At 33.8% G+C, this 72089-nt stretch overlaps 3 protein-coding genes across 10 annotated transcripts; 2 read left to right on the top strand and 1 right to left on the bottom strand.

Moving 5' to 3' along the window:
- The first annotated feature begins 23884 nt into the window (after nucleotides 1-23884).
- Nucleotides 23885-25208, top strand: LOC139842030 (uncharacterized). Its single transcript, XM_071832209.1, has 3 exons — nucleotides 23885-24941; nucleotides 25096-25098; nucleotides 25183-25208. The coding sequence occupies exons 1-3, from the start codon at nucleotides 23885-23887 to the stop codon at nucleotides 25206-25208; spliced, it is 1086 nt and encodes a 361-aa protein (XP_071688310.1).
- A 25987-nt stretch (nucleotides 25209-51195) lies between these two features.
- Nucleotides 51196-55732, bottom strand: LOC139844179 (protein HIGH CHLOROPHYLL FLUORESCENCE PHENOTYPE 173, chloroplastic-like). Of its 8 annotated transcripts, XR_011757855.1 has the most exons (8): nucleotides 55241-55732; nucleotides 54766-54871; nucleotides 54519-54581; nucleotides 54255-54428; nucleotides 54068-54171; nucleotides 53515-53619; nucleotides 51603-51740; nucleotides 51196-51511 (listed from the first exon to the last, which is right to left on the bottom strand). XR_011757855.1 is itself a non-coding variant. In XM_071834395.1 (6 exons), exons 3-5 carry the CDS (start codon nucleotides 54536-54538, stop codon nucleotides 54076-54078), a joined length of 297 nt encoding a protein of 98 aa, XP_071690496.1. In that variant the 5' UTR covers nucleotides 54539-54609; nucleotides 54766-54871; nucleotides 55241-55732; the 3' UTR covers nucleotides 52071-53619; nucleotides 54068-54075. The 8 variants fall into 8 exon arrangements, 3 of the variants coding, with proteins under 3 accessions (XP_071690496.1, XP_071690497.1, XP_071690495.1); XR_011757856.1 differs by lacking the exons at nucleotides 51196-51511; nucleotides 51603-51740 and adding an exon at nucleotides 52071-53377; XR_011757857.1 differs by lacking the exons at nucleotides 51196-51511; nucleotides 51603-51740 and having other exon boundaries at nucleotides 52071-53619; nucleotides 54519-54609.
- A 356-nt stretch (nucleotides 55733-56088) lies between these two features.
- LOC139842029 (uncharacterized) lies at nucleotides 56089-56808 on the top strand. Its single transcript, XM_071832208.1, has 2 exons — nucleotides 56089-56210; nucleotides 56322-56808. The coding sequence occupies exons 1-2, from the start codon at nucleotides 56089-56091 to the stop codon at nucleotides 56806-56808; spliced, it is 609 nt and encodes a 202-aa protein (XP_071688309.1).
- Nucleotides 56809-72089: the final 15281 nt, after the last annotated feature.

The raw sequence follows: 72089 nt of genomic DNA, 5'->3' as shown, positions 1-72089 counted from the left end.
TTTACAATCATTTAATTAATTATTCGGGTTGGGTAATTGATTATTCATTCTGATCAAGTGGGTAAATTAATATTCATATATCATTAAAACAGGGGTGGATTACATACAAGGATAATTGGTGTAATTGTTAACAAAGTATTAAAACCTTGGATGACACGCAGTCGATAACCTGGTGTAATTATTAACAAAGTTTTAAAACCTTGTTACAGTTCGAATCCCTAATTAGTTGGAATATTTGACTTCGGGAATAAAGTTAATTTGACGAGCATTTTATAATTATGACCGATGGACTATTATGGACAAAAACCAGATAGGTATCAAATAAACCAGGACAAAGGACAATTAACCCGGGTAACAATTAATTAAAATCAAAACGTCAAACATTATGATTACGGAAGTTTAAATAAGCATAATACTTCTATTTCATATTTCATCGTACCTTTATTTACTGTCATTTTAATTACTACAATTTACTTTATCGCAATTTAAATTATGTCATTTATATTATCGTCATTTATCTTTACGCTTAAAATATAAAATCGACAAACCAGTCATTAAACGGTAAAAACCCTCTTTTATAATAATATTACTATATATAATTATATATATTTTATATAAATATAAGTTGTTAAAATATAGCGTTAAACTCAGCTAGCTCCCTGTGGAACAAACCGGACTTACTAAAAACTACACTACTCTACGATTAGGTACACTGCCTATAGTGTTGTAGCAAGGTTTAGATATATCCCATAAATAAATAAAAAATAACTTGTGTAAAATTATATCGTATTTAATAGTATTTCGCAATAAAAATATAACTATTTCGTATACACCTCTACGCACATCAAGTTTTTGGCGCCTCTGCCGGGGACTCGGCGAAACGCTATATTTTTACGCTATATTTTAGTAAATCTATATTTTTGTAAAAATATATTATTTCTTATTTCATAAAAATATTTTGTATTTATAATAAGTGTTAAAAATAATAAAAAAAAATATAAAAATATAAATATTTTTAAGATTTCGTTTAAAATATATAAAATTAAAAAGTATTTTTATTTTATTTTTAGTTTTTTTTTAATATAAGTTTGTTTTTATTATTTTGTAAAAATTAAAATCTGAAATATATATATATATATATATATATATATATATATATATATATATATATATATATATATATATATATATAATTAAAACGAACTGGGCCGAACACTGTAGCAGCCCAACTTATGGCCTGGATCCACAGTCCATGCGACCGCATGGCCTCATAACAGAAGACTCATGCAATCACATGAGCCTGTCTGACAGGTCTGATCCCAGAGCTGGTACGGTTTAGGGTTTAATTTATTTATTATTATTATTATTAAACCCTAATTAGGGTTAATTATTATATTAATTAGTTTTAGTTTTATTCATTTTGTATTTTTAAGTTATAATTAGTTTTATTAATATATAAATTAATACTTTTATAAAATAATAATATAAAAATAATATTTTTATAAAAATATGTAATTTTATTATTTTTTTATATCTTTTTATAAATTGTATATTTTAATCGTTTATTTCGTAATTTGTATATTTATCGTTCGTAACTATTTTTAAACTTAGTATTTTGCCGTAGTTAATTTTTATTTCTAGAGTTTAAGACTTTGCCGTAAAATCCCTTAAGTGCTTTTTCTTTAGATTAAGATTTAGGCGCTTTAGAATTTTGCGAGGCCGTTTATATATTTTAGTGCCTTTTAAGTTATTGCCATTTTGGATATAGATTTCCTTTTAAGCTTTAATACCTTTAGGCGCAACTTTTTAGATTTAGTTTTTAGACTTTTAAGTTTCGACGTTTTTCTTTTTTATTTTTATTTTTCGACATTTTTCGACGCGCTCTTTTTCTTTCTCAATTCTCGACGCTCTAGTTTTTAGGACATCCAAAATTTTCTGGTTCGTAGTAATAGTTGAATTTGTTAGTGGTGAGTTGTGGGCTTCCGATTTAAAGGGTCCTGGCTACCTGCTGCATCTATTGGCTATTCGGAACGTGGGCAAAATCAGAAAAGTCTATTAATTTGATAACTTATATAATTTTTATCTTTTATAACTAATAGGATATTCAGTGAATGCACCGAGCAAAACGTTCACCACCTTTCATACGTTCACCACCTGTAACTCGATCAAGACATCTAGCCAATATTGTCACCGTTGATTTTTCTTTAGAATCATCATCCATTTGACCAAGTACTCCTATTAAAATTTCTGATAATCCATTTTTTGAACCCGACCTCACAATTGAGAACCCGGAGGATATTCAGGGACAATTCAGAGATCCTGAACCACTAATCATTCCTCCTGAACCACAAATTACTCATCCAGAGATTGTCGAGGAAGACACCATTAAATCAGAATCTCTTAGTGATTCAGATTCAACAAATTCAATTATGGAAGTAACGGAACCTCTGAGTATGGAAGACCGAATGAGAGCCACACGCACGGGCCAAGGTCACGCCATTATTAAGCCAGACATTAATGCGCCAGATTATGAAATCAAAGGACAAATCCTACACATGGTAACTAATCAATGCCAAAATAGTGGTACACCAAAAGAAGATCCAAACGAACATCTTCGAACCTTTAATAGGATCTGTACTCTATTTAAAATCAGAGAAGTTGAGGATGAACAGATCTATCTCATGTTATTTCCCTGGACTTTAAAGGGAGAAGCCAAAGATTGGTTAGAATCATTACCTGAAGGGGCGATTGATACATGGGATGTCTTAGTTGAAAATTTTCTTAAACAATTCTTTCCGGCATCTAAAGCCGTGAGACTTCAAGGAGAAATAGTTACGTTCACACAAAAGCCAAATGAAACTCTATATGAGGCGTGGACAAGATTTGGAAAGTTGTTAAGAGGATGTCCTCAACATGGTTTAGATACTTATCAAATAGTACAAATATTCTACCAAGGATGCGACATTGCTACACGAAAAGACATCGACATAACAGCTGGTGGTTCCATTATGAAGAAAATCACAACCGAAGCTAACAAAATCATTGATAACACGGCATCCCACTCACATGAGTGGCATCAAGAAAAAGATATTTTTCGATCATCTAAAGCGGCTAGAGTCGATTCTAGCTATGACTTTGATTCCGTTTCCGCAAAAATAGATGCTTTCGAGAGACGAATGGAAAAGATGAATAAAGATATTCACGCAATACAAATCAGTTGTGAGCAATGCGGTGGATCACACTTAACGAAAGATTGTCACATTGAGCAAACGATGGAACAACGTGAGAATGTTTCCTACATGAACCAAAGGCCGGGAAATAATTATCAAAATAATTATCAACCGCCAAGGCCAAACTTTAATCGAAATCAAAACATTCTTTACAATCCAAATGGACCCAATAATAACTCGTAAAACCAACAAGGTCTGAATAACCAACCAACTCAAAACAACACTTTCAATCAACAAAAACCTAGCTTGTATAAACTACCACAACAAACCGAAGAGAAAAAGCCAAATCTGGAAGAAATGATAGCAAAGCTAATGGAATCTCAAACACAATTTATTACATCTCAAACCCAAACAAATGAGAGGTTTGATCAGTCATTAAGAACTCAACAAGCTTCCATTTTGAATCTAGAAAAACACGTAGGTACTCTTGCTAGCATGATGAGTGAGAGGGAACAAGGAAAGCTATCGAGTAATACTGAAGTAAATCCTCGAAATGAGAATGTTAATATGGTTTCAACGAATTCTGAAAAACTAGCATCAGAAGATGGGAAGGTTTTAGATGTGAGTAACAATGAAGAAGTTACAACACCACCACCACCCGAGTATGTAAAGCCAGTGGTGGCACCATACAGACCACCCATCCCGTTTCCAAGAAAAAGAGTTGAGTATGAGCAAGTAATAGGTAATAAAGTTTGTGATACCTCTGGAAAGAAGAAGAAGAATAAGAAAGTGCAAGAAATAAAAACCGTAAAGATAAACCCGGTGAAGACAGTTCCACCAAAACCTCCACCCAGGTTGGGTGATCCGGGTGAATTTATTGTTCCTTGTCTACTTAGTGATTGTGTCATGTATGATACACTAGCAGATTTAGGTGCGAGTGTGAGTGTTATGCCCCTTTCATTATATAAGAGATTAGGAGTAGGTGAGTTAAGTCCAACGAAAATGAGTGTTAGACTCTTTGATCAAACCATTAAGCACCCAGTTGGAATTGCTGACAACCTACCCGTTCAAGTAGGTAATTTAACCTTTCTAGTCGAATTTATTGTCACTGACATAGAAGAGGACCCAAACATTCCTCTAATTTTAGGTCGACCATTCTTAGCGTCCACCGGGGCGTTATTTGATGTAAGAGAAGGTAGAATGACACTTAGTGATGGTGAAAAATCGATCACCTTTGTGAGTCAAAAGTCTAAATCTCCACCAACCAAAACCGTTGAACCAACAAAAACGATTGGTAAGAACCATGTTGTTTTACCAACTCCAACGGTAGTGCTTAACAATAATAAAACGCCTAAGTGTGGGGAAGATGAAGTAACACCTAATGATGACCTAATAACAAAGAACCCCGTTGTTGATACGAAATTAAATGACTCTGTTATTAATAGTTCAATGAAGAAACTTATTAAACGGATTCGCGATGCTAGAACCAAGGGGAACTTTAAGTTATGTAACCGGTTAGTATCCAATCTATCGCCTAAAGAAAAGGCAAAACTAGTTGAATTTGTGGAAATTACACAGGAATCCGACCAATGGCTAAAAGCAAAAGTCACAGAAATACAAGTTGATTATGGTCCAAGAGAAATTGACAATGAAGTTAATCACAATTTCGACACCACAGTTACCTAAGTGTGGGGAGATTCAAATGTTCTAAAAAGAAAATACTGTCTAGAGTTAGTTGTTCTGTTCTCGTGTAGTTCCGAGAATGGAATCCGGTTGGTCTTTTCCACTAGCAGACACTAAAGAACTAGTTTTCTTCCCCCATTCTGAATTTTTGTTTTGCAGGTTTTGTATGAAATTAATATGCTTTTTAAATTTAAGTTTTGTGTGAATTTAAAAACAAAAAATTACTTTATTTCATTAAGTTTAAAATATGATTTCTAAAATTCATCGTAAGTTGAAGACTAGGTCATGAAACCGAAATTGCTTTACTCGAGGGCGGGGCGAAAATTTTTGTTATCATTATTTTTAATTTTATTGATCTAAAGTATACCAAAAAAATTAAAAAATCCAAAAATCTTTGCTTTTAAAACAATCGCTTTAAAAACGACAAATTTTAAATTTTGTCGAGGGACGGACTAGGTAAACATACAGAAACTACCTAAAGTAAAAGGAAACAAAATTTTAAAAAATTATTCATTTAAATTGTTTTAATAAATAAAGGTTTTATATAAAAAATATATATATATATATTATATATATATATGTTTGTAGTTTATCTTATGTACAAAATAGGTAAAACATCGCACTTTTAAAGATTAAGTTCAGCAAAAGCTACTAATTTTGACGATAAGAAGCATAACATATGTGAAATTACAATAAAAGGAATGAACGATGAGGCGCGCCATCTATCATTCGACGACCTTAGTAATTACAAACTGGGTATTTTTAATCACTTTTCTACACTAATCACCCTCATGAATTTATAATTATAGTGTGATTTCATGCAAATGAGGGCATTGCATGATCTCAAGTCTGGGGAAGGGTTATAAATTCTCTCAGGTTTACACTTAGTTTAATTGCCAAATTTTGTGAAAATTTGAAAAATTTTCAACTAAATGAATTCAAAATCATGTTTATACATATTTATGAACGATAAAACTAGGTGATAATACTGAAATTATTGTTACCTCAGAGAGAACATAAATGGAGAAACAACTCAAAACACTAGAATTAATTTAAAATAGAATAGAAGAGAATAAAAAGGCAAAGAAAAAATAAATAAAAGCTAAGTGTGGGAAGAATTTACCAAGTTCTTTAAAACACATATCACATATGTTTGTACAAAATTATTACAGGTAATTTTGCTTTGGACTAAACTAATCAGTTTTACCAGATTTACTGTAATATATTTGAAAGAAAGATGGATCTACACGATGAATCAATTCCATCATTAAAAGGAAGTAAAGTCTTCCGAAAAAGACACGAGCTTCTTGATTTAGGTCAGGAAGTTATCGTCCAGACCAGCTGTAGGTTGACGAAAAATCTAGAAAAGTCATCTCTAAAATCAACAGAAAATCCACGGACCTCAGCATCAAACAGGGTCGCCAAGTGGTCAGACTTATCCTAACCATGAGAGGATCTGTCTCGTAAAATGGGGAGGGCGCCGTGCAAATTAGCTTGATAAGACTATTGAATCAGACCCCCAGAAAGGATAACCTCCTTAAAGATTAAAAATTAGCTTTTAAGACTGATATTACTCAATCCTTGAGATTGACCTTAAAGATTGAGAATTACAAACTCATGGAATTCGATGATATCTAAACTCGAGCTTGAACGAGAAAATATTTTGATCAAAATTAAAACCGATTTGTTTTCTGAAAACCTATTTTCAATGCGTTCATTACCATTGAACGTAAAATCCTAAGAATTCACCTAGAATTCATTAGGTCACCTGAACCAAATCGGGTATCAACCGTAAGAACGGTGGTTGCATAGCATGGTCGAAGACAGGACCTTGTGCCAGACCGAAAAATTATAGGGTGATCTTTACTATTTCTCCTACAAAGGATAGTAATTGCATCCGACACGATGTGGACCATAATTAAAAGCATGTCATTAGACATTGCCTTAACAGTTGCTTGTTCAACGCTTTCCTTTACAACTGGACGGTAGTTTACCGAAAGATAATATACAGAGCAAGTAAACTGGATGTGTTGCTTTCCCAATACAAGGTTAGCAAGTGGGTGACACAAAATCACAAGTTTTTAAGCTAAAATTTTCAAAACTGAAACCCATAAAACCCACAAAAATAATTTACAAACACCGGTGAAGGGTTATTCCGGAAAACTTATCTAGGGTAAAAGCTAAAATGAATTTTCAAAAGATCAAATGTTTTCATAAAGATCCAATTTCCTTAAAGGATCTAAATATTTATAGTCATGTGGGACTATAAACCACATTGTTACTATCATTGTTTATACCACTGTATCAAAATCACTGATGTATAAAGTGTGAGAATAAAAAAAGTGATTCGAGTGAAGTGTGATTTTATTTCAAGTTATGTATTGCTTGAGGACAAACAACGTTCAAGTGTGGGGATATTTGATAGTGCTCCAAATGAACATATATTTAGGCACAATATCCTTCCAATATGTAAAGCTTTTAGTTGTAATTGTTTTATTTTTATGTAATATTTGTTTAAATAAATAAGTGCGAAGATAAAAGAAGAAAATGACGATTTGAAGACGCAAATAATCAAAAAAGCTAAAAAGTACAAAGTACAATCCAAGTGGTTCAATTTATTGATGAGAAACGTCTTAAAATTACAAGAGTACGAACCGCAAAACGCAAAGTACAAGATATTAAATAGTACGCAAGGACGTTCGAAAATCTGGAACCGGGACCAGAGTCAACTCTTAACGCGCGACGCAACGGAGCTAAAATTATAAGTCAACTATGCACATGAATATAATATAATATATAAATAATTCTTAAAATTATATATATTATATTATATAATAAAACGTCGGCAAATAAGAAAACAAAAATATGTGAGCTGTCCCAGGCGGCCATGCGATCGCATGGCCAGAAGGCACAAAATCCATGCGATCGCATGGGCATCAGAATCTGGCCAGGTCCTATAAATTCAGCATTTTTCGACGAGTAAAACACATCTTTTTCTTTTCCTTCTCTGTAAGAAACATATATATATATATATATATATATATATATATATATATATATATATATATATATATATATATATATATATATATATATATATATATATATATATTTATAATTTAAAGTTTAATTTAAGTTTAATAATAATTGGGTTATTGTAAGAAATGTTTTAAGGTTTTGTAAGTCGGAACTCTGTCCGTGTAACGCTACGCGATTAATCACCACTGTAAGCTATGTTCTTCCTTTTTTAAATTAATGTCTCGTAACTAAGTTATATTATGCTTATTTGAGCCAAAGTAATCGTGATGTTAGACTAAATATTAAGACAGGGTTATTAGATTTTGTACCATAATTAAGGTTTGGACAAAAGACCGACACTTGTGGACATTGGACTATGACTATTAATAGATAAGAGTTATTGTCTAATTGAGCGACAACTCATTAGAACCTGTCGAACCTATCTTCAAATTAGTTAATCTAATAATTATTAAAATGATTATGTATGTCCTATTTAGTGACGTTTATACGACATCTTTTACGATCACTTAATTAATTATTCGGGTTGGGTAATTGATTATTCATTCTGATCAAGTGGGTAAATTAATATTCATATATCATTAAAACAGGGGTGGATTACATACAAGGATAATTGGTGTAATTGTTAACAAAGTATTAAAACCTTGGATTACACGTAGTCGATAACCTGGTGTAATTATTAACAAAGTTTTAAAAACTTGTTACAGTTCGAATCCCTAATTAGTTGGAATATTTGACTTCGAGAATAAGGTTAATTTGAGGAGCATTTTATAATTATGACCGATGGACTATTATGGACAAAAACCAGATAGGTATCAAATAAACCAGGACAAAGGACAATTAACCCGGGTAACAATTAATTAAAATCAAAACGTCAAACATCATGATTACCGAAGTTTAAATAAGCATAATACTTTTATTTCATATTTCATCGTACCTTTATTTACTGTCATTTTAATTACTTCAATTTACTTTATCGCAATTTAAATTATGTCATTTATATTACTGTCATTTATCTTTATGCTTAAAATATAAAATTGACAAACCGGTCATTAAACGGTAAAAACCCCCTTTTATAATAATATTACTATATATAATTATATATATTTTATATAAATATAAGTTGTTAAAAATATAGCGTTAAACTCAGCTAGCTCCCTGTGGAACGAACCGGACTTACTAAAAACTACACTACTCTACGATTAGGTACACTGCCTATAGTGTTGTAGCAAGGTTTAGATATATCCCATAAATAAATAAAAAATAACTTGTGTAAAATTGTATCGTATTTAATAGTATTTTGCAATAAAAATACAGCTATTTCGTATACACCTCTACGCACATCAATAATATCGGGGTTTATATTATTAATTTAATATTAGGGTTAGGGTTTAAGTAATAAATACGATTATTTATTACAAGTGTTAATTATGGTTCATTAATCGTAAATGGATAACAACCCTAAATCGAATACATCGGATCAGACAATGAAACCCTAAGGGTAATTTAGTATATTTAGAAAGGAAAAATGAGGGTGTTATAGTACCTCCCCGTTAATTTAAACTTTGTCTCGAAGTTTCAGCTGGACTTCTCGGATGCATTAGCGGTAGTGAAGAGATGGGGATGTTTTCGTCTCATTTGGTCTTCACGTTCCCAGGTATACTCGGGGCCTCTACGTGAATTCCAACGGATATTGACAATAGGAACTGTTGTCCTGTTTCAAGCGTTTGATCTCACGATCCTTAACTTCTACAGGTTCTTCTATGAAGTGCATTTTATTATCAATGCGGAGGTAATTCAAAGGGATAACATGAGTGTCATCTGACTAGGTTTTTCTTAAAAGAGACTGTGATGTTACAAGCATTTCAGTAAATCAGATACCTGAAATGTGCCATGAACATTACTAAGCTTATTTAAAACCATTGTACACTTATGTCGCCATACTAGGGCAGACAATCAGAGAGAAGTACTTGGAGATCACAACCATGTAGTTTGATGCATGGCTTGTGTTTGTTAGATATGTTACCGACTTCAAATTTCGGAAGATAATCATAGGCATGATACCTTTGGTTTTCAAGAAATATCTAGTGTGAATAGATGAAACGACATTCCAGCTGAGGAGTCACTAATCAGGCTTATATGCAAAGCATGCCATAATTACTAAAATGCCCTCAGAATGGTATGAAAGATTAACGAAAGATCATAATACATGCGAACTTACCCTTGGAAAGAGTTTTTGAAAGCACGTTGTAGAATATAACTTTATGATCATGATTTCAGTTACATGTCAAATCAGGGATCGAAACTTGACTAGGATAACGTCCAGTTGCAACCCACGAAGGAAGAAATGTTTAGTGTAAACACATAAACACCATAATCATTTAAGGTAACTCCTTTAGAGTGGATAGCGAGGATCATTAATTATATTTCTGATAGGAAAACTGCACGAAGGGTGTGATATTTTAACGAGAAAGACGTTCTCGCACAGATGGCAAGTCGATCTAGGATTCACTTATGAGTTTAAGTGTGGATGAGAAGAAATGGGAATCATTGGGTATAAGAATAGTTTTCACTTGGTGAGAAAATCTCCAAAAATGATTTCTTGTACCACAAAATATAGAATTATAGAATTGATGTTCACGAGGGTGTTGTGGTTTAACCGTGAGATATTAGAAGTAAAATCTTCTCAACGGTCAACCTCAAAAGGGGAAAAGTTGACGAGAACATAGAGTTTTGAATGATGAACTTAATGATAAGTTTCAAAGGGCAAGAGGAATTGTGATTACTACGTGGTGTAGAATAATACGAAAATTTTTATATAAACAATCAATGAAAATTTTTATAGAAGTTCGAGTCATTTAAGGTGACAATTTAAAAATGAAACGAAGTTCTTAGTAAAACCAGAGTGATGTACAACATGTACTATTTTAAGTAAAATATCTTTTGAATAAAGAATTGATTTGAGGAAAGTGAGAGTATACTTTTATATGTACTAGTCAAAATAAATAAAGGTAAATTTTATTTACTTTATTATATAAACATATACGATTTATAAAATTTTCACGAATGGTAGTAAATAAATTTATAAAATTTTTGAGAGGATCGTACAGTAAAATAGTGTGTGTAAAATTTTGGTAACAGAATTTTTTCATATTTCGGAGGTTACAAGTTGGAAAAAGATCGATGAAGATCAGGTGAAGGAATTTTGAAAATTTCGGGTTATTTTAAGCAATAACGTTGTGAGGTAATGAAATCTATTGTTTTTAAATACGGTTGTTGACTATTATTAGGGCGTATGTTCTTGGAAATTCAAAATGTTCATGTGTGAAGCTGTTGCTGACAAGTGAGATATGAATGGTAGAGTATGAGAATGTGATAGTGAATGTGATGTAAATAATATCTTCGTTTGAATATTCAAATGAAAATCTTACGAGTGGTTGTCGCTTATCTTCAACAGGTTTCCTAATGGGTTTATGAAAATCTATACTAGGACGTAATTACAGATAACAGGAGGCATGCTTCGAAGAAATTTCAGGGGTGTCACTTCAAGTCACTTAAGAACATGCATCCTTCCTTCCAGCGGGGATGTGATAATTAAGCGTCAAAGATAAAGAGATAAGTTGTTTAAGAAAGAAAGAATGCAAAGCTTTACAACGTTTATGACATGGGAGAGTTTGTTAATCTACACATGGGTACGAGATAGATAGTTTGGTTGAAACGAGCTACTCGTATATCTACAAATCAGATGTTGATTAACCTTCATGTAATAACATGAATGGCTTGGAAATTTCTCTTTGATTCACTTTCTATTCCATATGTCATGATATTGGAATTTCTATATGAATTACCGTAATATGATCACGTCGGCCAAGCGTCATTATATTTCACAAATTCATATTTCAATTTCAATATCACTCCACAAGGTCAGGATATGTGATCAAACTTAGATGATTGATGTTGGAACGTTGAGTCATGAGTGACATCCCTTCGCGTGAGTCAAGAATACTTTGAATCATAATGGCGAAGTCATGTCATAAGATATGTATGGATATGATAACAATCACATACTAACCGATCATTTAGAGTCAGGATCAGGCAAGATGATAGGGTTTTGGCTTGATATCCTTAGGGAAGGATACAAAATATCAATAGAGGTAAAAGCAGAAAGTAAGATGAATTGGCAGTATAAAGATTAAAGGAAAGCGCTTAAAACTAAGGCATGAAAGGTTATAGTCCTAAAGATTGCTAAGGCACCTAACTAACACATAAGGCACACATAAAATGCAATCCTAGTTCTCTATAACAACATGGCTCTGATACCACTCTGTCATACTCCCAAATAGGGCCGGGGAAATATGACTTCACAATATCACAACACAAGTATGTATAAACGAGAACAACTCTATATGAGACGTTTTAATTGATAACCAGTGTATTAAAGCATCGGAAGTATTATGTCATCACAATAAATATTTTAATGCAATATTATGAATGTATAAATGCGGACTCCAAAAGCAGCAAAGTTCAAATAGCAAATAATCTTTAGCAATCTTCACCTGAGACAAAACATGCTTAAAGTGTCAACCAAAAATGGTTGAGTGAACAACATAGGTTTAATATATATAGTTTTAGACCACAAGATTTAGTTATCAAAAGTAAATGCTGAAGTTATGATATCGAGACATAAACAAAGTTACCCCTGGACACCTTGAACTGTCAGTGTCGTTTAATCATTATTATGTAACCAAAGACCAACGGTCAAATGGTTAGAGACGTCACTCTCAATAGCGCTATTCACAATAACTAAGCTTACCAAAATTCCAGTAATTAACGATATCATGGTAGGGATTTAGCATGAATCAAAGCATGTCAGCACAGTTAAAAAGTTTTCAGGTACTTGTGCCTAAGCGTAAAACAGTTTGAAAGCAAGCATGTGTCTCACCCCAAAGTTATAAAACAGTTAGAAATAGTAATAAAAAAAAAAGGCTATGAAGTTCACCTTAATAGTAGACAGATATTCCACGCAAGTTATATGATTGGAGTGTTGAACACGGAGATCTCAACCTAGAGATATTATGTTCGATTAGTTAATGTCTAATAGACGTAATGTTTGTTTATTAATATAGCAAACTATATTAACAGTGACCATTTTCGAGAAAAGTTTTATTTATATAAGTGATAATATACTTAGTGTACTTAAGTGTTACTATATAGATAAGTGTATGAGTTATAATAATAATAGTAGTAGTATTCTTTAATTAATCAAGTATTAAGTAGTCTCATTAATACAAGTGTTATATATATATATATATATATATATATATATATATATATATATATATATATATATATATATATATATATATATATATATATATATATATCCATACCTACATGTTACATATACATATAATCTTTATTATTATTTATGTATATATTTATAGCCATACTATGTATGTATATCTTTTATGTATGTGTTACATATATATTAGTGTAAAGGTGATACATATATATACATATAACTACTTATCATCTTTGTAATTTCTTATAATATTTACCTAATACATATACACACTCATACATACATACACACGTACATATACATACATATATACATATACATATACACCTATGTATATATTCACATATACACACACACATATATATCTACAATGTATACATATACATACATACGTATGCATGCATGTGTATCATTATTATTATTACTTACTAACCTTCTTTCATATATTACTAATCAACCCTTTAATCATAATCATAACCTATTTATACTCTTTAACTTATTAAACTAGTTTATCATTAACATAAAATCATAATCTTAAACTAATTCCATAACCTACGTATAACTTAATCCTTTAACTTCAATATCATCACCTTTACTTATCTAGATCAACTCATAACCTATTTATTTACCACTTCAAGTTCATAATCATTAATCCATAACTTTTAATCATTATTATCTCATTAATATTCATAATACTTTTAACTATTATTATCTAGTTTCATGATCACTCTATAATCATACTACTTCATCTATAATCACTAACATCATGATCAAGATCATAATTCTAAATCTTTTAACCATATACATAATCATTATCTATCTAACTACTTCATAGTTTTTTTTTTCTCATACTTCAAGCTCATAATCATAATTAAATATAATAACTAAAACATTATTTATAAGTATGATTAGCTTTAGTATTTAGGTATACCTTATGAGATTTAGACCAAGAAGGGGTGATAAATATGGACTGAAACAGAGACAGAAATCCAGCAGCAAACACGACCCAAACGAATGGGTTTTTGGGTCTGTTTTGTCACGCAAATTAGCAGAAAAACGCAGCAATAATGGGACCAATGTGTAGGCTGTTTGGGTCTTTTGAGTCATGAATTGCAGTAGAAAAATAGCGGGAAAAAGGCTGTTGAGTGGCGGTTTACAGTGGACGAATGCAGCAGTAAAAATAACAAGGAAAATGGTTGTTTTGGTGGTAGAAAAATACAGCAGAAACAGGAGCACTTTAAGGGCTGTTTAGGTGTCGAACTACATCAAGAAAAAGCAGGTGTTGGTGGCGTCTGTGGTGGTGTGGATGAGCTGCAAAAATAGGCAAAGATGGGGCTGTTTTGCGATGGAGATTGAAGTCGAATAAAGGGATGATGATGGTGATGAATTCTGTCAACTGCAGGTGTTGTGTGGGCTGCACAAGGCAAATGAAGATACGGCTGTTTGGATGGTGGGACTGGTAGTCGACGGGGGGGAAATTTGAAGAGGTGAAAACTGTCGTATATTTTAGAGCAAAAAAGTGATTGTATATGATTTTTTTTTTGGAATGCAATTGTGTATGATATAACAAGAGCCAAGGAATTAGAGTTTGAATCCAAATCAAACTTCCTCAAGAAAGGTCTTAACCAAGTGTTTGAGTTGGTGTATAATTAGTTTAAGATTAGGATTAGGAATTTGATTAGGATAGGAATTATGGATTTGTTTACTTCATGATCAAGTTCTCTCTCTTTTTTTTATTACAACCGATTTTTATTATTATTATATATATATAATTTTTTTTTAAATCGGCATTTGTATTTCTTTATATATATATATATATTTTTTTACTAATTGATAAGTATCATTAATTTATCAATTTGGTCCTACAAGTTTAATTAATTTTACATGTTTCCCAATTATCTTTATAGTTTAATAAAATGACACATTTTGTTATTTACTTAGTTTAGTACTTATATTTTAATTATAAAGCTATAACTGTATATAGTTTTGTTACAACGCTATATGTGTTTATATATTCATAATAATTTGATTATGTTAGGTTTTATAATATTGGGGTTTATATTATTAATTTAATATTAGGGTTAGGGTTTAAGTAATAAATACGATTATTTAATACAAGTGTTAATTATGGTTCATTAATCGTAAATGGATAACAACCCTAAATCGAATACATAGGATCAGACAATGAAACCCTAAGGGCAATTTAGTATATTTAGAACGGAAAAATGAGGGTGTTATAATCTTCAACAAAATCTAGCTCAATCTAGTTCATAAATCCATACATAAACCAAGTTATAAAACAACTACTCAAGAACACACCAACAACACTTCCAAGTTTGCTAGCTTACTTCCAATCTTGCAAATCCACTTTTAGTGATCATCCAACCTCAAGAAATCTTTCTTATTTACAGTAATATATCTTTCTAATACAAGGTAATACTCATATTCAAACTTTGATTCAATTTCTATAACTTTAACAATCTTATTTCGAGTGGAAATCTTACTTGAACTTGTTTTCGTGTCATGATTTTGCTTCAAGAACTTTCAAGCCATCCAAGGATCCTTTGAAGCTAGATCTATTTTTCTCATTTCCAGTAGGTTTATCCACAAGACTTGAGATAGTAATGATGTTTATAACATCATTCAATTCATATATATAAAACTACCTTATTCGAAGGTTTAAACTTGTAATCACTAGAACATAGTTTAGTTAATTCTAAACTTGTTCGCAAACAAAAGTTAATCCTTCTAACTTGACTTTTAAAATCAACTAAACACATGTTCTATATCTATATTATATGCTAACTTAATGATTTAAAACCTGAAAACACGAAAAACACCGAAAAACCGGATATACGCCGTCGTAGTAACACCGCGGGCTGTTTTGGGTTAGTTAATTAAAAACTATGATAAACTTTGATTTAAAAGTTGTTCTTCTGGAAAAATTATTTTTCTTATGAACATGAAACTATATCCTAAAATCATGGTTAAACTCAAAGTGGAAGTATGTTTTCCAAAATGGTCATCTAGACGTCGTTCTTTCGACTGAAATGACTACCTTTACAAAAATGACTTGTAACCTATATTTATGACTATAAACTTATACTTTTTCTATATATATTCATAAACTTAAGTTCAATATGAAACCATAGCAACTTGAACCACTCAAAACGGATTTAAAACGAAGAAGTTATGGGTAAAACAAGATTGGATATTTTTACTTGTTGTAGCTACGTGAAAATTGGTAACAAATCTATATTAATCATATCCTAGCTAACTTATATTGTATAATACATATATTCTAATATATTATGTAATCTTGGGATAGCATAGACACGTATGCAAATGTTTTGACATATCATATCGACCCACCTATATATATTATTTGGAACAACCATAGATACTCTATATGCAGTAATGTTGGAGTTAGCTATACAGGGTTGAGGTTGATTCCAAAAAAATATATACTTTGAGTTGTGATCTAGCCTGAGACGTGTATACACTGGGTCGTGGATTGGGTCAAGATAATATATATCAATTTATTTCTGTACATCTAACTATGAACAACTAGTTGTAGGTTACTAACGAGGACAGCTGACTTAATAAATTTAAAACATTAAAACGTATTAAAAATATTGTAAATATATTTTGAACATACTTTGATATATATTTATATATTTGTTATAGGTTCGTGAATCGACCAGTGGCCAAGTCTTACTTCCCGACGAAGTAAAAATCTGTGAAAGTGAGTTATAGTCCCACTTTTAAAATCTAATATTTTGGAATGAGAATACATGCAGTTTTATAAATGTTTTACGAAATAGACACAAGTAAATGAAACTACATTATATGGGTGAATAATCGAATCCGAATATGCCCCTTTTGCTTGGTAACCTAAGAATTAGTAAACCGATCTACTAATTGACGCGAATCCTAAAGATAGATCTATTGGGCCTAACGAACCCCATCCAAAGTACCGGATGCTTTAGTACTTCGAATTCATTTTTATCATGTCCGAAGGATTTCCCGGAATGATAGGGGATATTCTTATATGCATCTTGTTAATGTCGGTTACCAGGTGTTCACCATATGAATGATTTTTATCTCTATGAATGGGATGTATATTGAAATATGAAATCTTGTGGTCTATTATTATGATTTGATAATATATAGGTTAAACCTATAACTCACCAACATTTTGTTGACGTTTTAAGCATGTTTATTCTCAGGTGATTATTAAGAGCTTTCGCTATTGCATACTAAAATAAGGACAAGATTTGGAGTCCATGCTTGTATGATATTGTGTAAAAACTGCATTCAAGAAACTTATTTTTGATGTAATATATTCTTATTTTAAACCATTATGTAATGGTCATGTGTAAACGATATATTTTAGATTATCATTATTTGATAATCTATGTAATGCTTTTTAAACCTTTATCGATAAAATAAAGATTATGATTATTTTAAAAATGAATGCAGTCTTTGAAAAACTTCTCATATAGAGGTCAAAATCTCGCGACGAAATCAATTAATATGGAACGTTTATAATCAATATGAACGGGACATTTCAACAATCTTTTGTCAAATGTGGTCCTCCACACTGCTCACAACTAATTCGTATTGAGTGAATATCTTTAGTCATCTTTTCCATTCGTCTCTCGAAAGCATCTATCTTTGCGGACATGGAATCAAAGTCAAGGCTAGAATCGGCTCTAGCCACTTTAGATGATCTAACGATGTCTTTTTCTTGATGCCACTCATGTGAGTGGGAAGCAGTGTTATCAATAATTTTGTAAGCTTCAGTTGCGATTTTCTTCATAATGGAACCACCAGCTGCTATGTAGATGTCTTTTCGTGTAGTGATGTCGCATCCTTGGTAGAATATTTGTACTATTAGATAAGTGTCTAAACCATGTTGCGGACATCCTCTCAATAACTTTCCAAATCTTGTCCACGCCTCATATAAAGTTTCATTTGGCTTTTGTGTAAACGTAACAATTTCTCCTTGAAGTCTCACAGCTTTAGATGCCGGAAAGAATTGTTTAAGAAATTTTTCAACTAAAACATCCCATGTATCAATCGCCCCTTCAGGTAACGATTCTAACCAATCTTTGGCTTCTCCCTTTAAAGTCCAGGGAAATAACATGAGATAGATCTGTTCATCCGCTACTTCTCTGATTTTGAATAGAGTGCAGATCCTATTAAAGGTTCGAAGATGTTCGTTTGGATCTTCCTCCGGTGCACCACTAAATTGGCATTGATTAGTTACCATGTGTAGGATTTGTCCTTTGATTTCATAATCTGGTGCATTAATGTCTGGTTGAGTAATTGCGTGACCTTGGCCAGTGCGTTTAGCCCTCATTTGGTATTCCATACTTAGAGGTTCCAGATTTTCCATGATTGAATTTGTTGAATCTGAATCACTAGAGGATTCTGATTTAATGGTTTCTTCCTCGATAATCTCTGGATGAGTGATTTGTGGTTCAGGAGAAATGATTAGTTGTTCAGGATCTCTGAATTGTCCCTGAATATCCTCCGGATTCTCAATTGTGAGGTCGGGTTCAAAAAATGGATTATCGAAAATTTGAATTGGAGTACTTGGTCGACTAGTTGACGATTCTAAAGAAAAATCAACGGCGACAATGTTAGCTAGATGTCTTGATCGAGTTACAGGTGGTGAACGTATGAAAGGTGGTGAACGTTTTGCTCGGTGCATTCACTGAATATCCTATTAGTTACAAAAGATAAAAATTATATAAGTTATCAAATTAATAGACTTTTCTGATTTTGCTCACGTTTCGAATAGTCAATAGATGCAGCAGGTAGCCAGGACCCTTTAAATCGGAAGCCCACAACTCGCCACTAACAAATCCAACTATTACTACGAACCAGAAAATTTTGGATGTCTATCAATTTAACCGCTTAAAATAATTTTTCGTCGAAGTTTTGAAGAAAATAAAGAAAATCCTATGTCCTAAAAACTAGAGCGTCGAGAAATAAGAAAGAAAAAGAGTGCGTCGGAAAACGTCGAAAAATAATAAAATGCAGCGTTGAAACTTAAAAGTCTAAAAACTAAAAATTAAAACTTACGTCTAAAGGTATTAAAGTTTAAAAGGAATTCTATATCCAAAATGGCAATAACTTAAAAAGTACTAAAATCTTAAAACAGCGTCGCAAAATTCTAAAGCACCTAAATCTTAGTCTAAAGAAAAAGCACTTAAGAGATTTTACGGCAAAGCCTAAAAATCTAGAAATAAAAATAACTACGGCAAAATACTAGTCTTAAAACTAATTACGAACGATAACTATACAATTACGAATAAAAAGATACAAAATATAAAAATAAAACTTAAAGTTATAAAAATACAATTTTTATAAAAATATTATTTTTATATTACTTATTTTATAAAAGTATCAATTTTATATTTAATAAAACTAAAAACACTTAATTTTACAAATTTAATTAAAACTAAAACTAATTATATTAAATTACTAAACTCTAATTATTATTAATTAATTATAATTAAAATTATATAAACCCTAACTGTGTAATTAATGTGTACCAGGTCAGGCGTGTCAGAATGCCCCGCGAGTGCGGATTTCTGCAGCCCAATAACTCCGCGAGTGCAGAGGATGCAGATTCAGCTGATGTGCAGGTTCAAATTACGCAGGTTCAGTTTTTTTTTGTTTTTTTTTTAATTTTAATTTTCTTTTTTTTATAAAATATAACTTAAATAAAACTTATATTATAACGATTACTTATTAGATTTTTATAATTCTAAAAAAAATAAACTTTTTAATTAAAACACCTAAATAGATATATATTTTTTTATGTTTTTATATTTTTGTTTTTAATATTTAAAACTTATATTTTTACAAAAATAGATTAAAACTTAATAAAAATCTTTTTTTTATAGCGTTTCGCTTCGGCGTTGAATTTTCCCCGGCAGCGGCGCCAAAAATAATTGATGTTATGCGAGGTAGTATACGAAATAGTTATATTTTTATTGCGAAATACTATTAAATACGATACAATTTTACACAAGTTATTTATTTATTTATAGAGTGGATATACCTAAACCTTACTACAACACTTATAGGCAGTGTACCTAATCGTACAGTAGTGTAGTTTTTAGTAAGTCCGGTTCGTTCCGCAGGGAGCTAGCCAAGTTTAACGCTATATTTTTTTTAAAAAGTATATTTATATAAATATATATATATATATATATATATATATATATATATATATATATATATATATATATATATATATATATATATATATATTATAAAATGGGATTTTTACCGTTTAATGACCGGTTTGTCGATTTTATGTCTTAAGTCGCAATTAAAACCTAATGTAAAATATTAAATATATAAATGACTTAATTTAAAGTGTAAAGTAAATAACAATAATAAAAGTGCGATAATTTAAAGTGCGATAAATAAAATGACGATAAATAAAATTGCGATAATTAAAAAGTATGATAATTAAAAATGCAATAAGATATAAAATAAAGGAATTATGCTTATTTAAACTTCCGTAATCATGATGTTCAACATGTTGATTTTAATTTATTACCATGGGTTAATTGTCCTTTGTCCTGGATTATTCGATATGTCCATACGGTTTTGTCCATAATAGTCCATCAGTCATAAATATAAAGTGCGAGAGTCCTCGTCAAATTATTCTTATACCCGAAGTCAAATATTCCAACTAATTGGAAATTCGAACTGTAACAAGGTCTTAATACTTTGTTTAATGAATACACCAGGTTATCGACTGCGTGTAATCCAAGGTTTCAATACTTTGTTAACAATTACACCAATTACCCTTGAATATAATCCACCCCTGTTTCAACGAGTCCATTGACTATTAATTCATCCTCGTGTCCGGTAAAATGAACAATTATTTATATTTATAGATATCCCGCCCACCGTACCCGATTAAGCGTATGTGGTTATTTATAGATACGTCGAATTGTAACCTTTAATATTAAATTAACGAGGTATCATTTAGTTAATATAAAACCCATTAATAGCCCATAGTCTAATTTCTACAAGTGTCGTTCTTTTGTCCAAATCCCAATTATGGTACAAAGCCCAATAACTCCATCTTTAATATTTAGCCCAACATCACAATTACTTCGGCTTAAATAAGCATAATAATAACTTAGCTACGAGACATTAATTTAAAAAGGTTGAATATAACTTACAATGAGTATTAATAGCGTAGCGTTACACGGACAGAGTTTCGACTTACAAACTTAAAACATTGGCCACTATAACCTTATTATTATTAAACTTAAATTAAAATTAAAATTATAAAATATAAATATAAATATATCGTAGATAGATAGATAGAAAAAGGTGTGTTTAATCGATCAGAATGCGCGGCCTTTTATAGGCCCACGTTTAACTGTTGAGCTCCGCGAGTGCGGAGGTTTTCTTCATCACAGCTCCGCGAGTGCGGAGGTCTGGATTCCAGCTCATAGATCAAATTCAAAACGTGGGCTGCGTATAATTATAATATATAATAATATATATAATTAATTATATATTATATTATATTCTTGTACATAGTTGACTTGTAATTTTTGGTCTGTTGCGTCGCGCGCTGAAAGTTGGTTCATGTTTCGGTTCCGGATTTTCGAACGCCTTTTCGTACAATTTAATATCTTGTACTTTGCTTTTTGCGGCTTGCACTCTTGTAATTTTTAGACGTTTCTCATCAATAATTTGAACCACTTAGATTGTACTTTGTACTTTTTAGCTTTTTGGTCGTTTGTGTCTTCAAATCGTCGAATCTGTCTTTTGTCTTCACCTTTTATTATTTAAACGAATATAACTTGTAAATAGAACAACTGCAATTAAAAGCTTGTCTTTCTTGAAGGATAATGCTATGAAATATATGTTCGTTTTTAGCATTATCAAACGCCAAATGATTAAACCTATGTCCTCAGATACAGATCTAAGTGCTTAATTTCAAGGAAAATGGATTGATCGATTTTTTTATCTCTGGTAATCGTGCAAACCTGATCGGAATCTGGATTTGAGAAAGTGTAAAACAATCAATTTGAGTAATCTACTCAATGAGATTGAGTAATTTATATCTGAAGCGATTGAATTTCGATGATGATCGGAATTCAATCGGAGGTGAGTAAACTTGTAGCTGAGACTACTAAAATCTGGCACCGTAAGTTTACAGTAAGTGTGTTGTTGTGATTTGAATAGCCCATGGGATCTATTTACTGGTTTAAGCTACTCAATAGTCATATACTTTTTCATTTGTTCCAATGTAAGCAATATACCCCAAAAATACCAATGTAGGTTTCATGCTTTCAAAAAGTGTATCGGTGTATACATAAGGTAACCTGCTACCTGCTAAATCGATCATCTTCATAATCTCCATTAACCTGCTTCTCTTCAAAATTGGCGTTTTTGGGGTTATTAAGATCAGATGTTACTTGCACAACTTGCGGTTTCACTTCAACAACTTACAATTCGTGTGTTGACTTATCTCTCGATTTCAATACCAACTTTGACCGCCCAATTTCAAAACTTTTTGAGGTTTTTGCGGTGATTACTCATTCAGGTACGCTTGAATCCGGTCATTTTGTCACGTATTTGCGTCTTAATGATCAATGGTACAAATGTGATGATACGTGGATTACTGAAGTCGATGATGAAGTGGTTCGATATTTATTTGGTGTTTTATGCTCAAAAATTAAACCCCGGACACAAATCGAGCGAAGAAGTTGGGTGTCATCTTCGATCTTCTCACTCTAGCGACTCGTTTTTGTCGATTGCAGGTTGTTGCTAAGTTGTGAAGTTGGTACTTAATGCATTGATGTGTTATACCTTTTTTTTACTTACAGGTTAACTAGTTTAGTAAGTTTACGTCGATACACCACTTGAGAGTTTATGACCTACATTGGTATTTTTTGGAGTATGTAGCCTACATTAGAACAAATGAAAAAGTATATGAGTATTGAGTAGCTTAAACCCTCTATTTATAGGCGGGACAGTCAGTTACTGGGATGGCTCACGTGAAACACGTGCGATCTTACATGAATAACAAACTCTCCACACAGACGCTCCCCTCTTGTGCCACTGCCTAGATATTTTGGTACACCCTTGCCGACAGCAGGATATCGCATACTACCTGTTCAGATTGAAGGGCTTTCGTGTGAACACAATATATTTTATTCATTAAGTGTTTCTTCCCAGCAGTACTCTTTTCCTGGTGACTTCTATCCGTCAAATAGTCGTTGCCGCACCTGTCACCCTTCCTTCCGGAATCTCTATCCGTTGATGGTTTTTCCTCCGTTATTCATTTAACATTATCGGTACCGACAATACCCAATTCCTTGCCGGTCCCGGCTATGCCACACGTGTCTATTGTAATAATCCTGATACGAACTACGAACCATATGGTGTATCATTAGCGTGTTTGAGTTCGGTTAGTGTAGATAATTACTTCAAGTATGCTACATCTCCTAATTAATACTCCGTAAGTACTAGGTAATTACAATTTAAAATTAAATAATGATATACTACTTATTAATAAATTTTAATTCCATATATAAATAAATTGCCGATTATATAACCAACCTTACACAATTTATTCTTCAGTTACTCGTCAATTCATTCAAAAAAACCCTAATAATACACAGCAAACTAATTAATTATGGATCGACTCGGTGATGATGTGCTTTTCTGTATCTTCATAAAACTGAACGAAAAAAGAGATCAAAAATCATTCCATCAAGTTTCCAAGCAACTCATGAAAGTCGCATGTAGACGCTTGCGTTATTTACAAAGCTTCGTCCCTCATCTTCTTTACGATATACTTCCACAATCTTCGAATTTGGTAAGATTCGCTTCTTTTAATAAACCACTTAATAACAGTCATTTGAAATTACTAGCACAATCATGCCTTAAGCTTTCTTATCTCCACTTAGGATACCCTGTTCGTAATTTTGAACGTGATTTTGATGATGATGGTTTGTGCGCATTGGCAAATTCTTGTAAAAACTTGAGACACGTGCAAGTAAATTACAGGTTAAATTTTGGGGATCCAGGTACTATGTCGCTTGTTAGATCATGTAGTAAGAATTTAACAACTTTAGTTTTAAGTGGATGTGTGAAAATAACCGACGAATCACTTAAAGTTATTGGCGAGGAATGCTTATACTTGCAAAAATTGGTTTTGAGAGGTTGTAGTATGATTACTGATTTGGGGTTAAAGTATTTGGTGAACGGAGATTTGAAATACGATCTGCGTATTCTTGATTTGAGTCGATGTGATAAGATTAGTGATGATGGTATTAGATGTTTAACGAAAATCGTTAAATTAGATTCCTTGAATTTGTCGCGATGTGGAAATCATGTCACGGACTCTGGCATTGTGGACTTATTAGTGTCCCAACAGTCAAATATTTGGTCACTGAATTTGAGTGGGTTGATGAACATATCAGATATGTCACTAGCTGTTATGGGTACCAAGTGTTTGAAACTCAAGTACGTTTATATGAACAGTTGTGAGGCTATAACTTCTCAAGGTTTACATGCTTTTGCTAATCATCCGACACTCCAGTTACTTTCTTTGTTCTCATGCCACAATTTAACATGGGAAGATGTAAAGTCAGTTGCATTAAGTTGCTCATCATTGGCATGTCTTACACTCAGTAGTAGATTAAAGACGTCGAAGCCAGCCGATTATGTCTACGAGATCAATCATTATTGTAAGATATTCTGGGCATAGGTTAATTTTCACAAACTATTTTTTTTTTTAATTGAAACTCGACTGTCCGGTTCATTGATCACACTTAGGATACTCCAACAAATTTGTTTTGCACGTGAATTATGATGATTGTTTTGCTATTGTGTGGTTTGCAGATGGTAAGAATTAAACAATCAATCAATTTGTATATTTATAGTAATCTTTACGTATTCATGGCTACAATGTTGCTTTAATCTGTATAGGTGGCAAAATGGATGGGTCAACTTGAGTAAGTAACGGGTCAAGATGCATAATCCTTTTACAAGGTGGCCTAGCGTAGAAACTCTTATGTTGAAAATCATAAACCTTTTTAAGATATAGTTAGTACAGTCAGTATTAGTATGTCAAATACCCGTCTAATGTCGGTTATAAGACACATTCGGAGACCTTTGCCCCTAATTGACTCATGTGTCCCATTTTCTTTCTACTTTGTATATTTTCTTCTGCCCATTAATTTGACCTGTTGAAAATAAGATATAAGTTGAATCGACCCACTTTAAGTAATTTGGGTTAAATTTGCAATCTGTGATTAGGATGAATACGTTACTTTCAAATCAAATCAAACTGATGATTAAAACATAACAAAAAGTGCTTTTGTTGAGTGAACCAACCTGACCCTGCTTGAAAGTGCAAACAATGAACTGTTTTAACCTCAATCCATTCTGACACATTAATCAACCCATTTAACTTGTCCATCTTGCCACCATTTATTTACTGTAATAAACATCATGCTTCGTTAAGCATATATCTAGTTCCTCGTTGTAACTTCATATAGGATAGAATATAACTTTGCCTCCAAGGATGTTTATTTGCTTAAAACTTCCAGCTGCTCCATTACCTTTGATAAACTCGATGATGCTTTTAATAGTGTCGGGTAAAAGTTTTGGCATCAAGTTATATGAGATGTGTAAGCATCGGTATATGTCAATGTCAATATGAGATGGACTCACGAACCGTTTGGAAGAACTAGAAGCGAATTAGAGGGACTGGAGGCTGGTCTATATTAATTCACTTATGCCAATCTACAAATGCTGGAAAGTTATTAGCATCGAGTTACACCAACACTGAATCTTTCTTTGTGTACACAAGTAATTCACTGTAAGCTATTTAGCTTCCAAATATTGAATTCATGACTTGTACATCATACACTCGTCATAAATTATACAATGAGGAACACTTATCTATGGAAACTTCTTTAGTTATGTGATTATTTTATAAAGAAACTAGCTTAATACCCGCGAATTCGCGGAATTTTTTCAGAAATGAATCAAAAATTGAATTGTCAGAATTATTATATTTTATATGGTATTTGTTAGGTCGTTAAGAAACGAAAACAGTTTCACTACTAATGTTGAATTATTGATAATAAAGGAAGCAAGAACCCAGAAAAAATAAATGACAAAAAGTTGAAAAAATAGTACTGGAAAACTGTTTACTTTCTAGCAAATATTTTGATCTACCCACTATATCTTGGATGTATCATGTAGATGGATATTTGATGGCAAATCAGCACACTTTTTTCAGTGAGTTAGGTAATTGTAGATTATATACACGTAAACATAACACCAAAACAATGGTTATAAAGGCATTTGACATAAACAAAATACAAAATTATATCTGAGGTGAACATCCAAGTCTATACAAGAACATACATCACAACAACTAAAATGACAGTACTTTTAATAACAAATTGGCAAATTAAACACTTCATACATACCATTCACTTTAGAGCAAAGCTACACATTAACTAAAATACACCAAAGCTTCCAATGGATAACTAAATAAAGATGTGACATAATTATAGATAAAAAGCTTTGTTATAGCCAAATATGGAAATATTTATAGTTGACATAATTCATTTTATGGTCAACTACGTTGAAGTACATCAAGGATAAATAATCAATAGAATTATATCAAGTACTACATCAATAATTAATAAAATTACATCAAGAATTACTAATCAATAGAATTACGCCAATGATAAATTATCAATAGAATTACATCAAGAATTATATCATAGTAGCTGTAAAGACTTTGGGAGAGTTTTAGCATGTATTTATCCAATTCGATATGGTCTATAGTAAGCTATACTTTTTATATCAATTTACTTGTTTGTGGTAATTACCTATTCCAGTAAGGGTGTTGTGGCATATAGACACACAATCACCTAGGAGTTATGTTGATATTCTGTCTCCTAATAGAGCAAATTATTGACCAAGATGCTTGTACCTACATAAAGTTTAGAGTTTACTCCATTTGAAAATCGATCGACATGTGGATTTACAACTTTTAGAGTCAGGTCCCATCAATAAACTTGTGTCACATAAAGGATCCTCAAAGACACCAAGTGTGGTAGTTGTTGTATACCCTAACATAAAAGGACTGCTCAATCCTTCAAATGATTCATGAATCAAAATTGGTGAATGAAATTTATATGTATTACTAAGAACTTACCTACATTCTAACGGGACTTCTAATATTATGTTACTGCAGTGTAGTTTACCTAAATGGACGAAATCTATGTCGGCCCGACTCTCTAAAACGCAGAAGACCTTCTGGATTTTTTGTTCATTGTTTCACATGGTTAATATGAACCTTGTTGAGCAGCAACCTGTAACACCATCAATTCACAATATGAATAAATTCTATTAAATTATTGGTGGCAATTCGACTAATTTACTTGTGAATGGGTCGGTTTGGGTTGTGTTATATCAAATGGTTCAAATCAAACAATGGGAATAGATAAAAGTAGTTGAAAGTCGGTCAAAAGTAAATATTAAAGCATACAACTTTCTAATTAATTTTTGGATTTTTCTTAATGTAGCTATGATAATACACATAAAAGTCTTTACAATTATAAAAAGGATTTTGCTAACGACATCTCTTAGGAATGTTTTTAATGCGCATAAAGGTGTTATACATAGCGGTTATATGTTGACTTAAGGTGACGATTACTGAATTATACAACACATGTTAATCACAGCTCGTTGTTAGCAAAATCCGTAAATAAATGTCACCCTAAAATTAGTAATTAAGTGTTATGTAAAACACTTTTATACGTGTTAACGACGGCTCTAAGATGTACATAGTAATTTATTTGTAATAAAATATTAAAACGAAATAATGTGCTTGCAAGTCAACTCATCCAGCAGAATTCCAACCAGAACCCATTATGGCAACCCATCTATATTACCACATTCTAAAACTTTTAAAATTGTTTTCATTCTAAAATGTATGAAACATGGAAAAGACTAAAAGATGTTTAAAAGTATGCATACGTCATTTAAGTGGCCTTAATAGTATAAGCAGAGTCTGTAGCTAGTTTTGATGCTACGGCATCCAAGTCAGCACAGTAACCCCAATCACTTTCCACCACGTCAACATTATATCCAAGTCGTTTCTGCCGATCGACCCAAAGCAAACTGAATTGTCCAATGATATTCGTAATCATGGAGTTAGTTATATCCAACACTTTGCCATCGATAGACAGTGGATCACAAGAATATTGATTAGGCTAATTGTAATTATAGAGTCAATTATTTGTTAAATTAAGAAAATGACGGTAAGGCGTTTGGGAGCAAACCTAGCCCAACCCATTTTGACACACAACCTATCATGAAGTGTTACCAACCTCCTCAGATTAGTTTTAGAGATGTGTTTACCTTATTCGAGAAGCTTTCTAGTGCTTCGAGCCCCTCAATCATTGACTTCATACGTGTGTCATATTTTCTACCTTCCGTTATGTTATTCACAACACTTTGAGCCAACGTTTGTTCAAGTTTTTCGATTCCTTGACTCAATGCATCTTACGCTTGACGACAAGTGTGTCTCGACCTCAATAAGTTCACAACTTGTGTATCCGTTAAAGGCTCAAATCTGGCATAAGTATCTACCATAACCCAAAGAGCATTATTGTTAGAACATAAACTATTAGATAATTATTTTTACAGTCAAATAATGAGAATAAAACATACATATAGAATATGTGATGGTCGAAATCCGCCTAGCCATTGGAACAATATACAAACAATTCAGACAAAGTATGCACCAAGTTAATAGAATCAAGATAAGTATGCACCAAGTTAATAGAATCAAGATATATTTACCAAGTAACATTAAAAAACCCACACTGTGATTACAACCCAATTTTGTTACAACATTTGTTAGTCGATCTACAAAAAATTACAAATGCGATTCTGGTATTACATATCAATATCAATCTTAATCAATTCAAACCATACATTAATTAACAATAATTTATGGTTCATATCAAAACCCAAATTGAAATCATCAATGATGAACAAACCCAAATTGAAATCATCAATGATGAACATACCTTGGAATCGGAAAAGTTCGAAATCGAGAAGTCAATCACTGGATATTTATTTCTGCAAAATTCCGTTTTGTACTTGTATCTTGATCATCGCAGACCCAGATTAACACATTGACGTTTTCTGAGAAAATTAGGGTTTTTTTGTTGTTTAAGCGTGAATGCTTTGAATTTTGCGACCCCTATTTTTCACTCTTGATGCCGTCCTTTTTGTTAATCTAAAGGTTAATTTAGTCTAATTAGTTCTAATCCTTGAGATTATGAGCTCATAATGATGACATGGACATTTTAAGAGTCTAGATTTAGTGGATATTTATGAATGAAAGACTATAATTAAAAGTTAGACTTTAAGATGATTTATTTTTGTGTTTGTTATTATATATAATATAATATAATATAATATAATATAATATAGTAGAGAATTCTGAGCTTATATGACTAAACTATTCTCATGATGGTTGTTGATGAGTTAGACGAGTCTTCAAATATAGGTATTAAGGTTGTTGACGAGTTAGGCTTCTCGGAACTTGTAAAGCTCTAATACCTTTTATTTTGCCTGATTTTAGTTCTTCTTTGATATCAAAAACCGTGTCTGTAAATAACATGTCATCTTCGTGATCATGGCCCAAATCAGGTTAATCTTCAAACTAAATATTGTAGGAGACTAATATAATGCCTGATGTGTATATCATCATATTATTTAGGACAATGCTAAATGTAGCATTTACCGCTATGTTTAACCATACCAAATTTAAGTTTAAAAACCCTAGTTAATTAACTATAAAGTATAAATAAAATTTTTTAATATGACTTTCCTTATATAATTTTGACATTAATATTATTCATGACAGTGTTGAGTAATATAAATGGAATTATATTATATATAGTATGCTTAAACGTTTAACACTTTCCTATTATTTAAAATTGATAGTTAATTAAGACCAATTACAACGGCATGTCTTTTGAGCTAGTCTTCAAAGAAACCGTTACTAGCAATCTGTCATGAGCATGTCTTGGTTAGCCCGTACTCCATTTCGGCATTGCTACGCATAATTGAAGACTGGAGGCTTGCTTATTTGATTTGTACATCATGCATCTAATCTTGTACTTTTAAATAATTAATTAATTAATTTAATGGGTGTGATGAAGTGTGTGACGGGTATGTCATGGATGTTAACAAAATGTCTTAGGTTAGTGATGGGAGTGAAGTGTTGATGTGGCACTGATGTGACAGTCAGTCGTCTTGAAAAGTAAGTGCGTCATAGTTTAGAGTGGTCTAGTAATGTATTTGATAAATAATAATTAAAAAAAAAATTATAACCGTGATATATTGTCAAGCCACCACTCCGTAGGCCTCCACTATGACGCCTCCTTAGTCACAACTATGCTATTCACGGTTGACACCTTTTCTTCAAGTCTAAGCCACCAGACTATAGGCCACCACCTATAAGGTGTCAGGACTTGAAATATAAGTTGTTCTAATACCATTTATTATGAACCTATCCCATACTTCGAACCATTTTTTTTTAACAAAAATAACTTAAAAATTTTATTCAAACCACAACCCAAAAATGCAACTTACAAAACATAAGCCAAACATGGCTATAGACCACAAGCTTATAAGCTACTATTTTTTTGTTCTACACCCAATGTTGCAGAAATTGGCTAACTCGGCGAGTTCTTGGTTTCAAATGCTTACCGAGTTTCCGAGGCCCGAATCGGGCAAAAATCGATCAATGGTCGAGTCAACTTGGTCAACGGCAAAAAATCGGAAAATAGGAAAATTGGTAAAATTCAGAAAATCGGGGATAAAACTCGATTGGTCAATGACGGTCAATATAACTTAAATTTGGTCATCCATTTTCCCCCGATCATATTTATATTGTAAAAACATCAATCGATCGAAACACAATTTGTCAGTGATTGTGTGTATTTATTCCGCTGCCAATATCTGTCAAGTGTCACTGACTATTTTTTAGCTTCAAACTATTTTCCCGTTCCTCGTTAGTTTAATAAGCAAGTTGCTAAAATCATAACCCTACCATCCCTTTGATTTACGTTTGTTGCTTGCACCATTATGTAATAAATAGTGATCGAACAGTGAAGTCATCCTAACAGCATATTACGCGTTTTTTCGTCTACGGTTTGGATTTCTACCGGCATTTTCACTCGTAAAGCTTTTGACCTAAGCTACTGATCTTTGACTTCTCCATTCAATAATATACGAGGAGACAATTAAATCAATTAATTAACTGTTTCATGTTTTCAAGAACACCAAAGGGCAACAAATTTTTTTTTTTTTTTTTTTTTTTTTTTTTTTTTTTTTGGGTAAGAGTTCTTTGCTTCAAAGGAAATTGTGGATTATTTTTAGTTTGTACGTAAAAACCAACGAAATATCATTCTTTCGTTTTTTTAACCTTTTCTACATCCATGGATTTGGACTCGGAGATGTTTGCACTGCCTTCCAATAATACATGGAAGCTTGTATCTCGTCCTGCTTGAGTGAACATTGTTGATTGTCGATGGTTATACTGCCACAAATTCGACAACCAAGATCACCTAGATAGGTACAAGTGTTGTCTTGTTGCTCAAGGGTTTTCGCAACAACCCGGACTTGACGTTGATTAAGCGTTTAGTCCTGTTGTCAAATTTGTCACAATCCGTATCGTTCTTAGTATAGGTATCTCGCGTCACTAACCTATTTATTAGCTAGATGTGAAAAATGTGTTTTTAAGTGGTGATATGTTAGAGCAAATTTTTTTTGCAACACTTCCGGTATGAACCCTTCCTTTTCATACCATGTATGTCGCTTGCGCAAAGTTTATATAAGATTAAGCAAGGTCTTTACCTTGTGTTGATTGTTTGGTTTCATATACTGATGCTGATTGGGCCTATTATCATACGACTAGATGGTCTACGTCTGGGTTTTGTATCTTTCTTTAGTGTTGTAGATCTCGTTTTATCACCCCTAGATCTCGGTGAGATCTTACTTTTTTGAAGGCAACCTAGACCATTTTTCTATCTCGCCACCATTTCTCGTTCACGGGGATATCTCGGTCAGCGACACGATCTCTCAGATTTTCTTTCCCGTTTCTCGAATTTTCTCGTTAAATCTTGTAATTTCTCTTAAAAATCTCGTAATTGCTAGCTCATTTCTCGAATTTTCTCGTAAAATCTTGTAAAAAAGTATGTATATGTATATATACATTAAAAAAAATTAGAAAGTCAACGTCTCCCCGAGATGACGAGATCTCTAAAAATATGTCCACACGAGATCTCCCCGAGATCCGAGTTCTTCAACTTTGTCCTTTTCGGGGACAATCTTGTGTTTTGGTCTTTCAAAAGACAACATTTTGTCTCCTGCTCTAGTATTGAGGCTTAATATAGGGGTGTCGTGAACGCGATCGCAAAGTTGTTTGGCTTCGTAATTTGCTTCTTGAGTTACATTGTCCTGTATCATGTGCTACTACTATTATGTGTGATAATATGAGTGCCATATATTTTGCTTCCAACCTGTTTCAGCACCAAAAAACTAAACATGTAGTAATTGATTTACATGGCAAGGAACGTGTTCCTATCTGTCATGTGCCTGTATTGCATGTGGCGTTCGCTTTTCATTTTGCAAATAGATTATAGAGGCTTTTCCTACACTAACTATCCTTGGGTATATTAATTGAGTCAACAACAAGCGTCGATTTATTGGTGACTTGATTGAAGCTTAGAGCCTAAATTGAATGTGCGGTATTTAAAACCCATGAAAATTTGACCCTACCATTTTCATGGCGTCTCATGTTTTATTTTTATTTTTATAAATTTTTTCCTACTTGTTGGCCGGAGGTCCATTCGGAAGCAATCTCTTTATCCGTCGAAGAGAGAGATGGATGACTATCTCTACTTCTTGGAGTGTATCACTCTAGGTGGAGAAATGACTTCTCTTTATTCAAAGATAGGGGAAGGATTATCTACATCTCACCTCCCTCATACACCACACGTGTGCTATTGGGTTTTGCTGTTGTTGTTATCGTGTGAGCATCCCGGAAGTTATTTTGAGCATCCAGGAGTCTCCCGCTGCAACTTCGAGGGTTTTTTTAATAGTAGGTTGATTGATAGGGTTTATTGTGTAATATTAAAATAACTAAAGACTTGTTGTAAATGGAAGCTTAGTAAACAAATTAAAATATGAAATAAGCAACTGAAAACAAAATGTGTATTCGATTGATTTTATTATGAATCACATGCATTGGTTTAAATACAAACAAAAAGGTAAAGAACATTAAATGCTAGATTTAAAAGAGATATCCTACAATCTCTATATTAAATGCAAGATATCTATAATTTGAAAATATCCCATAAATCAAGGTATTATAATATTCCATAAATCAAGGAATTATGTTGCACTAATTTTAACACTCCCCCTTAGTGCAAAGTCTCGATCAAAAATCCCCAACGCTTCTCGAAATTCCATGAACTTGGTTTTCATTAGAGCTTTAGTAAAGATGTCGGCTACTTGAGCATTTGTCCTTACGTTTGCTAGCTCGATCTCCCCGCTAAGAACCTTTTCACGAATAAAATGATATATCATTTCTATATGCTTAGTACGGGCATGAAACACAGGATTCGAAGCAAGCTTGATTGCACTTTCGTTGTCACATTTTAATTTGACAACATAATCTACTTTTTCAAGTATGTCACCAATCAATCTTCTTAACCAAATACATTCTTGAGCCGCCATTGTTGCAGCTATGTATTCCGCTTCCGTGCTAGACAAAGCAACAACATCTTGCTTCTTGCTACACCATGAAATAACAGCGGAACCCATGTTAAAACAGTAACCCGAAGTTGAATGGCTATCATTTGCATCTCCCATCCAATCTGCATCCACGAAACCTTTTAACAAAACATTATCACACTTCTTATACCACAAGCCGTGGCCTATTGATCCTTTCACATAACGAAGGATCCTTTTTGCTGCATCAAGATGAACATTAGTTGGACATTGCATAAATTGTGAAACAATGCCAACCAAGTAAGCAATTTCCGGCCTTGTGATGGTTAGATAGATCAAACTTCCAACCATTTGTCGGAACAACTTCACATCCTTGAGCTCTTTTCCTTGATCTTTCTTCATTTTGAGATTTGGTTCCATTGGAGTAGTCATAGGCTTTGACTCCCCCATGTTGAAACGTTCCAAGAGACTTCTTGCATAACCCCTTTGAGAGATAAAGTATCCGTTTTCTAATTTATCAACTTCCAAGCCAAGAAAACATCCAATCTCCCCCATATTCTTCATTTCAAAATGAACCGAAAGATCATCACTTAAACGAGAGATTTCTGACTCGTTTCCTCCGGTGATAATCATGTCATCAACATATAATAACACCAAAACATGGAAACCTGATTCTTTCTTTACAAACAAACTAGAATCCGCATCAGAAATCTTAAAACCACAAAAGACAAGGTATTGTGCAACCTTACCATACCAAGCTCTCGGAGCTTGTTTCAAGCCATAAAGAGCTTTCTTTAACCGGCACACATATTCTGGAAATTGATTTGAAATGAACCCAATAGGTTGTTCCATGAACACCTCACGATCAAGCTCTCCATATAGAAAAGCATTCTTCACATCAAGTTGCCACAATTTCCACCCTTTGTAAGCTGCTAGTGAGATTATTGTTCTCACCGTTACCATTTTAGCCACGGGGCTAAAAGTTTCCTCATAATCAAGCCCATAACTTTGACAAAAGCCACGAGCCACCAACCGAGCCTTGAACCTATTAATGGTTCCATCCGAGTTCTTCTTCAAACGGTAGACCCATTTGCAAGTAACCGGTTTACATGCTTCCGGTTTCTTGACAAGCTCCCAAGTTTCATTCTTTTTCAATGCATCAATCTCCTCTTGCATTGCTTTTCTCCAATCCGGAGAATCTTTAGCTTCTTCATAACATGTTGGTTCTTTAGTTAAGCCACCTGAAAAGAAACAAGTTGTGACTGTGTTCACCTCATAGTCACTTAGATGTTTTGGTTGTCTCTTTTCTCTTGTTGACCTTCTAACTTGAGTTGGTACTTCTTCATTAGGTGTCTCTTCTTGAGTTTGAGAAACACCATCATTCTCACTTTCTTCTTGAGTGTCGAAGCTAGAAAACATAAATTTGTAATCTCTATTTTCTTCACCATTTTTGCTTGATTCAGAAAATTGAGAAGACACTTCATCAAATACCACATCTCTTGAAGTGGTGAACTTCTTTGTTTCTAGATCCATACACCTCCAACCTTTCCTGTGAGAATCATAACCAACAAATATACACCTTCGAGATTTTGGGTCAAGTTTGGTTCGGTTAGATTTTGGAACATGAACATAACAAATAAAACCAAACACCCTAAAATAGCTTACATTAGGCTTTTCACCATAAGCTAGCTCAAAAGATGATTTTTGTGTACCTGGCCAAAATGGTAACCGATTAGACACATGACAAGCACATTGAAGTGCTTCCGCTCATAGCTCCCTAGGCAACCACTTGTCATGTAACCAAGATAAGCATATTGAAATAAGGTAAGTGTAACATCCCGCGTTTTTTTCCGTTAAATTTATTTTTAACACCGTCTTTTTTTTTAATAATAATCTTTCGTGTTTAAATTCGTAGTCTCCGTTGACTAACGTTCATAATAATTCCGTCATTTAATTATAACATCTCTCGTTAACTTGCGTTTTAAAAATATTCGTTTGATTAATTCCCGCACCCGCTCTGAAACTAGAGGGACTAGTTCCGCCACTTGACCAAAGAGGTGGCTAGTAGTTGACTAGTCAACCACTCACCACCTCCACCCCTCATTCATCCATTTCTTCTTCTTTCTTTCTTTCTTTTTTTTCTCTCAAGAACACAAACATAAATCATCATCTAAATCCGGATCGGGAAGCAAACTTCAAAACAAATTACATATTTGGAATCCTCTCTTCATCCTCTACAATTTGATACCAACCTCATCTCGTTTGGGTAACATTTCTAAAACTCTAGATTTCTCTAAATTCGTGTTTTTGATTTGAAATGGTGTTAGTTAGTGTCTATGGCTCAAGTCTAACATAAATATATGTTTGGTTTGCTCGATTTGTTGTTTTTGGAGTAACTAGCATGAACTTGAAATGGGTTTGCTTAATCCTTGATTTTGGATGAGTTAATGTTGTTAGATTGTTAAAGTGCATGTTTTAATTGTGTTACTAGTATCACTAGCTTCGTTTTGATGCGTAGGTTGATTAAGAAAACTTCAAAAACCCGATTAATGATTTTGTGATGTTTGACTAGGGTTTGATAGTTCTTGACATGAACTTTTGGATGCTTAAATGCCATGGAATGTTAATTGTTAGTGTTTAGTAGTAATGTATACTTCATTACCTTCAAAACGGCATATCATATGTGTGAATTGGATTCCCGAAACTTAAAATGCAATTGATGAACTTGAAACTTTGAAAATGGACTTTTAAATGATCACTTGACGAGAAATCGGTTATGGAAAATGTTGTTTTTGTTTGATGATAAGTGCTTAGTTGTGTTCCTTGTCAAAAGAGCTTTCCAACGGTATAAGATACGTCTTCTAGTTGTTTACGGTTTGCGTTTTATGGTTGTTTGAAGTTTTGACCAAGACTTGAACATTTGAAACTGACCTGGTACCAGGCCACGGCCATTGTCGCGCCGCGGAGCAATTTGTCGCGCCGTGGCCCAAAGGGTGATTTTAGAACATGTTTTTCAGGCTTTCTGACTTTCAACATAGGCATTTGTCGCGCCGCGGAGCCATTTGTCGCGCCGCGACAATTGCCTGTTTCATCCGAACTTCAGCAAACTTGTTTTGGCCATAACTTTTTGACCGTAACTCCGTTTTCGATGAATCAAATATCGTTGGAAACGTAATAAGATTTCCTTTCTAATGGTAAGGTTTTGAAATGTCAACTCAAACTTTATTACAATTGTTCTAACATGTTTTTATACTTGATTCTTGCATGAAACTTGACAACGTGATTCACATGCTATACTATTCGAGTCGTAACGAGCCATAGGACTAATTGAACACATTTCACCCGACCTTGTGTCGTAACCGGTTAATTGATATAATTTACTTGTTTAGGTCAAGACTAAGCAACTTTCATGCACACGTTTACTTTGTGAAGTACCTTTATACTCGTGCACTCGAGGTGAGATCATAGTCCCACCTTTTCAACAACTTTTTATACTTTTAAATTGTGGGCTGAGAAACATATACTTTGTTACATTTTGTACTACTTACTTTTATACTTTGAACACAAGTACAAGGAAAACAAACATTCTACAGCGAGTTTAGAACAAAAATCCTCAATTCGATTATCATTAGTTACACTTGCCGGGTGTAAGCGAGAACTTATGTTATATGGCCATATGGGTTGACAACCCTCATCCTTGACGGTTCGCTACCGTCTACGGATGAAATATATTTTCGAGAATCAGTGTTTGTTCTAGCACTAAGTGATGGGGTATACAATGGAAGGAAACGTTAAGTCTTGATAATTGGGTGCTCGCGAACCAACTTTTGGAATGCAACTTTTGGATGATCAATTTATGGAAATACTAAATCTTGTGGTTCAAAATATAACGTTTATTACAAACACCTATGATTTCACCAACGTTTTTCGTTGACAGTTTTCTATATGTTTCTCAGGTTCATACATGGCTATTTGATACATGCTTCCGCGTACATTCATACTTGCTTGGGGTCAAGCATACATGCATACACTCTGATTTCTTGCTTGGGGTCAAGCATACATACATACATACGCTAGGGATAGCACTTTTGGATTCAAACTTTTGTTTACATACTTACGCTATTTATAGCAACTGTGTTTTTCAACTTATATTATGTTGCAAGTTATTTCATTTATACTTTATGACTTTTGTAAACTTAGACTTGCTGTCGAATGGTTTTGTAAACTAAACTTGCAAGTCTTGTGCCTTTCAAATGAATGCGACATAATTTTGGTCAAACGAGTCTCATATAGGGACTACGACCACGCAACGGGACCTAAGTTAACGGCGCCGTCAATAACGGTTTTGGTCGGGTCGTTACAGATGGTATCAGAGCGTTGGTTGTAGGGAACTAGGACGTGCATTAGTGTGTCTAACAGAGTCGTTAGGACGCATTAGTGAGTCTAGACTACAACCGGATAGTTAGCATTTGCATTCTGACATACATTTGCTATAGATAGCACTTACTTGACTACTTGTGCATTATACTTGAATCATTCTTAGGCAAACTTTTTAATGGTACCCAACCTTCATCCTACGAACTCGTATTCCGCCACTTTTTGGTAACACACGTGAATTCAAGATTCATACGCGTACGGATGACCGCGACTTCGTTAGCTACTCTAGCTCGGGAACTCAAATTCTTTGGTTGTTATCCACCCCGTCTTAGCTTACTATCCATGAGTATTGTAAAGTCACTGTCACTACTCTAGGTGAGTATCGTCATCACTATTTATCGCTACGGTTGCGTACTACTCGCTATCATGACTCGTTACTCTTTTCATACCTAACTACTTTATTGTCTGATTCGAACCGCTTTGACGTGAACAATCACTTATACACTTCCCTCGGGGAACGCATCTTTAGAGTTGCACTAATTCTTTCGATTCAATACGAATCATGTTTGAGACGTCGTTACATTTTGTTCATTTTAGATTTTCACGATGACACGAACTTGAACTCATGGAGTGATGTGGGAATGGAAGTATGATTTGGCGTAATATAACGACACTCGATCAACGTGGTTATATTACGGTAAGACATACCAAAGTTCTAGTGACGCGTGATGGTGGTTAGACTCGATCAACCTAAACACCACCATGTGCCATGTACATGACTTCATCCTTTCATGTTTGGACATCCGAAAACTCCGAGAATATTGATAACAACCATACCGGGGACACCCCTTCGACTTTTGTCGAACTATACTTATGCTTCCGAATGAATTACCGATTCCTCTCGACTTCAACCGTATGTTACACGTGTATACTATCTCGTCCTCGCACAGTCTTATTGACTAATTACGATTTACTCGTTATGCTCGCACCGAGGCGGAAACTTCTTTTGCATCACCCTCGTACTTCCGGTTCAGGAGGTCCTTATTCTAAATTCCCAATGGAGAGAGACTCTCCACGTTATACTAGTATTCACCTCGAGGGTGAATAGTTCCGACGAACGTTTTTCTTTCAGAAACCGATGAGGACTTGCCCCGACGAACGTTTTTGGAAACTGATAAATCTTTCGCGACGCGAATTTTCTTGAGAAACTTGTCCTAACAAACTTGTCTAAATATACCTTACGGAATGTACTCCGTTTTGGACTGAGATCCTCATTTCATTTCTAGACTTCGGAGTGCCTCACAAAAAGCCTCGGGACCACGTTTAGACATGAGTACCGCGTACCATCCGCAACCCGACGGACCGAACAAACATACGATTTAAACCTTAGAATCAATAATACGAGTTGTATTACTAACTTCAAATTTACTTGAGAAAAGTATTTTCCTTTAACCGAATCCTCATACTACAATGATTTTCATTCGAGTTTTAACGTCACTCCTTTTGAGACCACATGTGACCGGAAACGTCATTCTCCTTTTGTCGAACCAAGTAAACGATGACCAATTCACCGGGACCGGAATTATGCATGAGCGACCGAGAAAACTTATCCATATCCAAGAAAGACCCAACACGACTCGTTGTCGCCAAATGAGCTACGCCGATTTAGACGTAAACATTTCAAATTCCACGTGGGAAACCGCGTCACGTTAAGAGTCGCACCTTGGAAAGGTGCAATCCGTTTCGGGAAACATAGAAAACAAAATTCGTGATATTTTAATCCTTTTGAAATCCTGGGGAGTTTTGGACCCGTTGCTAGCCGTTTAGATTTTCCGACCCATTTTGAGTCTCCGTTTATCCTACATTCGATGTATCAACTCAAAGACGTGTTTTGCGAAACGAGAACTTGTTATCTCCTTTGATGAACTCACTATCGACGATAAACCTCACTTCCTAGGAGGACCGATTGAAACCATGAATCATGGAAGCCAAACCTTAAAACAACATATGATCCCGACCGTCAAAATTCGTGGAAATACTCAAGGACGTACCTTCACTTATTCGTAGAATTTACAACGCAAGATCTCGAGTAAGATTCAACAACTACTACTTCCAACTAAATTTCGGGACGAAATTTCTTTTGAGGTGTGGATAATGTAACATCCCGCGTTTTTTCCCGTTAAATTTATTTTTAACACCGTCTTTTTTTTTAATAATAATCTTTCGTGTTTAAATTCGTAGTCTCCGTTGACTAACGTTCATAATAATTCTGTCATTTAATTATAACATCTCTCGTTAACTTGCGTTTTAAAAATATTCGTTTGATTAATTCCCGCACCCGCTCTGAAACTAGAGGGACTAGTTCCGCCACTTGACCAAAGAGGTGGCTAGTAGTTGACTAGTCAACCACTCACCACCTCCACCCCTCATTCATCCATTTCTTCTTCTTTCTTTCTTTCTTTTTTTTCTCTCAAGAACACAAACATAAATCATCATCTAAATCCGGATCGGGAAGCAAACTTCAAAACAAATTACATATTTGGAATCCTCTCTTCATCCTCTACAATTTGATACCAACCTCATCTCGTTTGGGTAACATTTCTAAAACTCTAGATTTCTCTAAATTCGTGTTTTTGATTTGAAATGGTGTTAGTTAGTGTCTATGGCTCAAGTCTAACATGAATATATGTTTGGTTTGCTCGATTTGTTGTTTTTGGAGTAACTAGCATGAACTTGAAATGGGTTTGCTTAATCCTTGATTTTGGATGAGTTAATGTTGTTAGATTGTTAAAGTGCATGTTTTAATTGTGTTACTAGTATCACTAGCTTCGTTTTGATGCGTAGGTTGATTAAGAAAACTTCAAAAACCCGATTAATGATTTTGTGATGTTTGACTAGGGTTTGATAGTTCTTGACATGAACTTTTGGATGCTTAAATGCCATGGAATGTTAATTGTTAGTGTTTAGTAGTAATGTATACTTCATTACCTTCAAAACGGCATATCATATGTGTGAATTGGATTCCCGAAACTTAAAATGCAATTGATGAACTTGAAACTTTGAAAATGGACTTTTAAATGATCACTTGACGAGAAATCGGTTATGGAAAATGTTGTTTTTGTTTGATGATAAGTGCTTAGTTGTGTTCCTTGTCAAAAGAGCTTTCCAACGGTATAAGATACGTCTTCTAGTTGTTTACGGTTTGCGTTTTATGGTTGTTTGAAGTTTTGACCAAGACTTGAACATTTGAAACTGACCTGGTACCAGGCCACGGCCATTGTCGCGCCGCGGAGCAATTTGTCGCGCCGTGGCCCAAAGGGTGATTTTAGAACATGTTTTTCAGGCTTTCTGACTTTCAACATAGGCATTTGTCGCGCCGCGGAGCCATTTGTCGCGCCGCGACAATTGCCTGTTTCATCCGAACTTCAGCAAACTTGTTTTGGCCATAACTTTTTGACCGTAACTCCGTTTTCGATGAATCAAATATCGTTGGAAACGTAATAAGATTTCCTTTCTAATGGTAAGGTTTTGAAATGTCAACTCAAACTTTATTACAATCGTTCTAACATGTTTTTATACTTGATTCTTGCATGAAACTTGACAACGTGATTCACATGCTATACTATTCGAGTCGTAACGAGCCATAGGACTAATTGAACACATTTCACCCGACCTTGTGTCGTAACCGGTTAATTGATATAATTTACTTGTTTAGGTCAAGACTAAGCAACTTTCATGCACACGTTTACTTTGTGAAGTACCTTTATACTCGTGCACTCGAGGTGAGATCATAGTCCCACCTTTTCAACAACTTTTTATACTTTTAAATTGTGGGCTGAGAAACATATACTTTGTTACATTTTGTACTACTTACTTTTATACTTTGAACACAAGTACAAGGAAAACAAACATTCTACAGCGAGTTTAGAACAAAAATCCTCAATTCGATTATCATTAGTTACACTTGCCGGGTGTAAGCGAGAACTTATGTTATATGGCCATATGGGTTGACAACCCTCATCCTTGACGGTTCGCTACCGTCTACGGATGAAATATATTTTCGAGAATCAGTGTTTGTTCTAGCACTAAGTGATGGGGTATACAATGGAAGGAAACGTTAAGTCTTGATAATTGGGTGCTCGCGAACCAACTTTTGGAATGCAACTTTTGGATGATCAATTTATGGAAATACTAAATCTTGTGGTTCAAAATATAACGTTTATTACAAACACCTATGATTTCACCAACGTTTTTCGTTGACAGTTTTCTATATGTTTCTCAGGTTCATACATGGCTATTTGATACATGCTTCCGCGTACATTCATACTTGCTTGGGGTCAAGCATACATGCATACACTCTGATTTCTTGCTTGGGGTCAAGCATACATACATACATACGCTAGGGATAGCACTTTTGGATTCAAACTTTTGTTTACATACTTACGCTATTTATAGCAACTGTGTTTTTCAACTTATATTATGTTGCAAGTTATTTCATTTATACTTTATGACTTTTGTAAACTTAGACTTGCTGTCGAATGGTTTTGTAAACTAAACTTGCAAGTCTTGTGCCTTTCAAATGAATGCGACATAATTTTGGTCAAACGAGTCTCATATAGGGACTACGACCACGCAACGGGACCTAAGTTAACGGCGCCGTCAATAACGGTTTTGGTCGGGTCGTTACAGTAAGCAATCTTTCTTTCTGAAACCCCATTTTGTTGTGGAGTATCCGGACAAGTCATTTGGCGAGAAATACCATTTGTTTTACAATAAGTAAAGAAATCATTTGACATGAATTCTCCACCATTATCACTCCTAAGAGCTTTTACCTTTCTCCCAAATTCTGATTCTACCGCTTCTTTGAATTCTATGAACTTTGATAAGGCTTCGCTTTTCTCCTTTAGGAATTTCACCCAAGTAAACCGAGAATAGTCATCAATTAACACCATGACATAGCAATGACCGCTAATTAAATATCTTCGCAACCGAGATTCACTGGTTTTCTCGTTTGTATCAATCTCTGAAATTTCAGAACAAAGAGTTTTCACCCGTAAGAAATATTCAGAAACTGACATACCTTCTTGCCTTGAGATTGCTAACTCATTTTCCAAGAATTGCAACCGTGCGGTATTTTTCTTGGTAAAGAGTTTCTCAAGAGTATTCCAAACCTGTTTTGGCGAGTTAAGATCACGAACGTGTTCTATGAACTCTTTGCTAATTGATGTCCTCAACGCAAAGAGAGCCTTCCCACACTTGATCTTCCATTTTCTTCGTGACTCGCCTTGCTCAAGAGTTTCTACGGGAATTATGGCATCACTTCCGGCCACAAGTTCCCATAAGTCTTGACCTTGGAGATAAGCTTCCATATTTCCATACCGTTGATCATACCACCGTTGTTTACATTTGAGACTTCCATTTTTGATAGCAAGAATTTAGCTTTGTAACTTTGAGTATTTGCACAAAGATTAATTATAACCAAGCTCTGATACCATAAAATAACTAAAGACTTGTTGTAAATGGAAGTTTAGTAAACAAATTAAAATATGAAATAAGCAACTGAAAACAAAATGTGTATTCGATTGATTTTATTATGAATCACATGCATTGGTTTAAATACAAACAAAAAGGTAAAGAACATTAAATGATAGATTTAAAAGAGATATCCTACAATCTCTATATTAAATGCAAGATATCTATAATTTGAAAATATCCCATAAATCAAGGGATTATAATATCCCATAAATCAAGGGATTATGTTGCACTAATTTTAACAAATATTGTTACCCTAATTATATACTATGTACTAGATTTAATGAACCCGTACGTTGCACGGGAACTCTTCCGCACACAGTATTGATTTTTTAAATTATATATGAAATAACAATGTTATATAACGATATTATATATTATATATGCCTTTTAGCCATCTATCTTGCAGTGACAAATGGTACTTGACGTTTGACAATCCAGAACCAAGTGATCTGTCATTGTCATTATTTATCATTAGAAAATTAAAGTAATAACAAAATAAGCAATTCAATGAGCTATCATCACCTTTCACTGATATAACAAAGTCGCCGCCGCCGCCGCCGTCATTATGTCTTTCCTTTTACATTCAAAAAAATAAAAAAAATTGCAACTTGATTACAACTGATAATACAAAGGTTGTTGTCTTCTTATGTCAAAATATTTTTTCAAAGTAACCCAATTGATTTATTAGGGGTGAGCAAAAAACCGCATTAACCGAACCGTAACCATATTAACCGATAAAACAGCACCAAATAAACCAAACCAAATGGATGACTGCGGGTTTGGTTAACACTTTTGAGTTAACCGCACTTGGTGGGCCGGTTATGAAAATAATAGGTACCCGCACCGAATTAACCGCACCCGCACCATTTAGTATTTTATATATGATCATTTTTATGAAGATGGTTAACATGTTAAAAATATTAAACCTTGTAGATCAATGTGTAAAATTATTTTGACTTTTAAGTTGGGAAAAGTTATGCATACATATAAATTATACTAAAGGGAAACACACCAATGAAAGACACTTTGATCTATGACTCTCGGATGAAGGAAGAATAAAATTTAAAGGAAGGTTTATTTATTAAGAACTTTACGTGAACTTATGTTTTGTCTAATTAATTATGGTCTTTTGCATCAATTTGGAGTGTAAAAACGACATTGATCTACTTTTATTTTCGATTAGAAATGTGAGACAATGACCTAGTCTCATATTAAAAGTTATTTATATAGTATAGACACAAACTTATTAAATTAATTTTCTTTTTCCGTAAATGGTTAACCAAATTAACCGTTTATAATTAATCGTTAACCAATTTAACCATATTAACCGAACCTCTTTTAACCGCACCAAATGGTTTAAAAAATCAGTTAACCGCAATAATGGTTATGGGTGTGGTTTTGACCTAAAACCGCCCCAACCCGCACCATGCTCACCCCTATGATTTATATGTAAACATATAAGTTCTTAAATATACCAAAAAAATCATGTGTATGCTTTGAAAAGTTTGCACCAAAGTACACCTAATAAAGTAAGGAACCTGCAAAACATTATAATGTCATCCCCATAACTGAAAAAAAAAAACTTGATATAGCGGCTAGTACAGAGCTCGCTAACCATTGCTATTGATCCAATGCTACCTGAAAAACCTGCAAATATCAACATATACCTTATCATCGTCTTTCTAAACCAACATTCAAGTACTACTTACGATCTTTAAAGATATTGATTTGTAACCAAGGACTAAAGTTATGTTCTTTAGGCCATTTTTTTATATTCCCTATATACTATTTTGGGTAATATATTTATTTTTCTTCGCATCAAATCTTCAATTAGGCACACAATTACATTATAGAAATGATATGAAACAATAAGTTATAATTGTCCTGCTACAGATAGATATAAATATATAATCTTAAGTGAGATCCTAACCAGCAGAAATAAAGATGGAATCCCCATAGAATGCAATAGCATTCACACCTCCAAATTGTTGCAATACCATAAGTCCAACCCGGACCTACATCACAGTTATAACTATATGAATTGAAACTTGGTAAAATCAGATAGCGTACGATATACATAACGGCCAGTTTACTCACAATAAGCGATTTGGCATATTCTGGTTGGAACAAATCAAAGACTTTAGCTTCTGATAGCACATGAAGTTTTTCAGTATAATCCTGTTTCGCATGATGACTATCCAATTTTTATAAAAGTTCATAACGCATTCTAATCGCTTTGCCAAAAAAAGAGCTAACTGTCATCAAAAGTGATAATCGAGTAAAATAAAATACGGACGTTACTCTGATTGCATCCTATGTCAAAGAAAAATGTCATCAAAGGAAAATTTTGTTAAGAAAAGTGACACCGAATTATAGCAAACCGCTAGTAATACCTGAAATAATGACAATAAAGGAACACCGAGATTTAACGTGGAAATCCCCAATAGGGTAAAAACCACGGGCAAGGAAAGAAACGCTTCACTAATAAGAATAATAGGAATTACACTTCTCTCTAATTACAAGGATAATCACTAATCTTTATATCTCTTGTAATTATAATTATGAAACTAATTTCACAAATTCTCTATTTTACTCTTTTAGAATACAAGGAGAAAGAAATGATTTTTTGGGATGCAATGAATGAACAATCTGATGGATCTATTTATAGAAGAAAATGGGGGTTGGTGTAGTAGAAAATCAAAGACAGTCTTCTCAAAATTATAGGCACCAAACATATATCAAATACCATAATAAACATGTGGTGTTTGACTATATCTTGCATCAACCATCCACCAACCATCCTTTGTTCACATTATTATTTCAACAATCTCCCACTTGAAGATTCGATTGAAGCTCAATCAATCTTCACACGATAATCCTTCCTTGCCAATGATGTTGCTTACGTCTCTGCTAGGCCGCATGAGGAACGGCACCAAATAAACTTGTCACGATTGATTGATTTTGTTAGAAAATCAGCCACATTTTTATGAGTATGAATTTTCTGCATATCCACAGTTCCTTCTTCCACTTTCTCACGAACGAAGTGATACTGAACTCGTATATGCTTTGTCTTTGAATGAAATGCCGGATTCCTTGCAAGATGCAAGGCACTCTGGTTGTTACAAAATAGAGTGATATTCTTTTGTTTGTGTCCGAGTTCCTCCAACAACATCTTCAACCATACTGCCTCTTTAGTAGCTTGAGTAGCTGCTACATATTCTACCCCTGTTGTTGACGTCGCCACAACTGACTGCAGTTTTGAAACCCAGCTTACTATTCCACCACAAAGTGTGAAAACATATGCAGTGGTAGATTTACTTTTACCGATATCACCTGCATAATCTGAATCAACATACCCTTTGACAATAAATTTCGGTTCCCCATAACATAATGCAACATCTAAGGTTCCCTTGATATATTTAAGGATCCTCTTTACCGCATTCCAATGCTCTTTACCAGGATTCGCCATGTACCGACTAACTACTCTCACTGCATGTGCAATGTCTGGTCTTGTACATATCATTGCGAACATTAAACTTCCCACTGCTGATGCATACGGTACTCTAGACATCTCCTTCCTCTCGTCTTCACTGCTAGGACACATAACGGAGGATAACTTGAGATTAGTAGGAAGTGGGGTTGAGATTGGCTTACTATCTTGCATATTGAAACGCTCCAAGATTTTCCTCAAATAATTCTTTTGAGAAAGCCAAATCTTCCTATTATCTCTGTCTCGGAGAATTTGCATCCCTAAAATCTTGTTTGCGGCACCCAAGTCTTTCATTTCAAACTCCCTAGCCAATTGAGCCTTCAGCTTATTAATACGATCTTTGTTGGGGCATGCAACCAACATGTCGTCTACATATAACAGCAAAATGACAAAATCCTTGTCCCCAAACCTCTTGAAATATGCACAAGGGTCTGCATAAAGTCTGTTATATTCAAGGCTCATTATGAAAGAATCAAATCTCTTGTACCAACATCTCGGCGCCTGTTTGAGACCATACAGAGATTTCTTTAACCTGCAAACCAAGTTCTTTTTTCCTTGTAGTTCAAAACCTTCTGGTTGAAGCATAGAAGGTTGAAGCATATAAATTTCTTCTTCAAGATTTCCATGAAGAAATGCAATTTTCACATCTAGCTGCTCTAGATGCAAATCAAATGTAGCACACATCGCTAGAACTACTCGAATTGTTGTAAGTCGAACCACAGGAGAAAATATTTCATTAAAGTCCGTACCTTCTTTCTGAGCATATCCTTTAACCACCAATCTTGCACGATACCGCTCTACTTGATCATCGCCATTTCGCTTGATCTTATACACCCATTTATTTCCAATAGGTTTCTACCTTTTGGCATGTTTTATTTTTATGAAGAGCTTCAATTTCTTCCTGCATAGCCGTCATCCACTGAGATGCATCTGAATGATTTAGTGCCTCGCGAAGAGTTGTTGGCTCTCCTTCCTCTGTTAGAAGACAATATGCAACATTGATTTCCATAATATAATCTGAGTGCCACCCTGGACGTTTCCTTTCCCGATTAGAAATACGAGTCGCTGGAGATTCATCAACGACTACTTGATTTTCATCGTGCTCTGGTAGTGCTTCAGAAGAATCTTTATGAAATTCATTACCCACCTGTATCGGTATAGTTTCTTTTGAAGTGCTAACATCTTTAAGATCTTTGTCTTCCGTAAAGACATCTCTGCTGATGACTACTTTGTGGGCAGTGGGGTCCCACAAGCGATACCCCTTAACTCCATCAGCATACCCCAAGAATAAACACTTTCTGGACTTCGGATCCAACTTTGTCGTTTCTTGAGAATTGTACATTGCGTACACAGGACTTCCAAATATATGAAGGTCAGAATAATCAACTGGTTTTCCAGTCCACATCTCCATCGGCGATTTCAACTTAATTGCAGTTGACGGTGACCGATTTATCACGTAACAGGCAGTACTAACCGCTTCTGCCCAGAATGATTTCCCCAAGCTTGCAGTTGCCAACATCGCCCTCGTTCTATCTAACAAGGTTCTGTTCATCCGCTCTGCCACTCCATTTTGTTGAGGAGTGTATGCTGTCGTGAACTGCCTTTTGATACCTTCTTGTTTGCAGAACTTATCAAATTTATCACCAGTGTATTCTCCTCCATTATCAGTCCTTAAACACTTGATCTTTTTACCAGATTCAAGTTCAACCCGCGCTTTGTAAACTTTGAAAACTTCAAACACATCCGCCTTTCTCTTGATTGGGTACACCCAACATCTCCTAGTGTAATCATCAATAAATGATGCAAAATACTTTGCTCCTCCTAGGGATTGAACTAGTGTTTGCCACACATCAGAGTGAACCAATTCTAGAATCAATTTACTTCTAGAATTTGATGTGTTAAACTTCAGGCGATGCTGCTTGCTGATTACACAATGCTCACAGAAAGGTAGCGATACCTTTGTAAGACCAGGAATAAGATTTCTTTCAACAAGAATCTTCATACCTTGCTCAGACATGTGTCCAAGCTTTTGATGCCATGTCATAGCAACTTTATCACTTGAACTATTCGAAGCAACAGATGCTTCCGATTCCTGTACCGTCTCGCCTTTCAGAATGTATAAATTAGCACCCACCTTTTCTCCTTTCATAAGTACAACCGCGCCTTTCTTGATTATCATGATCTTATCATGTATCACCATCTTACAACCAAGATCATCCAATTGTCCTAAAGACAATAAGTTCTTCTTCAAACCCTCCACGTGTCGTACACCTTGAATAGTACGAACTATACCATCGTGCATCTTCAGAATGATATCTCCAATTCCAATGATCTTTAGTTCATGATCATTGCAACTGTATACAGATCCTCCTGAGATACGTTCATATTGTTTGAACCATTCTCTTCTAGGGGTCATGTGAAAAGTAGCTCCCGAGTCAAATAACCAGACATCAACAAATGTCTTTCTGCCTTCATTTGCTACCACTGCCTCACTAACCAAAGCAGTCCCATCATCTGAAGTGCTTGCAATATTTCCTTGAGGATTTGAGTTATTTAAACTCCGACAATCCTTCTTCAGGTGACCTTTCTTGCCACAATTGTAGCATGTATAGGTCTTCTTCTTTTTAGACTTCGGTTTACCATGATTGTGACTCCCACTTGGGCCACGTTCCGTTGATCTCCCTCCTGACACCACCAAGGCCTCCACTTGTCGTGAACCGGCCTGTTTGTCCTCCTTGTTATTGCGCCGATTTTCTTCTTCTAGAATAGAAGCCGCAACTTCATCATAGACTAGATACTCCGATAGAACATTATTGGTTAAGTTAATAATGAGTTGATCATACGAATCAGGTAGACTCTGAAGCAAAAGTTCAGCACGTTCTTTTGGCTCTATATTGCAACTTAATGAACTGAGTTGAGAAAATAGAATATTCAAAGAATTAATGTGCTCATTAACTGAAGTAGATTCATTCATGCGTAGCGCATAAAGTTTCCTCTTAAGGAATATCTTGTTGTGGAGTGATTTGGTCTCGTACAATTTTACGAGGTGATCCCAAATCTCTTTCGCCGTCTTCTTTTCTTCAATGCTAGACAAAACGCCATCTGCTAGTGCCAGATGAAGATTTGCGATAGCCTGGCCGTCCATCTCTTCCCATTTTTCATCAGTGACTTCGGCGGAACGTCCACTGATGGCCGCCAAACACTTATCCTTTCTCAGGATAGCTTTCATCTTTAGTTTTCATAACGAGAAGTTACTCCCGTTGAACTTTTCAATTTCGAATTTCGTAGACATTGCTATAATCACAATCTTCTTTTCGACAATACTATTTTTCTGAGAAATAGTACCCGGGAACTTTTATCGAGTGAAATTAATCTTACTTATTTTCTGATGTGGACGATCCACTCTCGTGGCTACCACAGAACATACGATAAGTAAATTAATACACACTAGATATTAGAACCTTAGCTCTTGATACCACTTGTTAAGAAAAGTGACACCGAATTATAGCAAACCGCTAGTAATACTTGAAATAATGACAATAAAGGAACACCGAGATTTAACGTGGAAATCCCCAATAGGGTAAAAACCACGGGCAAGGAAAGAAACGCTTCACTAATAAGAATAATAGGAATTACACTTCTCTCTAATTACAAGGATAATCACTAATCTTTATATCTCTTGTAATTAGGAGACTAATTTCACAAATTCTCTATTTTACTCTTTTAGAATACAAGGAGAAAGAAATAATTTTTTGGGATGCAATGAATGAACAATCTGATGATCTATTTATAGAAGAAAATGGGGGTTGGTGTAGTAGAAAACCAAAGACAGTCTTCTCAAAATTGTAGGCACCAAACATATATCAAATACCATAATAAACATGTGGTGTTTGACTATATCTTGCATCAACCATCCACCAACCATCCTTTGTTCACATTATTATTTCAACAAATTTAAGTGAAACAAAATAAGGATGTTACTCAAATCTCGCCAGCTTCTTCGATTATTTCTGCATTCGCTCCCCTTAGTCGGTGTAATGCAGACTCACAGTCTTTCCATTGACCATTTTTTGGCTACAAAAAAATATCATCACTCCTATTAATAAACATGTTTCCTAAGATTATTTAATAATGCAACTAACTAACAACTTTGTAACCGACTTACCAGCCATCTAAGAGATTCTGGAATGCAAAACAATCCTATAATCTGTAGAATACACGGAACCGTTTCTGTATGCAGACAACAACTATCTGTCTAATCCGAATATCTTCATGATTTGAAGATTTTATCGATTTTTTTAGCCTGAAAAAATTATTATACCAGTTAGAGCTAGTGTGCGCCAAGGAATGATAACTCCAGTAATCCACATCATAGATACTCCAATACATACCATCAGCTGGAAATTAATGGTTTTACTATGAAAATATAAAGATGGACCACGTAAAGGTGATTATTAACATTAACATAAAAATTAGATGAAACTAATATGATGTAAAAACAATCATTCAAGTGTACATATTGAGAAATATAGATTACTTGTATCATAGAAACGATCAGTTTCTCATCAACAAACACAACCTTAGCTATGTACCATAATATAGATGATTAGGTATAACACAATCACACACACCACAGTCACAAGGTTGCAACACCACTATAATAAACTGAGGTTGTATTAAACAAACCCTGAATATATAGTGTCAACCATAATCGGTATCTGTAAGGTTGTATTCATCATGTAGTTCTTGCGATTGCAACCAAAAAAAAAAAACGGTGTCTCTGAGGTTGTAATCAGCAAACCATGAATATATGGTTTGTCAACCACAATCGGTGCATCTGAGGTTGGATTCATCATGAATTTCTTACGATTTTTTTTTTTTGAAAGGCAAGATAATATTGAACAAACCAACGTTATTACAACGAGCATATATGGATGCTCTATAACTTAAAAACACGACAAAATACACGACATAAGGTTTGCGAGAATGGCAAACCAATTACACGAAACACAAGTTACACAAGATTGAGATATACACTCGGGTTATTGATCCACGTGAGCCAATCGAGCTTCCTTTTCTTCACCCTTTTGGAGATCCATTCATAAGACTTTACTTGAATCTCGTTCAACGCAACCGGTGGATTCCAACTTTTTCCTCGAAAAACTTTCTCGTTTCTATTTCTCCAAATTAGGTAAGCACAAACTCATTCAACCGCTTGCCAGATTTTGTTGCCAAAAGCCGTTGATGAAGATGGTCCTCTTCCACGTAATAGCTCACCAATGCTAAAGTTTGTCATATTACCAAGACCCCACCATGCAAAAACTCGATCCCAAATATCCATGGCACATTGAATCGATAGTAACCAAAATTGAATTTCTTACGATAGTAACCAAAATTGAATTTCTTACGATAGTAACCAAAATTGAATCGAAAATTCATTTCACAAGGAAGACGGTATCCATCGTTATTAGAACTAAAACACTGGTAAAATGTAAACAATTTCAAAACCGTAAACCTAACCTGACATCAAATAGATGGATTGATTTTGAGATTTTGAGTTTTTGAGATTCATAACAAAAACCAAACAACAAAAAACAACTCATAAAAACCTTAAAAAAGAGAAAATGATTATATGAATTACGTAGTATCACTTGTAAAAAGGACTCGGAAGGATTGAGATGTCTGGATTTGAAATTCGAAACTAAAAAACTGAATAACTCGATGAATTAGGGATGGGTATCTGAGAGGATGAAAACTGCTCCGTGAAATATTGAGGAGATTGATCCAGTTTCCTAAACTACTCTTTAAAACTGAATGTGGACATGTGGAAGCTTTAGGATCCGTCATGAAAACTTTAGGATATAAAAATCGATGTATTTTTTCCGGCTGACATGTGGCCCTAAAAAATCGAAGGCCTCTAGATGGATGACACGTCGAATTCTAGTTTACAATTTATATATGTTAGAGATATTTAATTTAATCACGGATAATAATGAAATGAATGAAAACGGTATACATAAAATAATTTCGAACTAAAGCCAAATAGATAAGCTCCATGGTCGAGTATTTGAGAGTACCATAATCTTTGATTACAGAAGCCACTGAAGTCATTTCTGTGCTTGGTCCATCAATCTTGCAAATTGATCTTTCCAATTCAGAACCTTTTCTTCCCCATTAACAACCTGTAGTTACACATAATATCATGATTATTCAGAACATGATACACTAAGAATCCAAGTGTTGATCGACGATATAGTAAACTGTTTGGATACGTGAAGTTCTGAACAAAAAAAATTAAAACCCATTTGCTTATGAATGGGTTGATTCGGGTCATGTTATATTCTAACGGGCCAAACACGCTCATTTAAGGTGTATTTTTTATGCAAGCCTGTTTATTTATCTGATTCATATTATTAGATCGTTGGTTGGAAACATATAGCTTTTGTCATCATGTAATATCTATAGAAGTGAAACCTTTTATTACATACAATGTTCTAATAAAACTTAGCTGACCCTGCCCATTATGTCACCTCTAGTAAAGACATAGTATACATCTAGAAGTGCTATCTATATACTGAACTTTCTGAGAACACAAACATAAAAGTGAAAATGTCAGGAGCCTTAACCAACCTCAAATATTAGTCCTTTTTCTGGTAGTCTGGTACCGCATCAAGAGCTTCAATGCATACGAATGCAACATCTTCCTTGCTAAGACTTCCATTTGTTGTACAACCCTGTGATGTGGAACGTTAAATTAATCTCCAAAAAACTTGCAATTTCTCTCCTTTTTCATACTGAACCGTAACCAAGAAAATACCTCTTCAAAACTGAAACCGGACTTGCCCCCACGATCTTTTGTCAGCAGCCCCGTCCTGACTATAGTGTAAGGAATTTCTGACGAAACTACTATCAATTCATCTTGCTCGGCTAGCTTCCTGGCATTGCTATTCATGATTGCTTGAACACCGCTACTTCCTTTATAAACAGACAACTGTAACCTTGTCAAATCACCATATCAAACATATGTTATACGCAGAGATGGTAATTACAACTATGTTGTTATCAAGGAGATAAAAAGCACCTGAGATAATATAACCACATGATGTACTCCTTTCAAGCTCTCAACCGTAGATAGGAAACCTTCCTGCAAATAAACATTAACCACATTCAACCTGCATAAATATTTTATATTTATATAAGTAACTAAAAAAGAGCTAGATTTAACATGTAAGCTTTCCCGTGAAGAAAATCACAAACATATCAGTTAAAAGTAATTATGTGATTAGATTTAACAAATACAAATTCAAAGGAAAAAATCGAAAGCTTACAATCGTAAAGATCCAACGCATCTTAAGAGTGACGTATAATCATGGTCACACCCTCACAATTTAACGAATCAACATCGTCACATCATCTGAAACCACATCAAATGACCTGCAGATCACAATACCATATATGAATTAAGAAATATGAAATTTTAAAGTTGGAAAAGGCAAACAACTCGAATAAATTCACCACGCTTTTAACTTTTTCAATTGGACATTTCATCAAACACATACTGTGCTTCATGTAAATGTCCGGTATATTTAATTTAGTACATCATAAAATTGAAAATCAAAAGAATATCATCATCAAAAAACTATTATACAAACTCTACACTAACTACTCACCAGAAAGTTCATATCAAGAGACCAAATCAAGAGAATTGATAGTCAGCACTCAAAAAAAAAAAAAAAAAAAAAAAAAACTCACCAACAACAATTGAATTAAATAACGCATCCTAAAAAAATTAAACATGCTTACTGTGGGTTTGTTGTTGTTGTTCCTGAGATACGAACCAAGTGACCTTCAATTTCACTATCGTTCATTATGATATTAGCACCATCAATTAGGTGCCTTTAACCGCCGACCATAGCAGCAATTATTGAATCGACGGTATAATTTTGTATTAAATGTCCAGCGATTGCAAAAGTTTGAGAAAAGGAAGTCGTTTATGATTGCAAAAGTTTGAGAAAAGGCAATCGTTTATCAGTTTTTGATAAGATTATTGTGCATAGTTGTCTTCATCAATTCGATTGAGACCTCGATTAAAGAGATCAACTGAAAACTCGATCGAAGAAATCTATTGAATAAGTCGATTAAGGAATCAATTGAACCAATCGATTAAGGAGAATCAGTTTAAACATCGATTCATTAACAGTTGGACGATTGTGATATTCTTCGCCGATTCATCGGTGTTTTTTCAAAGATCTGAACCCTAATTAATTAGAGAAGAAGAAGATTAGAATTAGAGAAAAGGGATTAGGGTTTCGAATGGTCACGTGAGGTCATGTACTAGTTTAGGGGCGGGTAGCTTTAGAGGGGTTGGAGGAGGGAGTAGAGTAGCAACCCCAGGTAAGATTAGAGTGAAAAGTTGGAATGTAGAAATTTTGACGGGCAAGAGGATTGAACTTGTGGATATCTTTCTTAAGTGTAAGGTGGAAATAGTGTGCGTTCAAGAGACTAGATGGAAGGGACAGAAGGCGGTGGACTTTAATAACTACAGGCTGTGGTACTCGGGCTCTAGGACAGCTCGAAATGGAGTAGGAATCCTTTTAGGTACAACACACAAGGATCATGTTGTTGATGTGGGTAGGTTTAGCGATAGGATTATGTCGGTTACGTTTATAATTAATGAGGAGACGTTCACGGTCATTAGCGCTTACGCACCCCACGTAGGTTTAGGAGAAGCGGAGAAGAAGAGTTTCTGGGAATTGTTAGATGAGGTTGTAAGGTGATGTCCAGCGGACCATCGATTGATTATAGGGGGCGATCTTAATGGTCATATAGGAGCGTAGGTAGAGGGATATAGGGGAGCCCATGGGGGCTTTGGGTATGGGGTTAGAAATGAAGAAGGGCGCTCAATTCTCGAGTTCGCCATTGCCCATGATCTGGTTGTTGCAAACTCTTTCTTCAAGAAGAGGGATGCTCAGCTAGCCACCTTCCATAGTGGGGGTCATAGTACCCAAATTGACGTTTTCCTTCTTCGCAGGGGTGACCTTAGGAACTGTAAGGACTGTAAGGTCCTCCCAACCTGGACTTGTTTATCCCAGCATAGACTGTTGGTCATGGAGTTAGGTACCCAGGGACGGGTAAACAGGAGGGCGAGAGAGGTACAACAACCCAGAATCCTCTGGAAGAACTTAAATGGAGAGAAGGCGGAGACTTTTAGGGCTAATGTTGTTGAAAGAATGGGTGCTGAATTGGAAAATGCAGCCTTTATTGATGCAGATCAGATGTGGAACAACCTAGCGTCCACTATTAGAGGGGTGGCAAAAGAATCCTTGGGAGTGGCAGTTGGGACGTCGAGAGCCCAAAATGGTTGTAGATAATCATGGTGGCTTAACGACGAGGTCCAAACTAAAGTCGCGCTTAAACAAGCGAGGTTTCGGGAGCTCACCTCCTTTAGAGGGGGTACACTAGCAGACAGAACTAGCATATAAAATAGCTATAAAGAAGCCAAGAGAGAAGCAAAGTTCGCCGTTACACGTGCAAAAGATAAAGCTTACGAAGACTTATATAAGAGATTAGACTCTAAAGAAGGGGCAAACGACATCTACAGGATAGCCAAAGCTAGGGAGCGTCGGCGAAGGGATCTGGATAACATCAAATATATCAAGGATGAAGCAGGTCAAAGCATAGTGAAGGAAGACAAAATTAGGAAACGATGGGAAGAATACTTCTCATCCCTTTTCGATGGGGGAAGGACTAGGAATGGAGAACCTCATGTCTATGATATGGCCCCACAATATCAAAACAACTGTTTCTGCACGAGGATCAACCATGGGGAAGTTAGAGTGGCCCTACGCAAGATGGGGAGAAACAAAGCAGTAGGACCGGACCAAATCCCCATAGAGGCGTGGCGGTGCTTAGGCGATGATGGGGTTAGGTGGTTGACAAACCTTTTCAACATGACGTTTAGAAGCGCAAAAATGCCAATGGAGTGGAGACTGAGCGAGGTTATTCCCATTTACAAGAACAAAGGGGATGCACAGACGTGTAGTAACTATAGATGTGACAACCCGGAAATTTCCAACCAAATTTAAACTTTAATCTTTATATGTTTCCGACACGATAAGCAATATTTGTTAAGTTAAATTTCAAGAATTTTAAACTATGTTCATACATTCATTCAACCTCGACCAAGTTCCAACGATTCACGAACCATTAAACGAATATGATTATATATGTATATGTGTATATATATTATAACTTGAAACGTAAACAAAATATTAGATTAAATACTTTATATGATTGTATCTATTTCAAAATGTTTATCAATGGAATTAGAAGATAAGATCAAATGATTAAATTATCAGATATATTGAATTATGATTACAAGTCTCTGTTGAAAGGCCCACGTTGATTTGAGAAATCTTTCCATTTTAACAATATTCGGAAAATGGTAAAGTGATTTATAAATAAGAATAAATTGTCAATCATTGAGAACTAGACAAAGGATAGTGGAAGATTGAATCTCATAAAGACTCGATTGATCTATTTAGTTTCAAACGTACAAAAACGTTTTCAGTTTAAAAAGAACTTTATTATTAAAACGTATATAACTTTTATAAATATCTATAACCACTTTTGACAACTCATTACTTAACTAGTATAATAAAGTTAACGATATTTATATTCTATTTTATTAAATATATATAACGATTTAAATTAATATTATATATATTTATACGCGTATTATACGTACATAGTTTTATACTTTTACTATACTTAAACTTTACCTTTACTTTATTTTACTTTACTTTAACTTTAATAATTCATACTTTAATAATTCACTTTAATAATTCATACTTTAATAATTCACTTTAATAATTCATACTTTAATAATTCATACTTTAATAATTCACTTTAATAATTCATACTTTAATAATTCACTTTAATAATTCATACTTTAATAATTCACTTTAATAATTCATACTTTAATAATTCACTTTAATAATTCAAAAATCTATTATAAATAGAATTCAATAGGTTTCATTATTTCATAGAAACTTGAAAATATTTTTCTCTAAACTCTCTCAATCGATTTACTCCGTATTATTTCAAGATATTATTAGTATACATAAAATATTACGACGGAATGCTGTCCGAGTGATTTCGAAATTGTTTTTCGAGTGGGATAGGATTAATGAAATTATGGGTTATAGCTATGGAGGTGATTGGGTATGGTTCATGGGTATGCTCGTGAGGTCAATGTAGTGTTTATCATTTCCGTTGCGTCTACGTACCTTTCCTGCAATATTGAATCTCAATATTGATACGTGAGTACTCATAATTTAACTTTTACATACTAATTGTGTATCCCTGACTAGTGCTCGAGTATTTAGGATTATGCATGCTTGTACTTTTGATATTGCCCTTAGACAGGTTAGGTTGAATCTTGAATTAGTTACACTTGCGGTTGAGATAAGGTATAAGATATGCATGTCCTTGGAAATCTAGCGAAAAATTAAGAACTTTTCCTTTAGATATCGAATGGTTTCGATGAACGGATTAGAAGTTATAATCAATTGAATTTTCGATATTTTTATTAAAAATGATTATTATTATCGTCGTTCTAGTTTTATCTTATTATTATCATTATTATTATCTTTATCAATAAAAGGGATTTATCATTAAACTTGTTATTTTTTTTATTATTACTATCGTTATTATCGTTAAAGTTATAATTAGTATTATTATTATTATTATCCAATTATTATTATTATTATTATTATTATTAGTATTATTATTATTATTATCATTATTAATATATATGTATATCATTATTTAAAAATGGTTATTGTTATTGTTATTATTATTATTACTATATTATCATTAAGATAATTATTAGTATTATCGTTAATAATGTTATAGTAACTATCATTATTAATATTAGTGTAATTAAAACAAATATTTGTAACACCTAATTATTTTGATTACTATTATTATCATTATTATGAACACGATATAAAAGATGATTAAAAGCCATTAAACGAAACGATTAGGAAATAATGAGTAAGAGTATCATGATGAAATTAAAATATTATAAGATATTGATTTAGATAAAATTATCGTTCTTATTATTTTTATCATTACTATTATTATTAAAAGTATCGTTAGTATTAAAACTATCATTTTAACAAAAATTATCATTTTAATAGAAATGTCATTGTAACTATAAAATATCATTATTATTATTATTTTAAATAGAATTATTATTTTAAAGATAATATTAAAAATTATCGTAAATATTAAAGTTATCATAATTAGAATTATCGTTTTATCATAATGTCATCTTAGTAATTATAAATATTGATATTTTTATAATAATAATTATTATTACAAAATAATACAACTTTTACTTACTATCATTATAGATATTATTTTATCAAATAAATATGTGATACAAACATATTTTACTACGTGTAATAACTTACTTTAATAATACCTATCATATTATCTTTATGATATTAAATAAACCCTATAAATTTTATTACTTAATATATATAAAAGTATATTTTATTATATAAATTTAATATAAAATTTTATTTATTAATAAATAAATTATATTATTTACTCTAATAAATCTTTTAAAAATATTTAAAAATATAAAACGACGATATTTAAACTATATATTAATCATGTATAGATTTTTGGAAATTATTTTAAGTCAAATTTACTTTTGTTGACTTTTGCATATTAGTCTCGAGCATTAGGATTGTGGTACACTATGACTTGACCTAATTTGTTAGACAAATATTGACCAACACATAAATATATATAATTAATTTAGGTTCATGAATTCGAGGCCAACCTTGCACTTGTTCAATGACGTTGTATGTATTTTTACTACGAAATACAATATGGTGAGTTTCATTTGCCTTTTTACCCTTTATATTTTTGGGACTGAGAATACATGCGCTTTTATAAATGTTTGACGAAATAGACACAAGTAATTGAAACTACATTCTATGGTTGAATTATCGAAATCGAATATGCCCCTTTTTATTAAAGTCTGGTAATCTAAGAATTAGGGAACAGACACCCTAATTGACGCGAATCCTAAAGATAGATCTATTGGGCCTAACAAACCCCATCCAAAGTACCGGATGCTTTAGTACTTCGAAATTTATATCATGTCCGAAGGAGGATCCCGGAATGATAGGGGATATTCTTATATGTATCTAGTTAATGTCGGTTACCAGGTGTTCACCATATGAATGATTATTTTTGTCTCTATGCATGGGACGTTTATTTATGAGAACTGGAAATGAAATTCTTGTGGTCTATTAAAATTATGGAAATAAATGATTATGATAAACTAATGAACTCACCAACCTTTTGGTTGACACTTTAAAGCATGTTTATTCTCATGTGTTAAAGAAATCTTCCGCTGTGCATTTGCTCATTTTAAAAATATTACTTGGAGTCTTTCATAGCATATTTCGAAGAACGTTGCATTCGAGTCATTGAGTTCATCAAAGATTATTATTAAATCAATTTATAGTTGGATAGTGGATATTATGAAATGGTATGCATGCCTGTCAATTTTTGATGTAAAGAAAGATTGTCTTTTAAAAACGAATGCAATGTTTGTAAAATGTATCATATAGAGGTCAAATACCTCGCAATGTAATCAACTATTGTGAATCGTTTATAATGTATATGAACGGGTCCTTTCAGTTGGTATCAGAGCGGTGGTCTTAGCGAACCAAGTCTGCATTAGTGTGTCTAACTGATAAGTCGATAGGATGCATTAGTGAGTCTGGACTTCGACCATTTCTGCATATCAAAAGTTTTGCTTTTCATTTTGTGTCGAAAATTAACTACTTATCATCCTCAGGAAATTACCTGCTTATCATTTTTAGTCTAAGACACGTCTTGCTGCATTGATTGCATGAATAGTGTATAGACAAAAATTCATATCTTAGCATATTTGCTAAATCATATCTTATCGTATCTGTTACTTTAAACTTTGCCTGACATATTGTAACGTCCTCCCAATAGGGTCTGGAAGAAACGTTACTAATATCAAATAAACCAACATATTATAATACGAGAACAATACTAAATGAGAAAATTTAACTTTATTGAGTACGCAGCGGAAAATGAAATGTCGTTACAATAATGGAAATAACGATAAAGTAATTGTTCATATGCAGAAGTAATAAATGCGATATCTCTTGATCCTAAGTCCAAGTAGCATCACATAAGTAGTAGATAAGAAAGCTTGAATCAAACAGCACCTGAGACAAAACATGCTAAAGTGTCAACCAAAAAGGTTGAGTGAAGTTCATAGGTTTAACAAAAGTAGTTATCGTTGTTTTTAGACCACAAGATTTAGTTGTAAAGTTGATCTCCCGCAGGATCAAAAAGTAGATCTCGCAGATCCAAAAGTAGTACTGATTCGTGATATTTTAGACTAAACGTTTGTTTTGTTGCCCCGATGATAAGTTGGCAGTACCTTATCACCATGTTTAAATCATTATTAAGTAATACAAAGACATCACGGTCAAATGTATCGGGGACGTTACTCCCGATAGGCCTACCCCCAATAATTAAGAATGCCTTATCCTGAAAGCAATTAAAAAATATCACTGTGGGGTCTTAGTAGCATAAGCTAGTCATAGTACAGTTTAGGTTCGTACTTGTGTCTAAGTTGTTTAAAGTATAAAAGCAGCATGTGTCTCACCCCAGTAAGTATAAAAAGTGCTATAGCAATAAGAGTGGGGCTATGAAAGTCACCTTAGTAAGTAGAGAGAGAGTTATTCCTCGGAATAAAGAGTTGAACGAGTGAGCAGGAAAGTCAACCTATTGACATTTAAGAGTAGTTAAGTGTTTTGCCCATGTTTAAGTTTAAGTATGTGTTTAAGTATAGTTTGTTTTACTAAGTTTCTATTCCTAGTAAGTTACTATTTTTATAAAGTTCCCATTTTTAGAAAGTTTCTTATTTTACTAAGTTTCTATGACTAGAGAGTTTCTACTTTTATGAGTGTTTTTCATTTTAGGATACTTGCCGTATTAGATAAGCTTCCAATCACCCATTTCCCTTCGAATGGCTAATTTAGATCTAGGGGCTTGAGCCATAGGACCCTTTAAATCGGAAATCCAAACCCTCTGCCTAGAATCTCGTAGAAACCATTCGTCAAGAAATTTCGAAGATCTATATATCTCTAATACATATCCCAAAATATTTTTGTGCTACAATATAAGTAGTGGGTTATAGGTGATAGTAATAGTAATAGTGTATACATGTTAAGTACTAGTATAAGTAGTATTAGGGTTTAAGGTTTTAATATGTATATGTATATATAATTCGTATATATACATAAAAATAAATTTTTTTTTTACATGTATATATGTATATATAAATCTAGGAGTGTTTATGTATATACTTATGAATAACAAGTTTATAATATGAATATGAATTAACAAAGATTAAAGTTTATGTAAATAGTTTAGGGTTTATGTTATACCTTTGAAGATTCAAGATAATTAACAAAGAAAAGATGAACACGATGAAGATGGAAGATCAAAGCCTTAAAAATCTTGAAGAACTCCTTGAAGATTCTTGAAGAACACGAAGAACAAGCTTGAAGATCCGAATACCACAAGAGAGGGAGAGGGAGAGATTGTTTTTGAGAGAGGATTTTGGTGTGATTTGTGAATGAGAAACTAGGAGTCTAGGAGTGTTTATATAGTGCAAGTATTAGAGTGTTAGTCAACATAAGGATGTTCTAATTAATGATTTTATTTTGTTTTATAATTTTTAGTCAACAAAAGGTGATACTAGTTTATAATTAGTCAACATAAGGATGTACTAGTTTATACTTTATTTTTAGTCAACATAAGGATGTAATTGTTTAAGATTCTTTAGTCTCATTATTATTACTATTATTATTATTATGTTTATTATTATTTTTACATTTACTACATGATAAGTATTATTTTCTTTTTACTAATTCATGACTTGTATTTATTTTTATTTAGTTCCCAATTATTTTATTATTTATATAAATGTCACTTTTTATTTATTACTTATAGATTAATAGTTATAAATAATATTATTGAAATGCATAAATTTTAATTAGTAGTGAGTGTCGAATAAAAGATTATTATTTGGTCAACGTTAAATTGATTGTGTATATAACAACCCTTAAATAATTAATACGTATAGTCAGACAGTAAATCCTAGGGTCATTTCAGTAATTTTAGAAGTCAAAAAGTGAGGGTTGTTATAGTACCTCCCCGTTAATAAAAACTTCATCCCGAAGTTTTAGGTAGACTTCTCGGATGCATCAGCAGTTGAGAAGAGATAGGGATATTTCCGTTTCATATGGTCTTTGCGTTCCCAGGTATATTCGGGGCCTCTATGCGAATTCCAACAGACTTTAATGATAGGTATGTTGCTTTTACGCGTTTGTTTGACCTCTCCTTCCATGATTTCTATAGGTTCTTCAACGAAGTGCATTTTATCATTAATGCGAAGATCATTCAAAATGATGATGTTATACAAGTCATTTCAGTAAATTGGATACATGAAATGTGTTATGAATGGTATTGAGCTCATTTAAAACCTTGAGCATTTTATGCCACAATATTAGGGCAGACAAACAGAGAGGAGTTCGTGAAAATCACAGTCATGAAATTTGATAGAGATCTTCATTATTTACAACAAGAATATTTTAATGATGAATATAAGTTGAAAAATAAAGTTTTATCACTATTGAATAATATGGATAAAACGATTCGTTTATAGGAAGAGTATAAACGAAGCTATCATAAAAGAGTGAAATGAGAAAATTAAATGTTCGCCTTAACTTTTGACGTAGTCACGATTGATTTCCGGAATTCAAGGAATTAAAGGAAATCTTCGTAATCTATAAGATTTGATTCTCCGGTATTTACGAAATTTTGAGATTTGTTTGATTAAATGCGGTGATTTGCCTCGATTGATGTGTTTGGAATTTTGCTATAAATTAGCTTCTTCCGTTTCATTATCTTCACCACTTCTATACTTTCTTTCTCAATTCAAACTTCCAAAAGATTAAGAAAATGCTAAATCCAGTTCTGATCCTGGTTATTATATTGACCATCTATGCAGCCATTCTTCTTTTTCTTTTACCGCCAGAGGAATCTGTTTACTTCTTCTATGCTCTTGGGGTTATAGTGTTTTTAATTATCCCGTGTCTTTATATTGCTATACGCATTGATATACACGGTTTGTAATTTCGGAGTCGTTATCGGGCTTTATATTTTCCCTTATATGTCGGAGCTTTATGTTTTTGTTTCTTCTTCCCGACTTCAAGTCAAGAGAGTAATGGTCCAGAATTCATAGGTATAAAGTTTTGAATGATCATAATATATAAAGTAGAAAGGAAAGGTAATAGCACGATTTGATTTGTCATATTACCAGAATATCCGAAAAAGACCGAATCATCAAGAAAAATATTTTCTTGATATGTTTAGAGGTTAAATAGAATGTAAGAGTCGTGTAACATGGCAAATGATGATTATAAAATCTATGAATCATCATCTTCCATTAAAAACTGAGCATGACTTACTGTAATATAATCACGTTGTCCTGACGTCATTATATTATATTAACTCATGCTTCAATTCCCAATCACTTTTTCAAAGCATTTATAATTTAAACTCGAATTTTACAGAATATAGAAACTAAAACAGTTTCCTTTATAAAGATATCGCAAAGAGATACTTAATTGCGGACATGAATCGTTATGAAGATATCTTCCGAAATATAGAGGATATTTATGATGATATTTTGGAATTTCTAAGTTCGAAAGTTGATGAAGAAAAATTTTCCGCAAGCTTTTAACATGACTTTGGAGCAAGATATTCTCTAAAGATTTCACCGGATTCAGAATTTCCTGGATTCTTTGAATATAGGGTTTGGCCCTTGTGTTTGTCCTTGGTCTCCTCCATGGTTAGCTCAATCCGTTTTTCAGTTCCAAATTTTCTTTTGGGCTTTTCCAACGTACCATTCTTTATTATCAAACTGTTAGCCCTTAAGAACATCTATAGCATTTGCTGCTTCGTCAGCATTCTCAAGGTTAACGAATCTGAATCATTGATTGACAACCCGAGATGGTTTCAAAATTTTTTATTTTTAGATGATTAAACGCTGATTGTAATCGTCAATGGATCTAATGGTTGACGAATAGGCGTTGTTGATTTCAAAAGTAATGAATGATAATTTTGGTGGTTTGATGTGATAATTCATCATAGAATACGAATGAATATAATTCATGAATGTAGTGATCTTTAGGAAGATAACATCTGCTATAGCTTTACTTGAATTCTGATATGTCAAATTCAGAATATGTAATTTGATTTGAATGAAAATGGTTGTTCTTTGGTGCGCGGATACATATGTGGATGTAAGTAGTATAGTTACTGATTATTGAATCAGAATTTGAAGAATGTACAATGTAACATATTAATGTGAGATATAAATATTTCTCGGGTATTACCTACCCATTAAAATATTTTCACAATTAACAGTTTGTACAAAAGAGAAGATATACGTTCATATATGTATTCTTCAGATATAATATAGATTTAATGAGTTAATATAATATTAAACTCATTTGATTTGCGGTTGAAACGAGAATAAATAATCTCCAAAACCTTAGAGATTTCATAATTGTCGCGAAATATTTCGCTAATGAAGTTATGAATCAATACTTCATCGTTCATTGTTATTGATATACCTCAGTATATGATGTTGGTGCTCGTGGAATTCTTGTGAAATTCATAAGGCACGAATGATGTTTTCTAGAAAGTTTCGAGTACATCGAAAATGAAAATATACAATCAATCATGTATTTGAGTAATACACTTGGTTTATTATGAAATGGAGTTTATTGTGTTGAAGCAGTGATTAACGATTGTTAAGTCATTAACGAAGGATGTACATCATAGCATATTAATGATATGAATTAATCAAGTAGTACATACTAGTTAAGATTCACACGTAATAGCTTAGTATGAAAAGATTTATTATTTTTCCAATCCATATATATAAAGTATACATATGTAATTCTTCAGGAAGAATGAGTCAATACATCTTAACTCATTATTACTAATATTCCTTGGTATCTATGGGGCGTATGATGTTGATGTTTGAGGTACTGAGTGTGATGTTGAGGCGTGGAATGCGGATGTTTTCGTTGGTGAAGCTGGTGATGTTGGTGATGATGCCGATGGTACTGGTGGTACTGGTTATGCTGCTGGTGCTGCTGCTGGTGTTCGTAGGTTTCGCACCATATTCTCCAGAGCCACTACTCGAGCGCGAAGCTCGTTGACTTCTTCTATTATTTCGGGATGATTGGCGGTTCGGACAAGTGGATGAATAAGATCTAAAATTTTAGATATTATATATTCGTGACTGGATATCCTGGAAATGAGGGTGAAAATAGTGTTTCGAACGGGTTTGCCAGTAAGTGCTTCAGGTTCTTCACCAAGAGATGAATTCGGTTGGTGGAAGGGATCACCTTCTTCTTGTCTCCATTGATTAAGTTTACTATGAACCCATCCCCAATTTATCCAAAATAGATGATGGCTGATTAGTTGGTTCATTCCGGTTACGCTGCCATTGGAGCTCGAAGAGTTCGAGGAATCCATATTATGTGTTTAGAATTAGGGTTTTTGATATGAGATTAGTTTTGAATACTGGATGATATATTTGTCTCCTCGAATACGTGTATATAGCAAAAAGATTTTCGTAATTTATGGAGGGAATTTAGGAAAAGTGTTAGACAAAATCTATTAGGATAGATACGATAAGATATAATAAGATATGATGTGTCTTTACTTTAATAATGGCAGTATGACGTGTCGAGATCATAAAGTGATAAGTATGTAATCTAATAATCTTTTGATTAAAGACTTTCAATTCGTATACTGTGATAACCCAATGACATTTTTCAATTCGCAAACCGATGCATAAAGGCATAAGGCATATAGGTACGTGATATAACAGAGAGTTATATACGTTTGAGTGTGAGTAGTAACAATTATAAGAATTTCAAAATCATGGATAATATTTCATGTAATACATATGTAATACACATAACCATGATAGATGACTTATAAATGTCAAAAATTTCTGAAATCATTGTGTCGCATTTAGATGCGGTGGTGTAATTGGATAGTACTCAGGAAAGTGAGCAGAGTTCTTAGATTAGCTCGGCATTCTAAGATAAGTAAAGTTTCTAAAGTATAGTGTAGCATTTAACAGTTAAAGGCAACAATTAAAGGCACTATGGTCAAGGAAAGTTGTAGTCCTACATTAGGAAAGAGACTTTGATTAGAATCTTTAAGTCAAGTTTGGTAAAGCATGATTGTTAAGATTATAAGGCAATTCTAAATGCTTTAAGTCTAAGGCAGGAAAGGTTATAGTTTCCTAGATTGCTAAGGCACCCTAGCTAGCAAGTAAGGCACACATAAAAATGCAATCTTGGTTCTCTATAACAGCATGGTTATGCTCTGATACCAATCTGTAACGTCCTCCCAATAGGGTCTGGAAGAAACGTTACTAATATCAAATAAACCAACATATTATTGATGGAATTTGACAATCTTTTAAACGAACAAGTTCTACATATTAACAAAGTTCATAAAACCCATTTTATGAAGATTAAAGTAAGCGGAAGCATGCAAAGTACATGTTATATTTTATCCATTTTAAAAGACAAATTCCATAAATATATCAAGTCTTGAAGATATGCTTACAAGTATAAGAGCTAGTAAGAAGGTTATACCTACTCCAAGTTAGGAGGTAAAAATGGGTGAAGATGATGAAGAAGAAAGCTTCTTACTTGAAGCCTCAAGTAAGATATACCCACAAGCCTTTGATAACCAACACCACCCTTTAATGGTTAGGATTTTGGACACAAATTTAGCTACAAACAATTTGCAAGAACCCTTCCTTTTTCTTGAAAAATTTCGGCCAAGAGGGAGTAGGAAGAGAGAAAAGGGTTGCTTGTTTGAAAAATGAACTTGAGATCTAATTTGGAGAAGTGTGTTTTGCATGTATGTGGAGAAGAGCTTTAATTAAAGCAACAAGTAACCACATGGGGCTTGTCTTGGAACCCCAAAAAACGCCACCACCTCCATGCCATCCCTTTTTATATAATTTTTATAACAAGGTTTAAATACTTGTTATTTATACAAAATAAAATGGATACTTGTATATTTTATAACCCTTTTACAAAATATAACACACACTTTAATTGTCTAATTAAATAAACAATTAAATCCTTAATTTATAAATTATCCAAATATTTTTTTTTTCTCAAGTTATTATATTTTAGAAAACCAATTTTCTAAAAGCTAAGTGTCAAGTATTTACTTAATGATCCAATCGTTAAGATAAATACTTATAAGGTGTTGATAAGCTTGTTATTGGGTATGACCCGACTTGGATCATAACATATTAGCCACATTAGTTTAATATGTCTCTCGGGCATATGAAATACCTTCAATCTCCCACTTGCACGAGAAACATAAGAAATTAATGCAAGTGATGGATACCACCTAACGACCGTCCATCACCCCCAATATGTTATGACTTAGTGCCATTCAATAACATCATCCCTTTCGAGTTCCCATCTCGAATATGATTAGGTGAATCTTTCAATATATCCTTTTGTCCTAGATGTCATGTTAAATCCAAGAGACATAGAGTGATCACTCTCTTATGGATTTAACTTTATCAAGCCTTAGACATCTGACTCTCAACGAATAAGAGGGACAAATTCCATCTTGGCTACATACGTCCTAGACACTACACTTTGTACCATACCTGAAGCCTCCCTTATGAGCTACCCTTTCAGAATAGCGAAGGAAAGAATCAAGGCACGATATTCGGTGAATATCTGAACCCAATATGTATCTCAGGTCAGAGGATACAATGATATTCTCCTTTACTCAAGATTACATGTGATCAACCATAGAGGCTCCATACAGTAAATCTTGAGAGCGGGTCTTCCAATATTTGTATCCCACAAATATCTATGAACCTTGGCAGCAACCTTGCCCCACATTCATCCCTTTGAATGTTTACCAATCCAAGTTCATAATAGTCTAAACCTCACACTTGTTCCCACAAATGTGATCGACTACGGAATTTAGAATAATTGCTTATTCATGGATAAAATATGCAAAATAGGAACATGACTCAAAATAAGTTAACACCATAGTTATATTAATGAGTTTGAACTAATTCGTTCTGTTACAATACATAAAATAGATCATTTCCAATCACTAGAATATCGAAGCCCTAATGCACAAACATGTCCCTCATGTTTTGGCCCATGTAAAAGCTTCGTGAGTGGATCCGCAACATTATGATCTGTGTGAACTTTGTGAATACATATCTTTCCCTTTTCAACTTCATCCCTGATGTAGTTGAATCTCCGCTCAATGTGACGAGTCTTTTGATGAGCACGAGGTTCCTTGATTTGAGCAATCGCACCCTCGTTGTCACAAAAGATCTCAAGAGGGTCCTGAATGGAAGGGACCACTCCTAAGTCGTCGATGAATTTCTTCATCCATGCAGCTTCCTGAGCTGCCAGTGAGGCGGCAATGTACTCTGACTCTGTAGTGGATAACGCAACAACATCCTGTTTTGAACTCTTCCAAGAGACCGCACCACCATTTAACATGAAGACATAACCGGATTGTGATCGAGAGTCATCTCGATCAGTTTGGAAACTCGCGTCCACGTAACCCTTTACAGCGAGTTCCTCCTCACCAGACCCATATATTAGAAACATATCCTTAGTTCTCCTAAGGTATTTCAATATACTTTTAACAGCAACCCAATGACTGTTTCCTGGGTTATTCTGGTATCTACTTGTCAAGCTTAGAGCGCATGACACATCCGGTCTAGTACATATCATTGCATACATGATAGACCCAATAGCAGATGCGTATGGGACATTTTTCATCCTCTCTTGTTCATCTTTTGTGGTGGGACACTGAGATGAACTGAGAACGGTTCCTCTTTGAATAGGTACCGAACCTTTCTTAGAGTTTTCCATCTTGAACCTTTTTAAGACCTTATCAATGTATGTACTTTGACTTAAACCTATCAATCTTTTGGATCTATTCCTATAGATCCCTATCCCCAATATGTATTGTGCTTCTCCAAGATCCTTAATGGAGAAGCAACTCTTTAGCCAAGTTTTGACTTCTTGCATTGTGGTAATATCATTCCCAAATAATAATATATCATCCACATATAGCACAAGGAACATAATAGAGCTCCCACTAGCTTTCTTGTATACACAAGCTTCATCACCATTTTTAATGAAGCCAGATTTCTTTGCCTCTTCATTAAAACGATGATTCCACATTCTAGATGCTTGTTTCAATCCGTAGATTGATTTCTTTAACTTGCATACCTTTTTAGGATTTTTCGGATCAACAAAACCTTCGGGCTGTACCATATAAACATCTTCCTCAAGATATCCATTTAGGAAAGCGGTTTTGACATCCATTTGCCATATTTCATAATCATAATGAGCAGCAATGGCAAATAATATCCTAATAGACTTTAGCATTGCCACAGGCGAGAAAGTTTCATCATAGTCAACCCCTTGAGTTTGAGTGAAACCTTTTGCTACAAGTCTAGCTTTGTATGTATCCAAGTTTCCATGTATGTCGGTTTTCTTCTTGAAAAGCCATTTGCAATCAACTAGCTTGGAGCTAGGAGGTTGCACAGCAAGTTCCCAAACTTGGTTTTCATACATGGATTGCATCTCGGCGTTCATGGCTTCCTGCCATTTGTCTTTATCAATCCTTGATAAAGCATCTTCGTAGTTTGTCGGTTCATCCAAATCAACCGTATAGCAACCATCCACGAGAAAACCATATCTCTCAGGAGGATTACTAATCCTACTAGATCTACGAACGCTCTGTATACTTTGATCATCCACATGATCATTTTCAACATCCTCATGTTGAGTGCTAGTGTCAACCATTTGTGTATCATTGACTTGATCTTGAACCTCTACAAGATCTATTTTCCTTTCACCATCACCTTCCATAAGGAATTTGGTTTCAAGGAATTCCGCCTTTCGAGCAACAAATACATTTTGCTCGGTCGGATCATAGAAATAGTATCCCATATCATCCTTGGGATATCCTATGAAGATACACTTTGTGGATCGAGCATGTAACTTATTAGCAACATGGCGCTTAGGATAAGCTTCACATCCCCATACTTTCAAGTATGATAGAGAAGGAGGTTTTCCAAACCACATCTCATGAGGAGTTCGTTCCACTTTCTTGGTTGGGGCCATATTTAAGATACGGGCCGTGGAGCTTAGGCAATAACCCCAAAATGATAGAGGTAACGAGCTTCTTGCCATCATAGATCGAACCATATCCATTAGGGTTCGGTTCCTCCTTTCGGAAACTCCATTAAGTTGGGGTGTTCCGGGTGGAGTAAGTTGTGAGATAATCCCACAACTCCTAAGATGATCTTGAAAAGCATCGCTTAGGTATTCACCTCCTCTATCGGTACGAAGTACCTTAATTGTTTTATTGAGTTGATTTTGTACTTCGCTTTGATATTCTT

This window comes from Rutidosis leptorrhynchoides, chromosome 4 (assembly GCF_046630445.1).
Source record: "Rutidosis leptorrhynchoides isolate AG116_Rl617_1_P2 chromosome 4, CSIRO_AGI_Rlap_v1, whole genome shotgun sequence".
In the NCBI taxonomy this organism is placed as follows: domain Eukaryota; kingdom Viridiplantae; phylum Streptophyta; class Magnoliopsida; order Asterales; family Asteraceae; genus Rutidosis; species Rutidosis leptorrhynchoides.
The sequence above is the reverse complement of the archived record's forward strand: the minus strand, read 5'-3'. Positions and strand labels throughout refer to the sequence as shown.

Bases quoted from the DNA above. Each gene is read 5' to 3' on its own strand.
- LOC139842030 (XM_071832209.1), top strand. From the start codon at position 23,885: ATGGATCGACTCGGTGATGATGTGCTTTTCTGTATCTTCATAAAACTG.
- LOC139844179 (XM_071834394.1), bottom strand. From the start codon at position 54,786: ATGCGTTGGATCTTTACGATT. The intron at 54,582-54,765 runs GTAAGCTTTCGA...GTTTATTTGCAG, and splicing joins TGCGTTGGATCTTTACGATT to GAAGGTTTCCTATCTACGGT. The intron at 54,429-54,518 runs GTGCTTTTTATC...ACAAGGTTACAG, and splicing joins ATGTGGTTATATTATCTCAG to TTGTCTGTTTATAAAGGAAG.
- LOC139842029 (XM_071832208.1), top strand. From the start codon at position 56,089: ATGTCGGTTACGTTTATAATTAATGAGGAGACGTTCACGGTCATTAGC. The intron at 56,211-56,321 runs GTGATGTCCAGC...GTATGGGGTTAG, and splicing joins TTGTTAGATGAGGTTGTAAG to AAATGAAGAAGGGCGCTCAA.